The 72,089-nt window shown below is 35.7% G+C and overlaps 1 protein-coding gene across 1 annotated transcript; it reads right to left on the bottom strand.

Moving 5' to 3' along the window:
• Positions 1–20,949: 20,949 nt before the first annotated feature.
• Positions 20,950–61,081, bottom strand: LOC149554263 (casein kinase II subunit alpha-2-like). The gene is made up of 10 exons (XM_089789486.1): positions 60,586–61,081; positions 60,326–60,455; positions 44,576–44,770; positions 43,148–43,305; positions 25,106–25,196; positions 24,958–25,023; positions 24,179–24,261; positions 23,995–24,058; positions 23,775–23,843; positions 20,950–21,305 (listed from the first exon to the last, which is right to left on the bottom strand). The coding sequence occupies exons 1-10, from the start codon at positions 60,903–60,905 to the stop codon at positions 21,249–21,251; spliced, it is 1,233 nt and encodes a 410-aa protein (XP_089645612.1). The 5' UTR covers positions 60,906–61,081; the 3' UTR covers positions 20,950–21,248.
• Positions 61,082–72,089: the final 11,008 nt, after the last annotated feature.

The following is a 72,089-nucleotide window of genomic DNA, read 5'->3' as shown; positions in this document are numbered from 1 at the left end:
TCATCAAACTATAAGGCTACACTCCTACTTCAGGCTCTACAAAACCTATGTGGGTAGACCTCAAATTCATTCATATGGTACTAGTTTCAAAGCATACAACTAAATTTGGATAAAGAATATTGAAACCCCAATTCTTCTATACTCATGCAAACAAAATAGACATGAAATAGCTAATAATATGACCTATAAACTTCACAAGCTAAGTGAGGGCAACTCTTTTAGGCTCTTCAACATAAAAGGGTTAGACTTTGATTAATGTGTTGAATATCAACATAACCCACATATGCAACAACAGTAAACATGCAATCTGCAAGCTGATTAGTCTCTTATCCATTCGGCATTAAATAAGTCCAAACATACACAAGGATACCCAAGATATACTCATATACCCAGATATCAAATCTATCCATTCACCTTGCAAACAGACATCTATCTTCAAAATGAAACTCATACTTATCAAATCCTCCCATGATCCCTACAATTTTGTCAATGCATATCAAGCAATTTACTCAAGTCCTTAACCCAACAGAAAAATATACAATGGCATACAACTTCAAAGCCAAGTTGCATTTGGTCAATATGCACCTTGTACATATATCATAGAGAATTGCAAACTCATAAAGAGGAGACAAAGTTTAGATTGAAACTTTCAAATATTTGTATTCATTTCCTTGAAACCAATACATCAAATGTATGCAAAAACTCAGAAAATACACAATAGACGACTGCATTATCTAAATGCTCAAAAGAAATTGCAATGTTGTTCATAAAGAGAAAAAAATTGAAGAATGGTGGAACCACAACTCTGGAAAACCTTCCAATAAAATTGGAACCAACCCTCTAGTATCACAATAATAAAACTGGAACCATCCCTCTAGTATCATAATAATAAAACTGGAACCCTTACTCCACATCTTGGAAATCTTTTTATAGAGAAGGATTGCAAAAAGCTTCATATGGGAGGACACATGTCAAAATTCTACTAGAAAAAAAATATAGGGATATTTCTATAATTCAAAACATTTAAAACATTCTCTATATTCGAACAAAATTCAGAGAAGTAGCTACAAGATTTTGCAGGTGGCACTTACTACAGGAGTCTTTAATTCAATTTTGTTTGTCTTCTACTACCTTTAATCATCTATATCTCTAACTACTTTCTACCGGTAAAGCTTTAACATCTCCAACTGCTTCCAAAAGATTTACTTCATCCTTGGTGAGTCATTCAGTGAATTTGAGTTCATCTAAATCTGATTTTGTTCCACCTGAAAATCAAATCCTCATTATTATTATGTAGTTCGAGCATCAATGTTCATCCCTCTTGGTTGTGTTTCCCTGCTCGAGCTCTATAATTTGAGCCTTAAACCTAGTGTTTTTTGCCTCCTCAAGTTCTTCTATCCTCTGTACTTTCTTGAAATTTCATTAGTTGAGACCCATGTCGCTTTTCCAGCTCAAAAAATGGGCAAGAAATCCTTTCATGTCAAACCTAGGGTTTACAATCTTATGATCCACCTTGAAAATTCAAACCCTTCATATCATCTTATGTGAGGAACCCTAGCTTTTATGATCTTATGATGACTTCCTTATCACATGATCAAGGGTTTTGTATCTTCGAAGAGGCCTCTTAAGTTTCTTACGATCTTACGAGCCACAACTCATCATAAGATCAAAACACTAAAAGCTATGTCTTCTTTTGGAGCTGCAAACTTACACTTAGCATTTTATAAACCTTTTCGTAACATCGTCAACATGTATCTTAGCCCATCTGATCTTATGATCATAGCATGTTAAATCCTACTAACTTCATCATATTAATATTCTGATTTTTCATATTAGAAAAATTTAAAATGTGTGTAATTTCCTTAATATATGGCCTCATGATAAATACATCTCCCTAGAACAGATTGGAAATTTTCTAAGCATATTTATATGCCTTGTATTTGACTATTGTAGTTAATTAATAATTAACTATTAGTTAAGGGACAAGGACGCCGATTTGTAGAGGAGTAAAAGCGATTGTGCCTTATGAAAAGACAAGACCCTTGGTTAATATATAAGTAGGAGCAAGATTGTGGATAGAGGACACACAATACAATCTTAAGTCTACTCTTCTAGCAATTGGCTCCTTGGCAATTTAGTACAGAAATAAAATAAAATTTTCAAAATTTATTGCAGACTTGTAGAACAATAACATTCACTCCAGAATCATAGTAGATCAATTTCAGCAAGGTATTAATTCTCCATCAGTATTATATCTTTAGAATTTACAGAAAACTTACATGGTATTAGAGCCAAGTTGTCGAAACTAGGCTCAACAAATTGACAATCAGATTTGAAAATGTCTAAGCAACATCCTTCTACCTTCAATGGCCAATGCAATCAGACCCAAAGATAGGTTTGATGGAAAAGAACACTTCGTTGCATGAAAAACCAGAATTATGATGACTCTTAAAGACAATGATGTAATGCAATTTGTTGATAAGGAATCCAAGCAATCTGATGTTCATCCTCATAAAACTAATTAGATTAAAGGAAACAGGAAAGCCATGAAAACCATATTAGATGGAATTAAAAATGAAATAGTACCTATGCTAATGAAACATCAGACAACATTTAATATGATGAGTACATTAATAAATGAATATGAGGTTAACAATGCAACTAGAACCCTTGCACTAAAAAGGCAACTAAATCATATAAAAATAGGGAAGGGAGAATCTACGAATTCATATTCCCTAAGGGTGGCTAGTCTAAGAGATGAACTTGCAAGTATAGGATCCATAGTTGAAGACAAAGAGTTGTCACTTATGGCTATAGATGGGTTATCGGATTCATTGGAACATTCTTACAAGGAGTAAGTGCTAGAGACAAACTGCCAAACTTCAACAAACTTAAAGGAAAGAAGAAAACTGGAGATGAAGAACTTCATGTTCTCAACACAAATTTCTATAAAGGAAAGAAGAAACACTTTAAGAAGAAGGACCCCCAAGGATATAAAAAATTCAAGAGGGACATATCTAAAGTCAAATGCTTCAAATGTGAGAAACTTGGACCTTATAATTCAGAGTGCCCTAAGAATATAAAACATCAAGTAAATCTTATAGAGGTAACTAAGACAAAAGAAGACTATCATTCTGAAAATTATGTATTGTATTCAATATTATCAAATTATGTATCTAGTAAATTTAACTCTTGGATAATTGATAGTGGATCATCCAGACACATTACGGGGTATAAAGAAGCATTGGATTCAATGATGGAGGAAACCAATGAAGAAGTTACCATAGGTGACAGTTATGCACATCCAGTCGAAGGAGTTGGAAGTTGAATCTTAAAACTAAAATTAGGAATCTCCTTACACCTCAAAAGAGTACTACATATACCTAAAATAAAGAGGAACCTAATTTATGTCATAGCACTTGAGGATGATGGATATAAGGTAGCATTTATGGATGGAAAGGTAATTACCTAACCTAAAAATTCTTCTGTTAAGAAATCAAAATTGATTGGTCAAAGGAAGGGATGCCTATATGAACTATGTTCAGAACCTATTCAAGCCTTAGTTCATGAAGTTGTAGATATAAACGAAGTATGGCATAGAAGGTTAGGGCACCTAAACTTCAAAGCCTTATCAACTATGGAGAAGATGGTTACTTGTTTACCTAAGTTGAACAAAGATCATTCGAGCATATGCAAAGGATTTGCACTAGGTAAGAACACCAAAAAGTCCATTTCAAAATAGCACTAGAAAAACTAACAATATTTTAGAATTAGTCGACTCAGATTTATGTGGAACTATGCCTATTTTTTCTCTCGGATGATTTTTATAATATGTACTCTTTATGGATGACTTCTCTAGGAAGACATGGATTTACTTCTTGAAATGTAAAGAATCGAAAGAAATCCTTAAAGGATTTAAAGATTTCAAATCCTTAACTGAAAATATATCATGACACAAAATTAAAACTCTTAGGACTGATAATGGAGGGGAATATACTTTAAATTTATTTAAGGATTTTTGTAAAGAATTAGGGATTAAGAGGGAGTGTACTATTCCTTATAATCCTTGGCAAAATGGGGAAGCAGAAAGAAAGAATAGGATAACTGTGGAAGCTACAAGAGCTATGCTACTTGACCAAAATTTAGGATCCTATCTTTAGGTAGAAACCACATGTATTGTTGTCTATATTCAAAATAGATGCCCTTACTCCCACCTCAAAGATAAAACTCTTGAGGAAGTCTTCTCTAATTCTTAACCAAATATTGGTCATCTTAGAATATTTGGGTGTCCTGTTTACATTCTTATTCCTAAAGAGAAAAGAAATAAACTTGAACCTTTAGGAAGAAGAGGTATTTTTGTTGGATATAGTGAAACATCCAAAGCATATAGAGTTTACATACCTGGTCAGATAAACATTGAACTTAGTAGAGATGTGATATTTGAACAAGATTTAGCATTCAAAAGAGCCCTAAGTTCTGAAGATCCTTCACATATACCTAGTTCTGATAAGATAAGACAATGATATTAATGTCCAACAAGAGACCAACTAGCATCTATGGGACTAAAAGATACAACAATGCAGAAAAGAATAATGTGGCGGGAGCACCAAAAGGGTGTCCAGGGAAAAGAACAAAAACAAAAAGAGGTAGTGAATGAGAACCACCCCGAAAAGGAGTAGGGATCCAAGCTCAAAGAGAGAAGGTAAAAATTTTTGTCACCAGAGAGATGCATGTAGCATTTAGGGCCTACTAAAAACTCGACTCCCAACCAATAGGGAAAGTGTCTCGAATCACAACCTTGAGGTTTCTGATCACTGCCCATTTACCCTCTCGTCTGGAAGCCACAACAAGAGCCCAAGCCTCATTAAGTTCTGCCACCTATGATCTAGTGAGATCCTCATTAAGATAAATCTTGATGGGGAGAGAGAAGAGTTTCCTCTTTTCCCTAAGAGTTCAAAGATGATTAGCAAGTGAACGAAACCTGATAAAGAGGGTATTGTCATGCCCAACCAAGGCACAATCAAGTGAGATGTTAGTGATATCCAGTTGGTCTTTAAGGAAGGAGTAGCCTTCTGCAAGAGGCTCTGGGTAAGGAAGAGGGAGACCACGAACCCTCAAGTTTAGCTCACGAGCATGCCTGACCCTTTCATCTACTAACTTAGTTTAGACTAACTTCTCTACGTCGAAGAGAGTAACAAAAAAATGAGAGGAAGAAATGGGGTTGCTACAAACAGATGCCCATGATTTCAATTTTTGTTTTGTATCAGTTTGTAAGGAGCATTATTTTTTATCAAGTTCCTCTTGCTTCAACTTCAAATCCTAGATGTCTATCATTTGTGTTGTGGTGCACTAGATTGTGTCTTGAATTCTATTGAGGTTGGTGATTGAGATCTGTTGAAGGCAACAGTCAAGTTGTTCCTTCAAATTAGTTTGTATACCAGTGATAGAGTTATCTACGTGCTGCTTCAAATCATGAACATGATTTATGACATTGGTGATATCCAAAATAATAGTATCCAACTTGTTTGGTAGATCTTGTTTCTGTTGTATATGGAAGTCAAGTTGTATCTTCAAACCATTGAGTGTTTTTTAGAGTCTCTTGCTCAGGGACTGCACAAAATTTGAAGAAAATCATGAACCTGAGTTTTAGAGAGAACATTGAAGAAATTGAAGGTGAAATTCAAAATCTTAATCTTGAGGAAACTCAAAATCCTAAGAAAATACCACTTTGGGCCTCTAAGTCTATATAAGAAGCACAAGACTTCTTTGCACCAGAAGGAACCTTCAGAGAAAGAAAAAGACCCAAAAGATTCTCTAGCTATGCTACATACATGAGTGGTTTATCTAAATCAGAACCAACCAATTTTTTAGATGCTATTAAGTATATAACTTGGAAGGATACTATGGCAGAAGAATACCAATCCATTATTAAGAATGATGTTTGAGAAATTGTTCCAAGGCCTAAGGGAAAATCTATTGTTTCTTCTAAGTTGATATTTAAAATAAGCATGTTGTTAGCATTGAAAAATGTAAGGCCAAATTCATAGCCAAAGGATTCTTGCAAGAGGGAATTGATTATGAAGAAAGATTTGCTCCAGTTGCCAGATACACCTTTGTAAGAGCAGTCCTAGCTATTGCAGCATTGAAGGGATGAAAAGTACATTAGATGTACGTGGAAACAAAATTTCTAAATGGAAAGATTACTGAAGAGCTATATCTGAAACAATCTAAAAGATTTGAAACTCATAACCCTAAAGTCTTTGTTTGCAGGCTCAAGAAAGCTCTATATGGGCATAAACAGGCTCCAAGGGCATGGCATGAAAGAATCAATAAGTATCTCACCAGTTTAGGTTCTCTAAGAATGAAATTGATCCAAATCTATATTATAAAAAGGCTAAAGATGATATGATAATTTTGATACTATATATTAATGATATACTAATAATAGGTGATGATCGTCTTATAGATCAATGCAAGAAAAATCTAATTAGAGAATTTGATATGAAAGATTTAGGGCTCCTTCATTACTTCCTAGGATTGGAAGTATGGAAAAACTCTAACAACATCATACTTAATTAAGTATACTTTAGACATCTTGAAGAGATTTGGAATGTGGAACTGCAAACTCCATTGGAGACTAACCTACACAAACTTAAGGAAGCAGCAATAGAATCACCATCCATAGATTTCTACTCTTTATAGACAGATGATTGGGTCTCTTGTGTACTTTGTAAATACAAGACCTAATATTTGTTATGCAGTTAATGCCTTGAGTTAGTTTGTGTGAACCAAAAGAGATTCACCTAGTTGTAGTCAAACACATTATGAGATACTTACAAGGCACTCTTAACCTTGGGCTCAAGTATGAGAAAGTTGACTTGGACTTACATGGATTCACAGACTCAGATTGGGCTAGAAGTGTTACTGATAGGAAAAGAACTTCAAGATATTGTTTCAATTTAGGCTCAGCGATTATATCATGGATATGCAAAAAGTAGGCATCAGTAGCATAGAGTTCTACAGGAGTTGAATACATTGCAGCTGCAATGGCTTTTTGGAAGCAATTTGGCTTAGAAAGCTACTTGTGGGATTATTTGGTCAACCCATGAATCCCATTATCATTCATTGTGATAATTAGGGTTGCATCAAGCTTTCTGTGAATCTAGTTTTTCATGACAGATCCAAGCATATTGAAATTCCTTAACATTATGTAAGAGATATGGTAGACAAGAATAGTGTCAAGTTAAGATACATTTGTACAACAAATATTCTTACCAAACCTCTCTCTTGAGTGAAGATAGATCACTTCAAAAAAGGATTTGGTATGGTTGAATTAGAACTCATTTGTATTCTTTGATTATTAATAAAATACTTTGTGTTAAATTATTATTATCAGGCTATTGATTGTTATGGGCTTCACCATTTGTGTTTATTATCTAAAGAGGTGACGATCTCTGTGTTAATGAATAATCATTATATGAGATGACAATTTCTGACATAATGTTTTAAAATAGTAGGGAACTATTGGCAAATTTGCATGAATTAAAGATCATATTGTGTTATAGACATTTCTATGCCTACAAGTCACAATTTGGATAAAGGAAGAATTTAATCATTCTTCAAATTTTATCTTGTGTACTAGCATATCTTAATTCAGGATCATATTGTGATATAGGCTTGTTAGTGCCTGTGAGTCACAATTTGGATAAAAGAAGAATTTAATCATTCTCCAGATTTTATCTTATGTATTGCATCAAATGTAATATAGTTATCACAGGTATTAGTGATAATTCATATTACAGGTTAGTAATATGACAAAGGATCATGTGTACCATGATACTACATGCTTGGAAGAATTAGATAGATATAGATTACAAATATATGCTTAACAATGTTGCCAGACATGTTTCATTTATATTATCAAGTTAAGAGGGAGTGTTAAATCCTAATAACTCGATCATATTAATGTTCTAATTTTTTAGATTAGACAGATCTAAAATTCATGTAATTTCCTTTATATATGGCCTCATGATAAATACATCTCCCTAGAACAGATAGGCAATTTGCTAAGCATATTTATATGCCTTGTATTTGACTATTGTAGTTAATTAATAATTAACTATTAATAAATGGACAAGGATGTTGATTTGTAGAGGAGTAGGTTGTTTCATGGAGGGCCGACCTAGAAGGGGTTGTATCTTTTGAAAAGACAAGACCCTTGGTTAACATATAAGTAGGAGCATGATTGTGGATAGAGAACACACAATACAATCTTAAGTCTGCTCTTCTAGCAATCTGCTCCTAAGCGATTTGGTATAGAAATAAAATATAATTTCTAGAATTTATTACAAACTTCCAAAACAATAACATTCAGTTCAAATTGTATTAGATCAATTCACAACAAGGTATTAATTCTCCGTCAATATTATATCTTCAGAATTCGCAAAAAATTTACATAGCCTCGTGTAACATCATATCACTTTATTGACATGTGCTTTTACGCTTGGTCCCACTCAGCTTTAACATTTCCTTTTTTACGATCTTACAATCATACGATCTAGCGTAGCACCTTAACTCTAAAATTGAAGGCTCCCGACCCTACGAATTCTTGTATGTATTTAGCTCTTCATCTTTCCTCCTCTCAATCTTACGATGAGCATAAGATGGTAACTCTCCAATTTTTTGCATTCTGACCATGCAAAATCATGTGTCATCGTAACTCCTCTATCTTAAACTTTACGATCTCATGATTAGGTATAAGATCGTAAATCCATTTCCTCTTGCATCTAATTGTACGAAAGCCTTAGATTGCTCGCCACATGTCATCTCCTTCCTGGTTTAATTCGCTACCTCTCTCACTGCATCATTAGGTCCTCACCACATGTCAACTTCTCATCCCTTCAAGTCTTTAACCCTTAACTGCACCTTAATTCGAGTGATCATGTAAATAGGGCTATCTTAGTTGTTTCACGGCTTCGCTACCTTTTTTCATAACTATCAGCCCATGCTTGCAATGTTGTGATTTCCTCATTCTAAGCTTTATTGTTGCTTCGCAGTTATTTATCACTTCTATTCACTAATTGTTGTGATCTGGAAATGACCATCAAGCTAACCATACCACACCTTGGATGCCCTTGCTCATCTACTCCCTTCTCGGCAAGAGTTGAACGAGCATGTCAGACTTGACATTTACAGGAAGTATATCACACGGACCTGGGTGGATCCTCCAAGGGGACTACGTCCAAGGATGGCTTTCTACGCTGAGCACTTCTTAGTTATCTGAGATGAAATTATTGTACGCCCTGAGTACTTACATAGATATTGGTATCACGCCCTGTGTATCTCCCTTGGCTCCTTTATGGTGGGCTCGCACAAACTTTGGATTCAGGTCGATCACCATATTGCTAGAGAGGATCGGGTGTGTACACTTTGTACCTTAGCAGAGGCATAATCTGAGATTCATTTTCTGTTCAGATGCCCCATATACTACGAGATTAGAGGGATATTTTATTGTTTTTTTAGAGATTGCAGATCCCCCTCAGATTTTTTCAGGTGCACCGATTAGCGTTGCATTGCACTCTATATCTGTGAGTCCTTACTGCTTCATGACCATACTTTACAACTTTCATTTCCCAGGAGTCAGACCCAGGCACAACTTATTATGACCTTCTTCTCGCCCTTAACTCTAGCTCAAGGTGTGAAGTGACCGTACAGTTTCCCTAACACAGGTTGTTCCAGATCGGTGAGACCCTGTAGGGGACCTTTTTCCCAGCGACACTCCTCTCGTAGCACTCAGCTTCATCACAGGGCTTTTGGTAGCCGCACAGATCAGTCATTGTTGGACTTTTTCCCTATGAAGATGGATACCTAATCTTTTTCGTGATGTTTCCTGCTTTCTTCTTCTTTTGTTGTGCTTGTTCTTTTTTTGGACACCATTTGGTGCTCCGTTTGTCTGCTTTTTCCTTGTTGTAAGCTTCCAGCCCCATAGACCCACGTTATGGTCTTTTGTTGGACATTAATAAATTTATCTTTATCTTTATCTTATTTAGTTTCCAAACATCGATGGCTTGAACAATTACCTTGTCACTTCATCGCGACTGCCATATAAAAGATTTGCTTTAACTGTGCAATGTTACGATCACTACTTATCGCCTCTTCACAATTAATCTTGCCATTAATCATTAATAGTTGCAAAGCTGCGCTAACCATTCTGATGATTGTTACTTCACTTCGCAACCTCGCAACTCAAGATCTTAACTGTCTTTGAAACCTTGCGATGTTGCGCTGAACTTTTTAGCCTTAACACTTTCTTTGTTCGTAGTCTTGCAACCACAAACCTTAATCACAACTCTAGCCCTGCGAAGATACAATGAAAGCATTTCACTACTTTGCTACTCTAACCAAATGTTAGCATTAATTCTATGCGATGTTGTGATGGTTCAAAGTTTGACTGCATGGTTTTTCATCGCCTCTTGGCAACTCAAAACTTTTAAATTGTGTTCTCTCCTACGATGTTGCAATTGCTTAGATCTTAACATGAAAATAGTTGACCCCACCATATCCACATGTCGTTACGTTGCTTTCTCGCTTTGGCTAATCTTCATGCATCTTCATAAAGCGAGAAAGTGACAACCGTTGATCAAACAAGATTAGACAACGTCGAGCAGGTGATGGTCCTTTGTTAGAAACAGCATCCACGACCAATAAGAACATGCCATTTGGACCCTATTCTGACACATTTCTCCTTTGCAGCCCACGACAAGATATGGGTCTGCCATCTCCACGTCACAGCTTGTTGCTTTCTTGCTTTAGTTAAACATCACACACTTGCAAAATGCAGGAATGCGACAAGCATTGATCTTCATCTGATCAACGGTTCGAAAAATGCATTGTATTATACTGCTTGAAAATTGAAAAAGAGGGGCCCACATGGACAGGTGTCGACTTGTCCCTTTCTCATTTTAGTGAAACTCCATGCATCTTTAAAAAGTGAGAAAGCGATGATCGTCGATCTGTCTTTGATCAATGATCATGAAAAATAACTCTCCTTGGGTTAAGAAACTTAAAAGAAAATGAAGGGCAAGCTAACACAAGACAAACCTAGGGTTAAAAAGAATCAAGTGCCATGGTAAAATAGATTTTCGAGGAAATATTTAAAAAGATTGCGTGAAACTTTATAACAAATGGGTTTTCAAAAGTTTTAGGGCTTTATTTAAGAACCTTCCTGTGCATTTTTGAAAACATGAACAATGTGAACCCAACTTTAAGAATCTGGGGCATAAAAGACATTAGGAAAACAACCTCGATGGCTAAGATTATGTGTACCTCCACCCTCTCATAATCAACATCCTCTCACAAGCTTTTTTACCTTTTGTATGTAGAATTTAGTACCTTATAATCTTTAATTTGTTTTGTATTTTTATATTTTATTGACTTTCTCTACAAATTACAAGTTCTTCTACTGTTGAATAGAACTTACTTTGTTATCCACTCGATCAAGCATAATTAGTTGGCAACAAAAAGGATTGAAGACTTGGTGTTTATTCATTTATTTGTGTTGTTTGGCACATAAGATCTCTACTACAAGGAGGATGCAAAGAAGCTCTAAGATGTAATAGCCTAGCATACCAACTAGATGTAACCATTGAGGATCTTGCTAGATTCACTATGGGTGAGGAGAATGATGAGAAAGATAACATACCTACACATGGTGGAACCACTTTGATTTCATATAGGAAACATGAAATTGCAACAACTAGAAATACAATGGACAGTGATTTTTTAGATAATTATTTTGATGATTGATGAATAATGTACTATATTTTGTAATTGCAATGATTTTCATAGGAAACATTAATGCAAACAGATATGGTATGGCTTATCTGAATATTTTTGAAAGATCAATTAGCATTTAATATTTAGTTTTGGCATTTGGCCTTGATCAATGAAGAAGTATCATACTATGAAATGATTTAATTTTACAATTTTGTATATTTCTTTGACTTTTATTATACATACTCAAACACATCCAAACCCTAAACCACACATCAATGTACCAAGTTCTCGTACACACACCATTTAAAGATTTTGAAGCTGTTAATGAGTACAAGAAGGGATTTAGTAGACCTTTTAAAGATTCAAAAAGTGGAGACAAATGTTAGGAAAGAGTTTCACTTGTTTGTCTCGAGAAGAAATCATGCTCGCATGTTGTTTACTGACCAATTCAAAATAGATGCTACTACATGGTGATACCACTATGGCTAAGATTATATGAACCTCTAACCTCTTGCAACCAAGATCCTCCCACACACGTTTTTTACAGCATATTATACAATTTAGTACTTATCAATCTTTATTTTATTTTGTTGGTTTTCTCTACAAGTTACAAGTCCTATCGTTGAACAATACTCCTTTATCAACTCGGTGAAACATAACTAGTCGAATACAAAAAGAACTAAAGACTTGATATATATTCCTTCATTGTATCTTTTGCTACTTGAGCATATCAACTCGGTGTAACTAGTTGTTGTTTGATAAAGGAGGAAGAAGCTGACATACCTACACATGGTGCATCTAGTGTGCATGGAACCACTTCAATTTCAAATAATCTTTGATTTGCAACATTAGAAAATTCAAAATTTGTGATATTTTTTCATGGTTGATTACCCATGAACTACTTTGTTCAATTTCAAATAATCTTTAACTTGCAACATTTGAAAATCCAAAATTTGTGATATTTTTTCATGGTTGATGACCTATGAACTACCTTTCATAATTGTAATGATTTGCATTGGATATTCGAATATTTTTTAACCACCAATTGGCATTTAATATTCCTCTGACACTTAGCATTGATCAATAATGAAGTATCATACTATCAAATGATTTAGTTTGCAATTTTACATATTCCTTTGACTTTTCGTGTATATGTCCAAGCCCAAAAATAAAATTTCCACCCATCTATGTACTAGGTTCTTGTACCCATACCCAAACTGACAACAATCATTGACACATTTCAAAGAGTTATGTGATGGTTTAAAGTTTCCTTAGCAATTGTACTATTGCCAGACTATAACAGCAAACTTCAAAACTCAACTATGACCTTGCACTCATTCTCTTAGGGCTCATTTGGTTGCTTGAATTGAAGTGTAATAGGAATCACTAAATTCGTTAAAAAATTAATTCTCAGTTTGGTTGTGTTAAATTGGAATTGGGAATTCAAATTCGTATTCCCATTTTGACTGAAAACATGCATTTGCTTATTCCACCAAAATACCTATTATTGGAATAGCAAATTCCTATTCCCGTTTTTCTTTTTAAAGTTTAATTAAAAATTGAAGTTTGCAGTCATTGCTTTAGTCTTTTGTTCAGCTGGGCTTATTAGCAACATTGCCAAAGGGGATGGAAATTGGTTTAGAACGAGGGTTTCCTAGTGATGCAGGGGACTCCCCTTAATACCATAAACTCATAACAAAAATAAGGAAACAACAGCAAATGCGAGAAACAAAATATTGACTTCTTATTATTGCCGCAAATGCGAAATTATAGAATTCTCAATTACAATATGCTAACCCAAATGGGCGCCTTCATTATAGAAATCTGCAAGACAATACTGCGAACTATCAACTGGAGCTCCCCTAGACAATCTTCGAGCCTTTATTAAATAGGTAGTTTTATGCCACCCGGGAAGGTTCTAGATGCTTAAACTTAATACCTAAGGTCAACAGACCCTAACAATACACATAGAGTCAGCCAAATACATCTTTGACAAATTATTTTAGAAATTTTGGTAGCCCAATTTTCGAAGGCCATAACTCACGAACCGTTGCTCCGATTAGCTATTATAACCACTTTTCAGAAACGTCAGCTCCTAATCTATAGGCTTGAAATGGCGCTAGCACCCTTCCATCGAGTTTTCGGACCTCATCCGGACACTCTAAGGCCTCCAACGATGAGCTTAAAGATTTTTCTACAAATTTCTCCTCTGAAAATCTGCAATAACTTTTCTAATACTAATACTTGAGCAATGAGATTTTTATGGTAGGCTTACAACTCTAAAATGAATCTTCCTATAGAAAATGACAACATTTCGAGCTCGTATGACAAACTTACTAAAAATAGTAAGTTTCGATAAATAGTAACCACCCTGTCTACTAGTCCTTATTAAAATAGAAAAGGCTAAAAATAAAATATTTTTGGGTGATGCAAGATTGCCCTTACACCTAGGATGCTCCTGCATCAAACACCTGGGGTAACTTAAGAAATGACCCCGTCACATCTCAAGTGTTTAGAGGAAAACCAATACAGTTGACCTCCTCCTTTGCTAGCCATGATGAATCCTCAATTGGTCTCCCTTTCCATTTGACTAGATATTCCTCATAAGTTTTGTTTTTGGTACTTTTTCCAATACGACTGTCTAGTATCTCCTCAATCTCCTTGGTAGTTGAACTAGCTGCTGGAAGGCTCCACTGCGCTCCTGCAACTTCATCTCCATCACCTCCTTCATAATACTCTGTCAAATTTGAAATATTAAATACTGGTGAAATATTCAATTCAGCAGGCAACTCCACTTCATACGTATTTACAAAATCATGCCTCTTCACTATCTTGCACGGTCCAAACTTCTTCATCTTCAACTTATTATATGTACCAATTGGAAAATGCTCATTTCTCATATGAACCATGACTTCATCTTCAATCTAAAATTCCTTGTATCTCCTTTTCATAGCTGCCTTAGTCTTATATTGTGTATTCATCTTTATGATGTGCTTCCTCACCTCTTCATGGATGTTCTTCAAATGTTCAACAAAATCCTCTGCTTTAGCACTCTTATCTCTCCCTTATCCAACTTCCTCAGTTCAGAAACATTTCTAGGGCTACTCCCATATACAATCTGAAATGGTGATTTACCGGTACTCCTATTGACAGAATTATTATATGCAAATTTTGCCTGTGGTAAAAATCATATCCCATCCTTTTGGTTTATATCCAACCAAGCATCTCAACAAGTCTCCCAAAGTGTGATTCACAACTTCTGTCTGTCCATCAGTCTGTGGATGATGTGATGAACTAAACTTCAAATTTGTTCTTTGGCAGACCATGTAATCTCACCACTTGTTTGAAAAACAACTCTACTACATGAACGGCATCACTAGTCTTCTTGCAAGGAATAAAATGTGTCATCTTTGAAAGCCTGTCAACCACCACAAAAATTGAATCATGCCTGCATTGTGTCCTCAGTAATCCAAAAATAAAATCCATGCTGACATCCTCCCACGGCTTCTCTAGTACAGGTAATGGTTGATACAACCCTGTATTCTGCTTCACTCCTTTCGTCATCTGACATACTCGACAACTTTGTACAAACTTCATCACATCTTGTTGTAACTGTGGCCAATAATAATTTTCAGCAACCAAAGCTATAGTTTTATCTTTGCCAAAATGTCTAGCCAATCCTCCACTATGCTTCTCCTTGATGAGGTTCTCTCTCATTGAACTTCTTGGAATGCACAGTTGGCTTCCTTTGAACAACATATTATCTTGGATCATAAAATCCAACCACTTTGTCCTGTTAAGTGTAATAGGTTTTGTACAAGCCTTCCACGCTTCACCAAAATCAAGATCATCTAGATACAATGTACTAAGTTCTTTGAATCCAACCACCTCTATCTGCATTTCTGTTAGCAAAAGTTGTTTTCTACTAAGAGCATCTGCAACTTTGTTAGACTTTCCACTTCTATATTTCAAAACAAATGTATAACTCTGCAAAAACTCAACCCACTTTAAATGTCTTTGGTTTAATTTTTCTTGACTATTCAAATATTACAAAGCTTGATGATCAATATACAAAACAAACTCCTTCGGAAGAAGATAGTGTCTCCACTTCTTCAATGCTTGAACTATAGCATAAAATTCCTGATCATAAACAGAATATTTTCTTTTTGCATCATTCAACTTCTCACTGAAATAAGCAATTGGTCTACCTTCCTGGCTCAAAACGGCTCCTATTGTAGTACCACTAGCATCACAGTCTACTTGAAACACTTTGTTAAAATCAGGAAGTGCTAAAACAGGCTGCTCAGTAACTTTCTGTTTCAACAAATTAAAACTCTTATCTGCTCCCGCAGTCCACTTAAACTCTTTCCTATCCCCTCTCATTGTTTCAGTTAAGGGTCCACAAATACTACTAAAACTTATGATTTTTTTGTAAAATGTAGTCAATCAATGAAAAGATCTTACCTCTGTCACACTCCTTGGAGTAGGTCATTCAAGGATAGTCTTCACTTTCTCTGGTTCCATTTTTAGACCTTCTCCTGAGACTACAAATCCCAAGTACACCAACTCTTTTACAAAACTACACTTCTTCAAGTTTATCAACAACTTTTCTTCCCTCAACTTTTCAAACACCTTGCGAATATGGATCAAATGCTCCTCCAATGTCTTACAAAAGATCAATATATCATCTAAGTAAACAATGACAAACTTACCTAGAAACTCCTTCAGTACCTCATTCATGAGCCTCATGAAAGTGCTCGGTGCATTGGTTAGCACAAAAGGCATGACTAACCACTCATACAGTCCTTCCCTTGTCTTAAAAGTAGTCTTCCACTCATCACCTTCTCTGATACAAATCTGATGGTACCCACTCTTCAGATCTATTTTTGTGAAATACTAAGCTCCACTCAAACAGTCCATAATATCATCCATCATTGGCAAAGGAAATCTATACTTGATGGTGATCTTGTTGATAGCATGAGAATCTGTGCACATCCTCCATTCTCTATTCTTCTTTGGTGCTAACACTGTCGGTACAGTACATGGACTCGGACTCTCTCGAATCAACCCTTTTTGCAATAACTCATGAACTTGCTTGTTCAACTCTTCACTTTTTGCTGGTGTCATTTTGTGCGTTGCCTTGTTTGGCAAACTAGCTCCTAGAACCAAATCCATCTGGTGACTGTATCTTCCTCATTGGGGGCAATCCATCAGGTACATTATCTGATACAATATCAGAAAACTCTTCTAACATATCTGCAACTTCTGCAGGCACCTCCTCTACTTCTTCTTTACTATCTTTAAGAATTGTAACAAAACACATATGCTCATGTTTCATACCTTTAAACAACTATTTTCCATCAACAAAACATATTCTGGCAGCACTAGATACTTTTTCTTCTTTATCCTTCAATGGCTTCAACTTATGTTTCACTCTATCCTTAGAGTGTAGGTATTTGCTCGCCCATCATGTACATCATGCCTATCAAACTGCCACGGTCTACCCAACAACATATGACATATGTCCATAGGTATGATATCACAAAGTACCTCATCCTAGTAGCTCCCAATCTTGAACTTCACTGAGCACTGCTCATTGACCATAACCTTTTGGTCATCTTGCACCCAAGCAATACGGTATGGACGCGAGTGTTTCTGTCTCTTCAGCTTCAACTTGATAACCATCGTTTTTGACACCAGATTGTCAGTACTTCCACCATTAATGATCACATCGCAACACTTATCTTCACATCTGCACCTTGTTTGAAACAAACTCCTTTGATCAAGTTCATTCTCACCACTCAACAAGACCCTTCTATTAACTAGGACTTCTCCTCTTTCACCATCTTCAAAATGTGAGGATCTAGCATCTTCATCAACATGGGCAACTCTCACCTGACCTTCTGTTCTTCACTCTGTCCTTCCTTGGCAATTGGGTACATTCAAATGCTCTATGCCCTTGTTCTCCGCAGTGAAAACATTTTCCACGAAAGCCTCCTCTTCTAGACCCTTGTCCTCTACCTCTTCCTCTCTGATCTCTATTGTTCTGTTCATTGAAATAAATGAAATTATTTCCCCTTTGGTTCTAGTTGCTACTTCCAGCCTCATCCTTGTTCTTCTGATCATCATTATGGCCTCCATAAGATCGCTCGCCAGATCTTCCACCACAACCTCTTCCACTATTCTTATTATCAAACTTTTTGCTCATTTTCTCCTCAACTCAAGGCAAACTGGTATGCCTCCTCAATACTATTCATTCGAACCAAACTCAACTCGTCCTGAATGTTGGGCCTTAATCCATTAAGATAATGGGCGACTTTCTCCTTATCAACTTCTGCATGACCGGTTCTAATGAGAACTCGGTAGAACTCCCCGATATACTCTTGAACAGATTTTTTCGTTTGCTTCATTCCTTGCATCTTCTTCAATAGATCAAGCTCATATCCATAGCAATGAGTTATCGCTTCATTTTAGCTATCATTCGATCCCATACAGTGATTTTGTCCTTTCCCTTTCTATTTCATTCCAACTGAATCTCTTTGCCACCAAATCTTTACATGTCCCTTTGATTTTGCCTTCGCAAACTTGACCCTATCCGAATCCTCAATATCTTCATACTCAAATTACTCCTCTAGTTCATTGATCCAATCGATCAACTATTCTACGTTAAGATTTCCTGAAAATGTGGGAACCTCAAACTTGGTCTATTTCCAATCTTAAAGATGGCCCTAAAAAGCCTCTCTTCCTCTACGTTTAGAACTACCTGTGCTTCGACATTTTCTTCTACTTCATTCTCATCCTCGCTTTCATCTCTTATGGGAAGATTCATTCCTCTCTGCATTTGTTCTTCCAATGCTTGCATTTGCCTTTGGAGGGCTCAAAAATCCTCAGGTGTAACACCTGCAACTCTTTCGCCATGCTCTCTTTGTGGAGGCATTTTCATGCTTCTACTTAAACCCTAATGCAAACTACCTCACAATTGGTGATCTGTCTACACACTCAGCCCAAACCATAGTCTTGGTGCATACTACCTCACAGTCGACGATCTATCCACACGCTCAAAAACTCTAGCTCTAATACCACTTGATACAAGGGACTCCCCTTAATAACATAAACTCGTAACAGAAACAAGGAAACAACAACAAATGCGAGAAACAAAATATGGACTTCTTATTATCGCCACAAATGCGAAATTACAGAATTCTCAATTACAATATGCTAACCCAAATGGGCACCTTCATTACATAAATCTACAAGACAGTGCTGAGAACTATCACCCAAAGCTCCCCTAGACAATCTTCAGGACTTTCTTAAATAGGCAATTTTATTAGAAGGTTCTAGGTACTTAATGCTTAGGGCCGACAAAAACTAACGATACACATAGAGTCAACCAAATACATCTTTGACAAATTATTTTAAAAATTTTGGTAGCCCAACTTTTGAAGGCCATAACTCACAAACAATTGCTCTGATTGGCTATTATAACCACTTTTCAAAAACGTCGGCTTATGATCTACAAGCTCAAAAAGTGCTAGCACCCTTTCATCGAGTTTTCGAACCTCATCCGAGGACTCTAAGGCCTCCAACGATGAGCTTAAAAAAAATTCTGCAAATTTTTCCACTAAAAATCTGCAATAACTTCTCTGCTACTAATGTTTGAGCAATGAGATTTTTATGGTAAACTTATGACTCTAAAATGAACCTTCCTTTAGAAAATAAGAACATTTTGAGCTCGTATGACAAATTTACTAAAAATAGTAAGCTCCTATAAATAGTAACCACCATGTCTACTAGTTTTTATTAAAATAGAAAAAGTTGAAAATAAAATATTTTTAAGTGATGCAAAATTGCCCTTACACCCAGGATGCCCCTGCATCACCTACTACATTATGAGATTTTCATTTTATTGTTAGGGTTCCATTTTCTTTTCTTTTTCCCTTGGTACTAAGGCACATTACTATGGACACAAGTTTTCAGATGACTATTGATTCTACTCACAATCACTTTGTTAAAGGAATTGACCTGATGATGGTTTTGATTATAGATAATGTTTATGGCCACTCATGTCACTGTCTTGTATCTCTTAACTACATTTTCCATATGGTTTATGATTGTGGCATGGCTTTTACAGCAGTCCTGTTAAATCTTTTAAGATTTCAGTGCTGAAAGATTGTGGAAGACTACAAATGTCAAAACATGCGTGAGAATCCCACATCACTAATGATTTCATTAGAGCAATTTACAAACAGATCAAACACACACCAAATAATTGAATGGAAATGGGATTATGGAGCTTGAAATAAAGTAATAATCCATAACAATAAAGAAGACAGGCATCCACCTTGCAAGGTTTGACATATTTGAAATCAAGTCAGTGGAGAGCCTTCATAACAAATTCTTCATTACATCTGACAAAAGGAAATCCATTCTGATAAGCAATATAGTAAATCAAAAACATAGAGTTGCATCTTGCTTTGCAGATTGCATGATTGTATATCAACAAAATATTTCATACAACCCATCATGTACTCTGAAGGGTCAAGTTTTGGAGAAATTTGCACTATAATATTTTTAGAACACAACAGAATTACAGATTTAGATAAAATCAGTTAAAAACAGAATAGTTGTTTTATATTTTATGAAAAAGGCAAACAAGTAATCATAGCATAATAAGGAACCAAAGTTCCCTCTGGTATTTTATGAAAAAGGCAATCAACTAATCATAGCATAATAAGGATCAAAAGTTTCCTTTAAATTCCAGTTCGGTATTAAAAGATAATAATAATGAAACTTATACCTAAATATTGCATGAACCTATATTATTTCATTCCTTGAGGTATGATCAAAATATCCTAGCATTGGATTTATAATTTAATAGTAGCAAAAACTCATTCAAAAGATAAAAAGGAATATGTTGCGGATTTTAAGCTTACCAAGTTTCAGGATAAACACATGTATTTTGTCACAAAAAATATTAAATCTCATTTCTCATTTATAGTTTAATATCTTGATAGAACATAAGCATTCATCCATTATCCAAAATCCATCATTAAATAAAAATGTGATAATGGCAGAACTTAGTGATCACAAAAAGCAATGAAGTGCACAATGAATGAACGCATGGGGGAAGGAGGAGAAACCTTCGCAATGTTTACAAAAGGCTCACAAGAATCATTACAAGTAAAAAGAATCTAATATAGAATGTCCATAATTCGTCAAAACTTTGTGAAAAACAAGTGCATGCAGTCCCACATAGGACACAAAAGAGACACCACACCTAATAGATAACTGACAAGAGCATACAAAGCAGCACAAACGAACAATGTCATTTCTCATATCACAAAAGTACACAAGGAAACAATGGCCGTTAAGGTAGGCCGTACAAACTATCATACAAAGCAAGCAGTGGATCATTCACTTCTCGGAAAACTCAACTAGGGAACCTAAAGTTCAGCTATCATGAACTAATCTTACTAAGTCCGAAGTCTGCTTGCCTCTGCAGCTCTGACTTGATTGAAGTATGGATGGGCCTGCAAATCAGAAGAAAATTAGTAGGGAAAAAAATATAGCCAGTACTAATGCAGTTTCTCTTGTCACATTCTAAAATACTAGCGATCTTAAATAAATGAAACTGTCAACTATTTCAAGTGGCAGTTGACTCAGACTCCTATGATCTTAAACATATTGGATGCAAAAAAATATCTTCACAATAAATTTTGCAGAAAACACTTTTTTTAGAAACTAAATAACTTCATCTTGAACTCTGCTGGATCAAACAACATTGATGATTCACGTTTCCTGGAAACCTCAAAAACTCAAAAATAAGTAACCTAAAGGCCCAACACAGAATTCACTAATTATGTAAATCCATAATATATACACCTGATAGTTCAAAGGCAGACCAGCAAATCCTACTTATTAATATCTGGCAGTCTCTTAAGAAAAGATGACAAGCAACAAACCAAGTATATACTATAAAGGTAAAATATTGCATCAAACGAAACACAATAATATAAATAACCATGTGCATATTATTTAAAACAAAGGAACTGGTAAAACCGAAAATGATATAAAACCAACTAAAAAACAGAATTGAATTTTTAATAACAAATAGTTAACAAAAGTCGAGAAAATCATTTGGAAGTCGTGCATAATTTATTTGTAGCTAGCTTTGCAATAAGATTATGGAGATCACTATCCATAACCAGTATCAGGATCTCCATGACTGCAAATGTGTTTGCACAATCCATAGTATTAATATTTTGCTTCTGGATTCAGATTGCATGTATCTTTTGAGCCAATTTTTCCGGTCACACTCTGTGAACCATCATCAGGACAAGAGAGCAGCAAGGACATTCTCCATGTTTAATTTGTCAATAACTTCCCTCTACCCCTAGAATCAACCAGTAGGTACTAACAGGAGCTCTACAAATTCAGACATGAATTGTGCAGCTTCAGGAGCCAAAGTTAACAAACACAACAATGTTTAATTACAGACTGAAACCATCCTGTCTGGAAATGGGTTCCTATTTCTTCAGACTCTGCTATTATTCCATCTGTAACAGACAAACACGGGTACTTCTGCTAACTCTAAAAATTGACTATGCAAAGGCTTACCAATTGCCTATTTTGGAGGAGGTGATCAGAACTATGGGAATAATTAATGTAAAATTGTGAGAGATAGTTTTTGATGTGTCGGCCCACTAACAGGTATACTAATTGCAGACAAGTATTACGGACAGTACTATTACAACAATAGATCCATTGCAGTATCAAGCACTTATTTGCCACAGTGGATGCACTATATGCAATATTCCAGATCTGAAGGGAATCTGAAGCACACGATTATTAGATTATTCTCCTTGAGATGGAATTTACAGGGAGTCCAGAAATCTGGAGTATTGCATACAGTGCATCCACTGTGGAAAATAAGTGCTTGATACTGCAACAGATCTATTGTTGTAATAGTACTGTCCGTAATACTTGTCTGCAATTAGTATCTCTATTAATTGGCCTGAAACATCAAAAACTATCTCTCACGATTTTACATTAATTATTCCCATAGTTCAGATACCACCTCCACAATACAAATATCACAAGTACCCAGAAGTCAGATACTGTTGTAATCCTATCTGTATCAGAAGTTGCCACTGTCAGTGTGCTCCAAATTCCTTTTGGTTCCATTTTAGGCTACACTCTTTCTTTTCCATGATGGTGTGACTTGGGACATAAACTGTGCATATTACTTCTCCTGTAGAAATATTTCCAATTACTTACCTCAGTACAGATGCAGCTGTCTCAAGATAGCAAATCACAGACAAGTGATAGAGACTAGACTACTGAACAAAGATCTGTTGCAGTATCCAGCACCCATTTTCCACAAATGATGTGCCATTTGCAATACTACATATCTATTTATCCGGGGATCTGAAGGGAATCTAGAGCATTAATAATTATATTATTGTCAAGATGGAATTTACAGAAAGTCGAACACAGTTGGAACCCTGCATAAGGGTTTGCTAGTGTCTGCATGCTTGAAATTCCCTATGTTTTCATTTTAGGCTACGAAGTCTTTTCTTTCCATGAACATGACTTGGGACACAAACTGTGCATATTGCCTCTCCTGTAGAAATATTCCCAGTTTCTTGTCCCTGTAGTATAAATCCAGCTGTCTCAAGATTTAAATAATACTGACCCAGGTAATACATTCAAAGTGGCCTCTGAATTAGTGAACCAAGTTGGCATCATGGACAAATGTAGACTCAAAGTGGCCTCTAAAGTTAGTGCTACATACTATAAGTTATAACAGAACACAAAGTCCCTGCATAAATAATAAAACAATGCAAATCAACGCAGTAATGAATCAACTATAATAACAAAACAATGGAGTGCAAGAACAAGCATTTTCATTTTTTCAATTTTAACAGGAATTCCTGATCAGATAACACTCTTGCATAATGCATTCAAATGTATTGCTGGAAAAGATGAAAGAATATTACCATAGCTTCTCTTGCAGTAAACCTTTCTTGATGATCATAACGAAGAAGCTTATCTAGAAAATCAAGAGCCTGCAAAACATAAAAGACTCTTAAAAATCATCAAAAGTAAATAACAACTCTATATACCTGGAGAATGTAACTATTTTCAGTAAATTGGTTTATAAAGAGAAAAGTACAAAATGCATATCAAAATGCTTCTTAAAGCAAGAAACTCCCAAACCTCAGGAGAAACCAGATGCTGATTGTCAGAATTGATGAATTTTGACCAAGGTTTCCTACTATGCCTGTAGGAAAATTGGCTAAAATTAAAAACAATTATAGAGAAAGCATAGAACAGTTACGAAAACAATATAATCATGGAATAATACAATACGAATGTGAAATTGACAAAATGCATGTAATACCTTCCAACAAGGGCCTCAAGATGTGGGTCTAGCTCCAAGCGGTACTTGTTCAGGTAGGCATTTAACTCATCTGTACCAAGAACCTGGAAGAAACAGAATAACTACAAATTACAGTCTGTTTGCAATTTCTACTCGGACCAGTCCTATGCTGTAAGTTATACATACAAAATTTAGACTCTTCTTGTTCCTCTACAGCATTTTTAAACCTGACCATCTTTGGCCAATAATTGACTTTTTATCGTAATTACTATCCTTTTCGAATTTGCATGTGTGGGGGCCCCAACTGAAGCTTCACTAATATAGTAATATATCAAAAAGAATAATATACCATGCATTTAAGTCAAAGACGAACCATAGCATATCTGAAAGATAGATTTTGACAGATTCTGTAGACTAATTTTGTCTAATGAATGTTAAAAGTCATCAATATCATCAATCTGCCCTTAACCACACACTGAATGCAGATGTTTCGAAATATATGTTAGAAAATATGAACATGGAAGTATTCTCAAAACCTTCCAGCTATTTCAACTGAAGGTTGTAATCAACAAATACAAAGACATGCATACTGACTACCCTAGTTTAAACAACAAAGTTTTTGAACAAACATAGTACACCAAGAACAAGTTAAAGCTCTTAATGACAATTAAAATATTGTGTGTTCATTTATGATTATTTATATAAGACCACATTCAAGTAACCATATTACCCCAGATTCTCTACATTTTATTACCCTAAGTTGCCAAATTTCTCTAAATTTATATATATTTGACGCCAACCTTCGCAATTTTCACTAGTTGATCATAGTTATCATGTCCATAGAAGAATGGCTCCTTGCGAAATATCTGCACAAAATTATATAAGATTGTTAAAAAACTAGACATACTATTCCATATAATATGATTTTTGCAATAGTTAAATACTCACCATCCCTGCAAACATGCAACCAAGGCTCCACATGTCCAGAGAATAATCATAATCTTGTAAATCCACAAGAAGCTCAGGACCTTTGAAGTATCTGTTGAGCAGAAAAAATGAAAATCCAAAATTACAAGTGTCAAGCTTACATCAATTCCAATCATTGAAATGATAATGGATATGACTGTGGGTTATGAGATGTATTCTCTTATGGATGGCTTCTCAAGTTACAATCAAATCAACATTTATCTTCCTTTGACTAAAAATACAAGAATAAGAACAGTAGCAACAAGCTCTCAAAAAAATATAGAACCCATACCAATAAAGAAAATCTATTCTGTTAATAGAAAATGCAGCCCCCACCACTGCAATAACTATATCATTCCAGCTAACTAAACCAATAAAAAGGGATGGCAGACCCCCACATGCTATGGCCCCATGCTCACAATCAAATTGCTCCTAAAAGATAATTAAATGATTCCCTCAGGCCTCAACCATAATGGGAAACATCCACAGTAAATACACAATCCAATAACATTGTAGTCACAAAAATGCAAATTAATGTACCATTGCTTTTAATGCATGGGTTAGAGGCTAAAAGGCCTTTAGCTTTTCTTACAACACTGTCTTCAACAAGACCTTTTTGCAACTAATCAATGTATCAGTAAGTGTCCCAAGACTTGGGATGGATTGCTTAGTTCATTCAGCATTCCTTACAATACAGCACTACATTCTTCTCTTAATAAGTCAACAGTTGAAGTATGTTTTGTATATTTGCCTTCAAGTCCACTTGAGGTAGCTTTAGATAGTGAGGTTAGTAAGGCATAAAAAAATTGTTGAAGGATTGTATATATCCAATTCAAGGTAAAATTACAATTGGAAAGGCACAACAATTATATAAACAAAGGCCAGATCGGCGTAGGAAGTTGTACAAACTCAAGATAGGATACAAAGTTTGTATTTCCTTGGGTAAGAAAGACGAAAACAAGAAGTAAAGAAAATTAAAAATAGACATATGGACCCGTCACAATATTAGAGGCCATAGGTGAAAATGCATTCAAACAAGACCATCCTCCCTCCATTTTGTGACAATTACTCAATTATGTTTTCTAAATATATCTTGCTAATTAAAACGAAATGGGAATAACATAATAAAACATTATTCTAATTAAAGTCACTAAGCGTGCATAAATGAATAGATTAAATTTAAATAATAAAAGATTATTTTACTAAGAGCCTTTTGCATGTTAGTGAAACCGAAACCCTAGGTAAGTAGAGTTTTTATTAAGAGATTCGAGCTCATTTCTCCACACATAGGTTTTGGGAGAGCAAATCTGGAATTGGAGAAAAAACATTGTTGAAAGTTTTGGATGGTTTGGGTTTGCATGCATTCACCAGATTGTCCAAAATTTTAGCTATCAAATTGAGGTAGTGTTTGAGAACCCATTTGTAGAAATTATTTTGAAAAATCTGTATACCTTGTGTCTACTACATTGCTGAAATTTATTTTTTGAAATTTATGAAATGAGATCTTGGCAACAATTCTAATTTGCAATCTAGAAATAGAATTTGAAACATATATTGTTTGAGAAACTTCACAAAGTAAATAGTAGAATCATGCTACTGAAATTTGTATTGAAAAATCTAGAGCTGAGCAACCAATAGGAAGTTCGCATTGAAATTTAGAAAAATTGGAAAACTATGAGTTTTATATTTATCTCAAAACCCTTTTTAATATGAGAATTTCAACAATAAAAAATTGGAGAAAAACAAATACATTCAAGATAGAGAACGAAGTACATTATGCTTGCATGTTTTCAAATGATCAAAGACATGTGGAAATAATAATTGCATGCTTATTTTTATTTTATAAAATTTTAATTTAATTTTTGGACTTATGAAAAAATAAATTAATTATTATTAATTACTAATTTCTAAAATTTAAAAAAACATTAATAAATATATTTTAAAATTTATTATTTATTTATATCAAAAAATAAATACTACATTTTTTTTTTATAAGTGGATTTCTAATATTAATGTTTTTTAAAACTTTTAGTTGGATATTATTACAAAGTAATTAGTAAATATTTTCTTAATATTAAAAGAAACTGAGAGGTCGATATATACAAAAGTATAAAATGATGTTTCCTTAGAAAATGATCGTAAAGAAAATAAATATTCTATTCTACCTAAAAGAAAGCTAAAGAAAGCTAACAAATAACTACAAACTAACTAATATTAAAATTATTCTAATATTTACAATAGATTACAACTACATAACCATTAACTAATAATAGAAGCTTATCTATTATCGAAATACCCTCCCTTAATGGTTAATTTATCCACAACATGTGATACAGGCAAGGGATGAATAATTAGGGCCAAAGGCACACCCAGCTATCCAAACCACCCTGCAAAAGTTAACACAACGGAAGCAAACACGAGGAACAGAACCAAGGAGAGAGAGAACAAGGATATATTTATCGATTCATCAAATATTCAGCATACATGCCTCGCTGTAAGGCCTTCTCGGTTACGGCCAATTACAAATGTACAACTTCCAGATCTCCAAATCAGCTTTTTAAATCCACATATCTCTTTTCTTTTGAACTCTCCCCAAAAATCTGCCCTAACCCTAAACATAAACACCCTACTTATACTTGCCAAAATGGCTTACGGATAATTCTAGAACATAAAGAAACCACAAGTCGGCCTTCATCAAATATAATTAACTATACCAAAATTAAATGTGAGCAACGTCGGCCCAATTGGAACTAGGCAGAATGAACTAATGTGCAGGATTACAAAGAAACCCAGGATGCTCCTGCATCAGACAACCAAGGTTGGGAAAAAAAATGATTCTCCTGAATCATGCAAGTGTCACACCTTGAGCTGAATCCAACTCAGACTGAGAAATCCATGTAGCATCTTCAACTGGTCTATTCTTCCACTTTACCAAATATTCATAGTAATCTTTTCCTCCTGTGCTCTTACCAACTCTTTGATCCAATATTTGTTCAACCTCTTCAATTTGCTTCTTAGGATAATCATCAGGTACAGCAATTTCATCCTCTGACTCATGATACTTATACAACTCAGCAATATTGAATATAGGAGATATATCCATGTCATCAGGTAACTCAACTTCATAAGCATTACCACTATCAAACTTCTTCAAGATCTTACAAGGTCCAAATTTCTTCATCTTCAGCTTACTGTGAGTTCTAGCTAGGAATCTTCCTTTCTTCAGATGAACCATCACCTCATCACCAACCTGAAAATCATGGTGTCGTCTAGACTGATCAGCATTCTCTTTATACTTCTGATTAATTTGTTCCAATCTCAACTTCACTTCCTTATGCAAAGACTCCATAAAATCAGCAAGTTCTTCTCCTGCAGCGCTTCTCTTTTCTTCACCAACAACATCTCTCAAATCTGATATGCCTCTAAGATGCATTCCAGTAACAATCTCAAAAGGTGTCTTCCCTGTACTCTTATTCACAGAATTGTTATATGCAAATTCAGCTTAAGCCAATACCATCTCCCAATTAATTGGCTTATTTCCAACCAAACATCTTAGCAAATTACCCAAACTTCTATTCACAACCTCTGTCTATCCATCTGTTTGTGGATGGAATGTAGAACTAAACTTCAACTCAGTACCCATCTTCTTCCACAAAGTCTTCCAAAAATATCCAACAAACTTACTGTCTCTGTCAGAAATAATACTTCTTGATAATCCATGCAATCTCACAATCCTTTAAAAAAAAATTCAGCAACATGCTCAGCATCTGATGTCTTCTTACATGGTATAAAATGAGCCATCTTAGAAAATCTGTCCACTACCACAAATATGGAATCATACCCTTTCATTGCCTTAGGCAATCCAAGAACAAAATTCATACTAATGTCAGTCCAAGGTTTCTCAGGAATAGTAATAGGTGTATACAAACCAGTATCTTGACTCACTCCTTTTGCAACTTGACAAACTCCACAACTCTTTATAAATTTTTGAACATCCTTATACATTTGTGGCCAATAATATTTTTCTTTCAGCAAACCCAATGTCTTATCAATTCCAAAATGTCCAGCTAATCCACCACTATGCTTTTCCTTAATTAGATTCAACCTCATAGAACTTCTAGGAATACACAACTGAATGCCTTTGAATAACATACCTTCTTGAATGAAATAGTCATCATACTTACTTATGTGATCTGTCAGATTTGGTGCTCTGCACTCTCTCCATGCCTCAAAAAAATCAGGATCAGCATCATATAACTCTTTCATCTCATCAAAACCAAGAACTTCAACCTTCATTTCAGTCAACAAAGAACGTTTTTTACTCAATGCATCAGCAACTTTGTTAGTAACTCCACTCTTATGCTTAATCACAAATGTAATACTCTGCAAATATTCAACCCACTTCATATGTCTTTGATTCAATTTATGTTGACTTCCCAAGTATTTTAAAGCTTTATAATCAGTATACAACACAAACTCCTTAGGCATCAAGTAATGTCTCCACTTCTCCAATGCTTGAACAATAGCATAAAACTCTTGATCATACACAGAATATTTCCTTCTAGCATCATTCAACTTTTCACTAAAGAAAGCAACAGGCTTACCTTCTTGACTTAATACAGCTCCTATTGCATTACCACTTGCATCACATTCAACTTGAAATACTTTGTTGAAATCAGGCAAAACCAATACTGGTAATTCTGCAACCTTTTGTTTCACAGTCTCAAAACTCTTATCAGCTCCATGTATCCACTTGAATTCCTTTTTATCTCCCCTCATTGTCTCAGTCATAGTATTGCAAACAACACTGAAATTCTTTATAAACTTTCTATAAAAACTAGCTAAACCATGAAATGATCTTACCTCACTCACATTCTCAGGTGTAGGCCATTCCAAAATTGCTTTAACCTTCTCAGGATCCATCTTCAAACTATCAGCTGAAATCACAAATTCCAGATATACAATCTCCTCTTGCATAAAAGAACACTTTTTCAAATTAATCAGCAACTTTTCCTCTTTCAACCTTTGCAATACTTGTCTAATATGCTCAAGATGTTCTTCCTTAGTCTTATTGAATATCAGAATATCATCCAAATAAACAATCACAAACTTACCCAAAAATCTTTTCAGAACTTCATTCATTAACCTCATGAAAGTACTAGGTGCATTAGTCAAACCAAAAGGCATAACCAACCATTCATACAAACCATCTTTAGTCTTGAAAGCAGTCTTCCATTCATCACCTTCTCTAATTCTGATATGATGATAGCCACTCTTCAAATCAATCTTGGTAAAATACTTTGCTCCACTTAAACAATCCATTATGTCATCCATCCTTGGCATAGGAAACCTATATTTCACTGTTATCTTGTTAATGGCTCTGGAATCAGTACACATTCTCCATTCTTCATTCTTTTTAGGTGCTAATACAGCAGGTATAGCACATGGACTCAAGCTTTCTCTGATCAAACCTTTCTGCAACAACTCATGCACTTGTCTATTAAGTTCTTCATTCTCTGTAGGTGTCAACCTATATGGTGCTTTGTTTGGCAAACTTGCTCCAAGAATCAAATCCATACAATGACTTATACTTCTTACTGGAGGTAATCCATCAGGAAGATCATCAGCAATAATGTCTTTATATTCATTGAGCAATTCTGCAATTTCTTCTAGCACTTGGTCAATACTACCATCTGTCACTCGGTCACCACTATCTGGCACTCGGTTAGCATTATTCTCTTGCACTTGGCCTTCATTGACAAAACTTGATTTTCTTGAAATTATGGCAAAACAAATCTAATTCTTCTTCACTTCCTTTTCAAATTGTTTCCCATTAACCATACAAATCTTTACAGTAGTACAATTAACCTCATCTGAAACTTCAATCAAAGGCAACAATGTTTGTTTCTTCCCATTCACCCAAAGAGTATATTGATTCAATCTTCCATCATGTACAGCATGTCTATCATATTGCCAAGGTCTACCCAACAAAATATGACAACAATCTATGGGCATAATATCACACAAAACTTCATCAACATAATGTCCAATTTTAAATTTCACAAGGCATTGCTCACTTACCAATATCTTATGCTCATCTTTGATCCATGAAACATGATAAGGTTTGGGATGTTTCAGCCTCTCTAATTGCAACTTGGTAACCAACTCTTCTGATGCCAGATTTGTAGGACTCCCACTGTCAATGATCACTTTGCAGCATTTTCCAGCCATCTTACATCTTGTCTTGAAAAGACTTCTCCTTAAAACAGGTTCCTCATCACTTCTTTTATTACATAAGGTTCTTCTCACCATCAAATTTTCTCCAGCCTCGGGTCCACTTGGTGAACTTTCAATGTCTTTTTGAATCACAGCATTTCTATTATTCTGTCCACTTTCAGAGGATCTACATTCAAAAGATCTATGCCCTTCTTTGCCACATCTAAAACAATTACCATGAAATCCACTTCTAGAATAGGAATTACCTCTTTCCCGGTAAGAATTAGTGCCTCCTTGGTAAGAATTACCACCTTTCCATTCGGTCTTGCCTTTATCATCACTCTTCCAGTCAGATTTGCCTTTATCTTGCATAGAATTGTCAGATCTACTACTTTCTCCATAAGATCTACCTCTACCTCTTTGGAATCTACCACCTCTATCTCTTTGTCTTTGTTCATGCTTCTTTGTCAAAATCTCCTCAACCTTCAAGGCATACCGATATGCTTCTTCCACACTTTCCAACTTCACAAAACTTATCTCATCTTGAATTCCAGATCTCAATCCATTAATGTACCTTGCAATCTTCTCAACATCATCATCCACATGTCCAGATCTGATGTCCAATCTATAGAATTCCTCGGTATATTCTTTCACAGTCATGTCCCTTTGTTTCAAATTTTGCATCTTTCTCAATAAGCTAACTTGGTAATCAGCAGGAAGGAATTTGTCCTTTACCTTGTTCACCATCTTTGGCCAAGTTCTTATCTTCTCCTTTCCTCTCCTTTGTCTATCAGTTTGCAAGTGCTCCCACCATAATGATGCATGACCTTTCAGCCTAGTGACTGCAATCTTCACCTTTCTGTTACCAGGAGTGTTTTCATACTCAAAGAACAACTCCATATCAGAGATCCAATCCAGCACAGTATTTGTATCCAATTTCCCATCATAAGGGACAACTTCTACAACAGGCTCTGAATTTGCCCTAAACAATAATTGCAACAATCTTTCCTCATCTCGATCTTCTTCAGGTTCTGGATTATGGTTTGGTGTTGTTGCGTCATCATCACTTACATCTTCAAGATGCGCTCCTCTCCTCTAGGCTGTCTCCACAGCATCTAATCTGGCAGCAATTTGTCTTAACTGATCCAATATAGTGTTATCAACATTATTTCCTCTACCATGAACCATCTTTACAAATCAGGTTCCTGCAAGATCGTAACCCTTTGCAAGTTATAGGTCAAATCCACAGATCTACCACCCTACAACCAGATCCAAATCAGGGTCCTACACGATCCAATCTCCACAAGGATGAACTTCGGGCTCTGATACCAACTGATGCAGGCAAAGGATGAATAACTAAGGCCAAAGGCACACCCAGCTATCCAAACCACCCTGCAAGAATTAACACAACGAAAGCAAACACGAGGAACAGCACCAAGGAGAGAGAGAACAAGGATATATTTATTGATTCATCAAATATTCAGCATACATGCTCAACTGTAAGGCCTTCTGGGTTATGGCCAATTACAAATGTACAACTTCCAGATCTCCAAATCAGCTTTTTAAATCCACATATCTCTTTTCTTTTGAACACTCCCCAAAAATCTGCCCTAACCCTAAACCTAAACACCCTACTTATACTTGCCAAAATGGCTTACGGATAATTCTAGAACATAGAGAAACCACAAGTCGGCCCTCATCAAATATAATTAACTATACGAAAATTAAATGTGAGCAAAGTTGGCCCAATTGGAACTAGGCAGAATGAACTAATGTGCAGGACTACAAAGAAACCCAGGATGCTCCTGCATCAACATGTCCTCTAAATTTGACAAACTTATCAGGACCAAGATGCTTGAAAAAAAGGTCTACACTCTGATCTGCAGTAGGAACATACTGCAAGTATATTGTCTCGTCTACAACCATTTGTCGTATGCAGTCACAATGAACATCCACATGCTTGGTCCGTTCATGTAAGATTGGATTCCGTGCTAATTTGATAACACCTCTGTTATCAACAGGCAAAGTGGTTAGTCTAGCTGGGGACATCTGCATATCCCCAAGCATCCAACAAAGTTCAACAGCTTCACAACCTGCCTTAACGGTCCCTCTCTATTCAACCTCTATGGAGGAGAGAGAATTTTCCTGCTACTTCTTACTGGTCCATGGGACAGCACGAGATCCGAAATTGAACATATATCCAGAAGTTGACTTTTTATCATCAACAGAGCCTACCCAATCTGAATCTGTGAACCCACTAAGTCTAGGATTAGAACTCTGAGAGTAAAGTCCATAATTTGAAGTGCACTTCACATAACAGAGCATACACTTTGTTGTCATCCAATGATCAGCCTTAGGAGTTGTTATAAAATGTGAGATGTAGCTGACTAGGAAGTTGATATCAAGCCTAGTAGCAAAGAGGTAGATGAGGTTGCCTACTAGTTGTCTATATGTAGTATCATCAATGGGAGGAGCATCAGCCATGGCTAATAACTTGAGACCTTTCTCCATGGGTGTAGATGCAGTCTTGCAATCCTGCATACGAAATTTGTCTAGCAGAGCCTTTGAATATTTGGACTGAGAGATGAATATACCAGAAGATTGTTGCCAAACCTCAACACTTAGGCAATAATGCATGAGCCCAAGGTCATCATATCAAAATATTGGCATAAATTCTGTTTGATTGCCTAAATCAAAAATGTTGAACTATCAGTGATGATCAAATCATCCACATAAATAACAAGAACGATGATATCACAATTAGTAGTCTTGATATACAAATTTGAGTTTGAAAAACTCCTCTTGAAGCCTTGATCACTGAGGTGCTTATCAATTTTTCATGTACCATTCCCAAGGGGCGTGCTTCAAGCCATAGAGAGCTTTCAATAATCTGAGAACTTGATGTTCTTTACCGGCAACCTTGAAACCAGAAGGTTGCATCATGTACACCTCTTCGTGTAGATCATCATTTAGGAAAGCACTCTTGACGCCCATCTGATGGATCTTCCAACCAAACTATGCTGCCATGGCTAGGACTAATTTGATTGTGCTCATCTTTGCAGTAGGGACAAAGGTCTCCTCATAATCAATACCCTAACAATAAGAAAAGCCATTTGCAACTAAACGAGCTTTGTACTTGTCTAAAGTACCATCAAACTTGTATTTGATTTTGTAAATCCATTTACAGCAAATGGGCTTCTTCCCTGGTGGAAGATCAGAAAGGACCCAGGTGTTATTTTTCAACGGGCTCTGGTGTTCTGCTGTCATGGCATGTTCCCACACTGGAATTCCTTTTGGCTCAAAATATGTTTGAGGTTCAAACGCACTATTAATGTTGGCCATGAGAGCAAAGTTAACAGACTCAGTAGATTTTCTCTTTTTCGAGGCAATTCTCCCATAATGTGCTCATCATTGCAAAGATCAGCAAGTGTTTTAGCCCACCACTTAGGTCAGAGAGGAGAATGACTAATATTAGTATCAGGAGATGCTCTATGATTAGGTTCCTCATCTAAAGAACGTTGATCAAACTCAGGTGAAACATCTATAGATTTGGGTGATCCTGCAGGAGAAGCTAGAGGTGTCTGTACAGGGATCACTAGAATACCTGGAGCCCTCCCCTCTGGTGGACCTAATGAAAGTCTAATTCCCAAATCATGAGCCTTCATAGGCTGATCTGCTAAATCTAGAACAGGAGAAACAGGCGTGAACGGTCCCCGATGCTCAACAAAGACTACATCAGGATTGTATAGGAAACGAGATGTCTCAAAGTCAATCGAGTTGTAGGCTTTGTGAAGACTATTGTATCCAACAAACATGGGTTTCTGAGTCTTGGCATCCAACTTGGTGCGTAACGCATCAAGGATCCAAACAAAAGCAAGCGAGCCAAAAACTTTCAAACAAAGAACCAAAAATCGAAATCGGCAAGGCCTACTCAAATCATGAATCACCTATGAATTGACTATGAATCGACAAGGTGAAAAAATCCTTGAAATTCAAAGATTTTTAAATTGGTGATTTTTGGCAATTTTTTACCAACTTGCTAATATTTGGGGCTAATTTTGCAGATTTCTAGTGATTTTTGACAACAATCGCCGATTCAAGCTTTTTTGGTAGAAAAATTGGCGAGGCGAGCCGATTCATCGACTCACCATTAATCACATGCCTTAGGTTAGATCGCAAAATCGCCTTAATCGCCTTAATCATGGCAATTTATGTTACTCTGCTTTCAAGTAACAGATTATGGGCTTGCAACCTGACCATGCCTCTTTCGAAGTCTTACCTTTAACCGCCACTATAGGTGACCAGTTCAAAATATAAGTTGCAATGTTAACTGCTTTTGGGCTTGCGACCTGACCATGCCTCTCTCGAAGTCTAACCACTACTGTAGGTGAACGGTTCAAAAGATAAACTGCAGTGTTAACTGCTTTTGCGCTTGCACCTTGACCAGGACTCTTTCAAGGTCTTACCCTTGACTGCCACAGTGGGTGACCGTTTCAAAAGATAAACTGCAGTGTTAACTACTTCTGTCCAAAACTTCTTCGGAACATGTCTGTGTTCAAGCATGAAGCAAGCCATCTCGGTGATTGTTTTGTTCTGACGTTCAACTACATTGTTTTGCTATGGTGTGTGGAGTATGGTTAACTGGAGAAATACCTAGACCCAAGAATAGGAGTGGCCATAGGGCCGCAAATGTCAAAATGAACAAGCTGAAGTACCTAAGAAGCTCACCATAAATCGCCACTGGTGAAAAGTGGGTGATGTTGCTTCCCCACCTAGCATGCATCAAAAACTCCAAGCTGCTGAGTCTAAACCTATGGCAAACCGAGGACAAGCTTTTCCCAAGCAAGCTGAGAGAGGTAATGCACATTTAAGTTCCCATACAGCTGATTCCAAAGTGGGCTAACAGAAGACTGCCCAACAGCCATACTAAGTCCCGAGAATCACAAAATTAGTAAGTCGGAAAAGACCCTAATCCTCAAGGCCCACTACAACAATAGATTGAGTTGCCTTATCAGTTATGGTGCACTAATGTGAACTGAAGGTGACATCCAACTGTGGAGAGTGTCGCAGCAACTAACTGACTAAGAGTAGATTTAGTTCCATCCCTGGAACGTAGCACACATCTGCTAAGAAGACTGTTGAGACTTGTTTTTATCCTTCTGAAAGGATTTAGCAGCAAAGGCTTGCTCTGAGGAGGTGGAGCTAGAATTGCTACCTAACTACTGTTTCCACTTATCTTGTTGAAGCGAGAGTATGCATAGATCCATGAATTTCAATTCAACACCAAAAGAACCGATGTTGAGAGTCTCGATAAAATGCTCATAGAACTTGGGTAAACTCTTGAGAGTGATGACCACAATGTCCTCTTGCAACCAATGGCAAGCAACTGATCACGAAATTCCTAAATCCTATTCAGGTGAGCCTGGAGCAATGTTCGCATCCATGATAGTAGAAAACAGAGTGTTCTTCAAGAATAAAGCTTTGAATTTGTCACAAGTCTCATGAAGATTTTGAGATGTGTCCATTTTTCGGCAACTATCTTGCCAAATGGAATTTGAGAGAGCTCATCATCAACTACGGATAATTTGAGAAGCATCACTGCCTCTCAGTTATTTAGATCCCATGTATCCTAATCAATATGAGAGGCATTCGAATGTTGTGTAAAACCCAATACAATCTGATTAGTATTCCGATAGTAAAAAATTGATATTCTCTGTTGCTTCCAAGTACCATAATTCTAATCATTGAATTTTGAATTGCTCTCGAGCATAATATTAGTCAAAGATGCCATAGCACATTTTTCAATGAAAAAGCATGAAAATCTGTGAAGGCATGTACTTCAAGGCAAAAAAACCAAAGACCCAAAATTTTGAAGGGGTACCCAAAAGAGAGCTTGAAAAATCTAGAAAGAATATATTGTTGATTTCAAGATCCACCGGCTCGAAAAGTGAGGCACCTTGAAAAAACAGACGACAACCCAATTGAGATCTCGAAAAACCCACCAAGAATCTGTTTAAAAAAATTGATCTAGTATAGAAAATCAAGGTTTTTAACAAAAATGCCCCTGGTGCAAAAAAAAACCACAAAAAATGGCAGAAATGTGCAAAAAAAAATAAGACAAATGCAAAAAAATGATCGTAAGAAGATATCACAGAAAATAATTTTGAAAAATATTGCTCTCATAATTTTGAACAAGAAATTATAATATTTTCCGAAAAATTCAAAGAATCGGCTTTGATAACATATTACGAAGTAATTAGTAAATATTTGCTTAATATTAACAAAGACCGAGAGGTCAATACATACAAAAGAATAAAATGGTGTTTCCTTAGGAAACGACTGTAAAGAATAGAAACATCCTATTCTAGCTAAAAGAAAGCTAAAGAAAGCTAATAGATAACTACAAACTAACTAATATTAGAAACACTCTAATATTTACAATAGATTATAAATAGATAACGATTAACTAATAATAGCAACTTATCTATTATTGTAATAGATATAACTTATTATATATGTATTAATGCAAATGGAGTTATAAATTAATAAATATATATTTGTGATTTAGTCATATTTTAAGAGAAGATATAATGGAGTTTGCTATATAATTATCTAGTTATGAATATTTAACATTATGGGAGTAATTATAAATAATTTAATTATAATTATAATTTCAAGCTTGAGTTATATCTGGTTGCATTATGAAGTCAAATTAATATATTTGAAATGAAATTGATATTACTATTTAATATAATAATATACATTTGTATTATTAATTATGTCATTTGTGATTTAGAATTATTTAAATTAATAACATAATAATATTGCAAGATATTTTATACTAATGATATTGCATGAAATTGATATTACTACTTAATATAATAATATACATTTATGTTGTTAATTATATCATTTGTGATTTAGAATTATTTAAATTAATAACATGATAATATTGCGTGATAATTTATATGCATAAAGAGACTTGACATTTAAATACTTACTCGTTTAAATAAGTATATTAGCTATATCATGTATGTTCTTAATTTATTGCGAAACACATCCTTATAACTCAATCTAAACATAGAAAATGATGGAATTAAACTATATGGTTGAAAACTATGTGTTTCTTTATGATTTGATTTGAGTCTTGTGATATTTATTTGGTGATGCTTTTATGCAACTTGTGAAGTTGGCCAAAATAGGATGTGGATGTCAACCAGAGGCTTTTGAGATTTATTTTATAATGTTTATTTGATTGGATGTCATGATGTATTTTATGATTCAGATTAAGATTTGTTTGGATGAGATTTTATGGCGACTTGAGTCTTGAAAACCAATATACATTTTGGGTTGCCTGTCATGGAAACAAATTCGATTATCAGCATTTTTGTGGCATGGGACACAATTGTGATTGTAAGTATTGGGAAGGTAGTCTAGGTGCATCCTATAGGAGTGGCTTACAATGGGGGTCTGGGAGACGAAGTGGTCAATACTAGGGTAACCTTTTGTAAGTTGTGTAATAAGTGATAATTTAGTAATCAATATTTGGAAAACAGGTTAAAAAGATAAATAGAGATATTGCCAAGCTCATGCTTTGAGTGCTTGTACAAACTAAGGATGGGAGTGGGACGATACCTAGTAAGAGGTATGACTAGTTTCCCCGATTTTCATGAGAGGGAATTTTGGTTCTACATGTGTCGTATTGAGGCTCCAGGGTCTAGAGTGACCAGTCCAGAATAACTCAATGCTTGAGGGTCCAAGGTCTACTGAGAGAACAATCCAGGATAACTCAAGTAGTTTGACAATGTGATATCACTCCTTAGTATGTAGTTTGAGCCTCCTTCGTCGTTTTTATTTTTGCCTCTGGTGGTGTACTTGTTGGATGTTATTTTTGGTGGTGTTTGTATTACCGGATGTTATTTATTATTAGTGATTTACTTTTATTGATGACAATTGGTTTTTTGTCGATTATTGTGCTTTTGACAGTTGGCACTTGGTTTGGAAATGGATAGACTTTCAGTGTTATATCTCTTTATTTTGATACTTGACTAATACTTGGTGTTTGATGTTGACTTTGGTATGTGGTGTGTGATTGGTTGAGCATCTTGTTTGACTTTGGTTATCTTTCTTTATCAGTAGTTTGTTTACCCTTGAGATAGATTTGGCTTCCAAGATCCCTTGCCTAGGATTGACTTATGATTTTATTATCTATGGGTGGATCGTTTATTATCTTCCCTGCACAGTGAGAGTGGGACCCTGATCAGGTGACCACACGATCGGGAGGTAGCGACTTCTTACCATTGGGTTCCCCACGGATTAGCAATTATTGGATATTCGTGGATGCAATTGTAGTGTGTCATTCTTGTTCTTGTCTTGGAGACTTCTATTCATTTAATGTATCTATGTGTCATGTATTTTGAGATATGATGGGATGTTGTAATGTATAGAGATGTACTTATATTTATTATTGCATACCCTATGACATGTACAATGGATGATGTTATCCGGTTGTACTTTATCATTTCAGTTGGTTCTTATGTATATTCTTATGAGATTATGTATCTACCAAATCACTTTTATAATTATGGACTTAAACTGTTAATAAATCTTCTTAAATGTGACTCAACGCGAAGGAACCCTTAAGGAATGAAATTTGTATTTGTATTGCTTATGTGTAAATGATATATTGCTTCGGCATTGTTACTTTGATGTTGTACAAACTTTAACAAAAAAAAAAGGGTTATTTTGGGTTCCCGAGCGAGGCATCACATGTAGTGCAAGATAGCAATGCAAGGTAGGGGAAGAAGTGGCACTCATGCTACATGATTAGGAGGTAGATTAGTCTAGGAAGCAACTAGGATAATTTTGATTTGTTTACAGTTCCATAATTTTGAAGAATGATCTACCTTGTTAGCAATTGCATATTGACAATGGCGATGTAAGATCTGCATTTGTACACCAACTTGATGATAATCCAGTGCTATTGTTTCATAATGTGTCCATTGCTTGATAAGTTTGTTTGTACATTTCCATTGTTGCTTACTCTAGCTACAAGGTTGGGTATTTCCCTCGGGAATCCTCTATCCTTGATTGCATCATACAATTCGGTAGAGCTCTCCAGCTTCTATTGGTTTTTACCGTTTCTCCTTAAAAATGATGTTTTGTATGCTAATCCGTGTCTCGGATTTTTGTACCATCTAATTGATTTTGATCAATTTTTCACCTCAAAAATCATTTCTAGTTTCTTTAACATGCGAAGTTTGCACGGGGTTTTGTGTCAACGATTTCTGATTTAAAGTTTTTGCCTTTTTTCACAATATAAACATCAAATCATGGTATTTGCAGTCAGTTTTGGGGCATTCTCCTTAATTGCTAGTTTTGAGAGCTTAGCAATTGTTCTGAGTGTCTCTGTCTATAGGGAAGGGCAGCTCAGTTATCCAGCATCTGGCTGGATATTTTTGTGATGATTTTTGGTCAGCAATTTTGCAGATTCTGGGAGGGGCAATGGCAGAATGCCAGAATCAATGGTAGACTCTACTCTATTATTGCAGAACATTCTAGAGGATGGGTTCTGTATTTTTCTTTCGCTACTCTTGATCGTTGACATTTTGCAGATCCAAGGAGGGTCTCAATAGCAACAGAATGTTCTAAAGGATTTATGATCACAAGACACGTACAATCTTCTGCAAGGTCATTGATAGAATAACTATTAAGGGAGGGAATTAGAGTATTTTTAGTATCCTAGGGTCTTGCTATATTTAGCTCGTTATTCTAGAATATCAGTTAATGTTCATTTAGGCTATTTCTCAGCTTTCTTAGTTTACTCTTTTTTTAGACATTGGCTTTATTTAGACAACTTGTTTTATCAGTTAACGCTATTTTTGAAATTTGTAAAACTATTTATTTTGGTATTGTTGATACAACTTTTTTCCGTGTTTAACAATTTCAAAGGTTTCCAGCATAATGACCACCAGATCCCCTTCTTCCATCTTGTGAAGAATGGCCTAGATTCGATCGCAAATATCCTTGGTCTTCATATGATACTCTTGTAGAGACATCTTATTGCCCATCATATTCAAAAACAGCATATTCTTCAGAAAGAATGCTCTTCCATTGTCTAACATTTCATGGAGACTCTTCAGATGTGTCCAAATCTCTATAGTAGTAGCACTTCTGGAAGCACATCATCAGTGACTGCTAACTTGAACAACAGAACTACCTCTTGATTATGCTCGTCAAAATTTTCCTAGCCTTTTCCTGCAGTTGTAGGGCAATTCGTGTTACCCAGCAGAATCTGGTCTAGACACTAGTACTCAAAAATAGAGTGCATGCACTGTTTCGACATGTTGAATTCTTTCCATTGAAGCATTGAATGCTTTCCAGCATGATGTTGGTTGACAACACCACCCCTCTCATTGTCCAGTGACACCAAAAAAAAGAGGTGGACATCTCAAAGAAGCTTTGATCCTGCTTTTTTCCTATCAAGACTCAAAAGAACTTTCAATGAGAAGATGGTATAAATTTTGAAAATCTGATATTTTAAAAAAGTCAGTCAAAAAACCAAACCCCTCAATTTGATCAAAAGATCGGAAAAAAAATCTGCAAAATAATACCCATCTGAAACCCTAGGCAGCAAAAATAAGCTCGTGATTTTGTAAAAAAAATCATACAAATCCTTGCCAAAAAATCTGCAGAAGCCTTTGGCCGAAATTGTAGGCGTGGTTGTCATAAATATCCCAACCACGGGTATTCAAAAAAAACCTACCCACAGAGCTCTGCAAAAAACTGTTCTATCCAAAGAAACCCTTCACAGGATTAAAAAGGCATGGGAAAAAAATGTGATTCTCTGAAAATCGTGAAACCAACTGTTGCAGAAAAGGGTAGATCACGTCACCAAAACATGAAATGTGCAGGCACAAAAATGTTGTGCTGGCCTGTTCGAAGATGCCAACAGGAAAAGAAATCATCACGAATCCGACAAAAAAAATGATGCAAAAGAACTTAGTCCACGGAAAACACAGTTGCAGGAGCAAAAAACCATGCGAAAAATAAACATCAGTCTTCTGCAATAAGAACCACAGGTAGAGAAAAACCAGAAAATCCTCAAAACCAAGATTGTGTGGATTGTAAAGGACAACACAATTTGCTGAAAAATCTCTACAAAAAAGGTCCAAAAACTTTGCAGGTCAGAAGACAATTCTGACAGGAAAAATCCCTCGGAATAAAAACTTGGTTCCTTCAAAAAAAAACCTCCCTAAGACGTATGACATTTCCAAAATTATGGAAGTAAATTCTAGGTAATTAATTCCCAAATTTTATTTTAATTCACAAAAAAATAATGCTCCAATAACATTTAATGATAACTAAATGTATTTATGAAGGAAACAAAGGCTCCTAAATATGTGATTACAGAGGATCTTTCCATAATGAAACCAATCGAGAACAACACAGTCATAGTAGTAAGTTACTAAACTATCTATCTAACAGAGAAAACAGAAAGTTGCTAACTAAGCTAACTAGACAAAAGACTTACACGACCATTATAAGCTAAATAATACAAAGGTGGTACGTGGAATTTTAAAAGAAAAACCTATAGTGTTTGTAATTTGAAAGGTCTACTTTGAAATGAAGAGACCATTTGAGCATTCTCTTTTTGTTTAGTTTCATTTAGTAAAATATTGTGGATGAGAGAATTACACTAAAATTTAAACAATAAGCTGTGCTGATTTTAAATTTATAGTCATCTGATTCTCTCCCAAGAATACTATAAGATTTCACAAACACAAAGCAAAGTGAAAAATTACTTACCTTGACGCTACACGAACATTGTATTCTTTTCCTGGATGATAGAATTCTGCAAGCCCCCAATCAATGAGACGAAGCTTTCGCTGTTCATGATCAATCATCACATTGTGTGGCTTGACATCACGGTGCATAATGCCTTGTGAATGGCAATAATCTAAAGCCTACACATTAAAAATTAATTGTCAGTGCATATAAAACAACAACAGCCATTATTACATACAATTTTATGACAGCTAATGTATCTGAAAATTAAGATAAAAAATTAGAAATTTCAGTCTAGACATGCAAATTATATTTCAACTTTGTATGAATGCATACATTTTCACTTTCTGCAAAAGAAAAAGAAAAAGCAAAGTGGAGCTGAATATAAAGCTCTTGCTCAACACCAGTTTAACTGTAGATAAGTTAGATTAAGATATATCAAGGCCCAAAGTGATTTTTTACCTTAATAGGTAGAATTCAACATTGATAACCAAATAGGATTATTCAAAATGTGTTATCATGGTTCTCAAACTTGAAAAACTCAAAATGCTTGCCAAAAACTGGAAGAGAGGGTGAACAGAACCTCTCATTCACAGGAAACAGATCTTATAGGAGAAGAGGATTTCCATTGAATTAAAACTTAGGCACAGCACTACAAACATCACATGCTTGAGTACAAACAATATGTTATCATAAAATCCACACACATAGTTCACTAATCAATGTTGATATGGTATGTAATGGCAAGATAAAGCACTGTAATATTGTTTCATATTTTAATTTTCAGGGATGTTCAGAACTTGGGAGAGTTTTAAACAATTATCACCACTGTTAAATTGACAGTAAAACTGACCAATAAGGGCTGTTTGGAAAATGTAAATGCAACAAAAATAGTGTGCAGTATAGTTACAAGTTGATGATGGTTGTAGCTATCATTAAATAGCACGTCCTCTCTTATCAACAAGCTTTCTTTTATCCTGAGGAGTCTGTAATTTAAGTAGTCTCTAGTATTTTGGCTGCATCATGCATTCGCACTCTGCACATATTATCTTTGTTATTAGCTATTAAAAAATCAGCAGATACATACCGAAAAAATGTCTTTTGCACTTAATAGCAATCCAACAAACATTTCAAAATACTCCTACTAGCAAATCACCTTAATTTAAAAGAACCAGAACCCTCAAACCAAACTTTTCCCTTTGTTGTCTTAGACTGTACATAAACAAATTCATAGAAAATACTAAAAAGGAAAATAACATGAGTAGAGTTCATGTTTCTAAACCACAAGTACAAGTAACCTGACAGCCATAACATAGAACTTGTCTAAAAAATGAACAATCAAAGGAGGATAATTTACTGCATTTTTTTAGATTAATTATGAAAATCATTTCAAGGTCACAACGTGGGTATGAAGAAATGCATGCATGTATCATCAATCAAGAAGCTCACCTTAAGAATTTCAAAAATGTAATACCGGATGTCATAATCCGTAAGAGTTGGATATAGGACTTTAAAATCTGTGTTGTTCACATATTCAAAAATAAGACTCGGAGTTTTTGACTGTTGATCACGAACTATGTCAAGAAGTTGCACAATATTTGGGCCCCCACAAAGGTTCTGCAGTATCTTGATTTCTCTCTTAATCTGCACAAATAACAAATTACTTGTTAATAAACACAAACAACAAATAACTTGTTAATAAACTAGAAGCTCAATCTTTCAATCCATGTAGAGAATAAAGTTGACTCAATAAACCATATAAACAGTTATTAGAATAAAGCCAAACAAAAAATGTATTATGATTTGGTTCCAAACCATCACAATTGATTGCAAGTAAGCTTTGTGACCCAAAGAGTAGTTTTAATTAACATAGCAGTACACGCTATCTCAGCTCTTTGTACCTGCTTTGGACAACAGAAGGAGAGAAAGCTAAGCATTTGCTACTTCCGGCCAATTTTCCCACACCGAAATGCATATACAATTATAGTACTTATTTTTCTCCTACAACTTTAAGAAGTTTAGTCTAGCACAACCTGCGTTCTAAATTTGTTGATTTGAAATACAATTCAGGTGATACAGAATAAATCTATTACTTCTAGAATGCAGAAGAAAAATGAGAGATTGCAAATAATATAGACAGCAAAGCAGTTCAATCTTTTGGTATTGTTAATAGTTATTAATGTTGGTACTTGGGACCAGGTTTTTTCTTCTTTTTGTTGGCATCTCTATCAAAAGGTTTAATGTTCATCTTCTCATAAGCTGGAAAAGAAGTATTAAAATATTGTATGGAATATAGCCAAAAAAATTAAAATTAGAATAAAAGAACAGAAAAAAGAAAAGAAAACGAATCGCCACCTGATGTATCTGATGTCAAATTCAATGAATTCTTAAAAAGTTGAAATCAATGGCTTTCTGGATTAAATTTTTGAAAATTAAAAGGATGTCCAACATATACAGAGAGATAGCCCCTGCCAAAATGCCTCAAACTCTAAGCCTATCACTTCAACTCCTAATTTTATTATTTCTAATATCTATAATATAAAATGGAAGACTGTGTATGGAGAAAATAAACTGCTTCAATTTGCAATAGAATGGTGGAAAGTGTTTGCAAAATTAAATTTTAGAATTCGTTTTAATTCTACACTTGTCTACCAAATGGAAACTAGGGTCCACATAAAATTAAGATTATTTATTTATTCGGTATTTTCCCACTTTGAACATAAAGTCAATATCTCAATATCCACCAGGGAAACTTTCTTTTTGTTTCTAGTTCCATAGTTTTGCAACTATTTTTCTGGGAACTAGGAATAGCAAATCATTGTGAGACCAAAATGCCCACACATTCAACATTCTGATGGAGAACCCATTACATTATAATATATAAAAATTGAAAAAGAAATATCAATATATCTTCAAAGTTAAATAGTGCCAACTATGTACAGAGGAAACCTATAAATAAATTTAAATAAAGCTGTAGCAGATATAATAAAAAACAAATGATTGGTTCGTATGTCGGCTCCTACAACCTCATGGCATATTATCTTTCCCGTGTGATGTTTTCCTTCACCTAGCGGCTGTTAGTATAGCAATTATTGAGTTTATTGTTGAATTTGCTTTACAGCTTCTGTAACTGCAATGTTACTGGCTTTATAACTGCTGTGTAACTGCCCTGCCATACACTGCTCTAAATACTTCTTCCACGATCAATAATATTGAGTCCAGTTTTCACCAATCTCATTTTCATATGGTATCAGAGCAGGTCTACAATGTGAGTAGATGGAAGGCAGTTAGACTGTTGTGAATTGTGCAAGAGTGCAGATGTCATTCAAAAATCTGAAGCTTTATACTGTTAAAAACATCAGAATAGTCATAGGTCCTTTCTTGCTTGCCAAGGTCTTTCCACGAACGAGGTATAAGTTCACAGCTCGTTGCAAGTGGCAGATTTGTTGTTGGAGAGTGGTTCGGAGATGGAAAGGTTACCCTAAAGATCCTGGCATCTTCGTAGGTAGGACTTCAAAAACACATATCATGCATCCATAAAGATCATGGCATCCCTCACAGACCCTTAAATCAGTGCTCAATATATCTGTAAGGGTTAGAATTAGATTTTGAAATCCTTTCTTATTATGTCTCGAATGTGGTTTAGCATTTGTGCTCAAGGATTTCATTCCACCCCCTGTGCCCAGGGTGCAGGGTTCAGAGAGATTCTTGTGTATCTGACAATAGTCTTTCAATGATGAACTCCCTTGGTGCTGTGAACGACACAGTTAGCATTTGATTGTGACAGGAGGGGAGAGTGTTGGAGTTTTTCCTGCTACAAGTTACAGAATGTGAGTTTCATGTTAAATTGGTTGTAGTATTCAATATACCTATTGTGATGTGAATATATAGGACTGGTATGAATCTTGTCTTGGTTAAGGGGAGAAGTAAGTGCGTAGATGGAGTAGTTTAATCTTTTGGTGCAAAATCATGGCGACAACTTTTGTCACTGCTTGGATGAGCAAGTGAGAGGAAAGTAATGAAATATTTTAAGATAAAAGAATCAGAAACAGAAATAAGAAATGTATAAAGATAATTGAATCAGCAACAGAAATGTGCTATGAGATTGACAAGTTATGTTGGTGTAAAGGCCTGTGATGAGGACTATTACGTCTCAACGTGTATGGTGTTCAAAATTCTATAAACCATCTTAGCAGACTGTTTTCTGGTAAGTTTTGTGTGTAGTAGTTATACAAGTTCTCAAACATGTGAAGAGGCATTCAAAAGAATGGTGATGACAGAATGTTGATAAGCATTTTGCAGAAAGTTTCATTGCAATACAAGCATGTTATGAGATGTTGATACTAAAGTTGAAATTCTAGTTCATTTTGACATCTATTGAAACTTTCATTTTGCCAAAGAAGAGGGGTCAAATCTTATCAAGTACATTCTATAAAATAACCATAGTTCCGGGACTCTGCGAGTCAAAGGACTCCTCAAGTCCAAGTCAGAGGAGGACTCGCTGAGTCCAAGCCGAAGCCCATCAAAACAAGGCAGATTGCCTCTGACCTCGGACTCGGCAAAGTCCTGGCAGAGTCACCATGGACTCGTCAAGTCCAAGGACTTCCTTACTCTCTCTATCATAAGCATTAGCGAAGGATGGAATGGCCTTTTTAGGTCAAATAGATGTTATACAAAGCACAAACAATTCACTTAACCCTTTTATTTTATTATTTTTTGCACTTTATGAGTCCTACTGTTGGCGAGAGTCCTGACATTAGAAGGATGGAATGAGCATTTTAGGTCAAATAGATGTTATTCAAAGCACAGACAATTCACTTGACCCTTTTGTTTTATTATTTTTTGCACTTTATGAGTCCTGTTTTCGGCAACAGGACTCATAAAGTGCAAAAAATAATAAAACAAAAGGGTCAAGTGAATTGTCTGTGCTTTGAATAACATCTATTTGACCTAAAACGCTCATTCCATCCTTTTCTAATGCTTGTGATAGAGAGAACGGAGTTAGAGGAGAGAATTGGGGTTTTGAGAGAGAAATTAGCAAACCAGTTGGCTCTCCCGTATCAATTGTTGATTGTTTGTGCAAGTTTGTAGCTTGCACTTAAGCATTGAAAGGAGCTAAAGGAAGCATTTGGAGGAGGCTTCTACAAACTTACTTGCATTTCCATTGTTTGTGCAAAAATTAAATGATCTCGTCTTTGTTGATTACAACCTCTGCCTTCGCCATACACAGATCCAGAGCACCGATTGTATTAGAGATTGTTGATCCACATGCAGAATGGAACACAAAGATTTCTGATCCTATCTCCAACAATGAAGACATGGAGTGGATTGATCAGGTGAATTGGGAGGCAGAGGCAGTAGAGATGGCAATCGAGGAGGCTACAGCGCAAGGAGACCAAGCACAAGACCATGAGTCTAGGAGTGTGGATCCGAGTCTAATGATGAAGAATTTGTATGAGGTTGAGGATGAGGATGAGGATGCCCCTGAGGTTCAGCCTCAAACAAAGGGAGAGAGGATGGCTCTAGAGTCTTCCATTACTTATCTTAGGCATTTTCATAGGAGGACATAGGCTACTATAAGCCTTAGTCTTCTACACTCTAGGTGTTATTTTGATATATGTTTTGAACTTTCAATTCCATGGATTTCATAATCCATGAATATTGTAGACATTTGACAGTGACACTATGTTTAACTTTATATTATATTATTCAGTTTTGTTCCTTCAGAAATTCACTTGTATACTATGTGATCTATGCAAAATTGTGTATGTGTTAAGTAGCTTCTATTTATCTCTATTATTGTGTATTTGATGTTAACTGACTAAAAGATGCATGAAAAAAAAAATTAAATCCTTAAAAATCTTTGAATTTCATGGGTTTTTTGATTTTTCAAGTCCTTACCGAGTCCGGTCGTCAAGTCTAAGTCCAAGCCCAATTTTGACTTTCTGAGTAAAAGGCGAGTCTGAATCCCATACCACTAAAAATAACATGTTTCCCAATTTTGTTTCCTCTTGGGATAGCTGTTGAAATAAATCGACTAATGGACGGATTGGACAGAGGAGATTCTAATATGAACATAAATAGATCAGAGTGATAGTGTTAGGAAGTTTGATAGTTGAGTAGTATGGAATCTGGGTTGCATTGTTAAAATCCACATGTTAGGCTACCTATGCCTCTTCCCATTCAAGTATAAAGACTTCCACACAACTTGATACCCATGATCTGCATCAGCTACATTTGAGACAGATCTTTGATGATGTAAAGTTGTAAACAAAGCAAAAATGAGCATGTTACATCAAGTTGACCCATAAGTAACTTTTGGATCATTCAGCCATAATGGGGCAACATTTGGAATGTCTTTTGGAGCTTGCAAGACTTCCTTTGGTTCTCTCTTGGAGTATAAAGACTAGCAAGGTCAAATAGGAAGGTTAAAGGCACCGGAGGATGAATCATTTTCATCATCTTAAGTTAGCTTCTCACTTTGAGATGGCACATGGTTTGTGAAGGTAATGATTTGGCATCAAGTTTGGGGTTTGGTGAGAAGCTCGTGTATGGATAGCTACCAAAAGAGTTCATGAGACAATAATCAAGAATTATCACCCTTACGAGGGTCAGGAAACAATTTTGGCGGATTTTTTCCAAAACAATCGATGCCATTGATTTTAGAATTTGCTACTGGAAGCTCAAGAATTCAACTTGGAGCTACATCTTTTACAAGGGTCATGAGGCAACTTAGGGGAATTCCACTTGATTCAGAATTTGATTCATTGGGAAAATTCAGCTTGGAGCTATACCTTTACAAGGGTCATGAGGCAACTTAGGGGAGTTCCACTTGATTCAAAATTTGGTTCTTTGGGAGAATATCTTTTCAAATATATGTAATTATTTTATGTAATCAACAATTTTTTGTTGTATAAACCTTAAGGGGGGTTCCCTTATGCAAGGTAAGTTCAATGTTTTTGGGAACAATGTATTAAGGGGTGGAATGTTAGCATATTTGTTATTGGCTTTATTGCTGCAACTGCAACTTTACTGCCTTTATAGCTGCTTTGTACCTGCTCCGGCATACATTGTTCTAAATAATCCTTCCACGATCAACGATATTCAGTTCAATTTACACCAATCTTGTTTTCAGCAGCCTTGTGGTGATTGTTTTCCTAGTGTTAAGTTTGGATTTACTTACATATGCATGAGAGATGGCAGCGAGATGTCTCCTGCAAGCAAGGAAGTTTCTGACCACTCCCTGGCGCCAAAGACACATCTTCCAGTAACACTAGTATTTAGTCTATTTTCTAACAAGATTGTCTCTATGTATTAGGCAATCAATCCCAACATAGTAGTTACAAATTCTAAGTGAGTTGTGTAAATTTAAAACATAGGCAATTTCAAATTACGCCACTGCCTGATTAATCCACAACAAGCATAAAAACACCAAAAAGTAAATTAATAGAAATTTTTTTATATGGAGGTTTTAGACCTGTGAGGCAACCTAGCAAAGGCACGGGGCTTGTGAGCTACCAACTAGGGAAGGCTACCACATAAACGATTTAGAAAACCAATACGGGCCAACTCGTGCCTAAAATCTCTTTGTCTTAGAGGCAAGGACTGAGGGGCATCCACGCAATCAAAATCACCCAGGGCACAATCCCGGCCTCATCCCTTATGATGTTGGAGCCTTGCACTCAGCAAGACTTGATCCCTAGTGGGCTTATTGTGAGTCACTCAACTTCACTAGTAGACGAAAGGGCCCATTGTTATTAATTGAAATTTTATTGGCTGCATACAAATTAAACCAAAGGTGGGCATGTTAGGATTGTTTACACCAGATGTCCAAGGTTAGCTCAAATATAACATGTGGATGATTCTAGCTGCCTATCTCCAATTGCCACCACAACATTAATTCATAAGAGACAGTGTCTTCTGCTTAGGATAAACTTTGGAGAAGTGGCAAACAATTATGAAAGTTATGAATGTTGGAGCTGTTAGTGTTCATCTCTGTACCAACCCTTGAACTGAGGCTCTTACCAGAACATTGAGGACGTGACCAATTTTGTCAAACAAGAAGATTCCTATCCTCAAAATCAAGGTTGACACCAGACAGATTGTATTGCCAAATTAGAAGATTAAAACAAATCTACACACAGATGACCATATTTAGTTTTGATAGATTTTTTTGCGAAGATTTTGCTTGCACATAAAAATAGCAAATCTCTGAATTCACTCAACAAGTTCCAATCGTGCAAATTTAGATAAAACTTGGTCACAGAGCCCTATCTTAAACTTGGTCATAAATCCAATATCATACATCATATAATAATCCTCAAATGGTTTAATTAGTAATGGGCTCACAATGTATTTAATAGAGTGTTGCCCTACTTTTCATCCTGCCCCCGAGTAGTCAAAGTGATTTCTTGTGTCTTAGTAATTTCCTAAGTGCATTCAAGTCTAGGTCTAAGCCCCCTTTGGTGGAAAGAGTCTTCATCAGATTTTTCATTTTCCCCTTCTCCGCACTTCATAGCCGGGTGGTTTTTCCCTTATGTGGAGAGATTGTGCCGGTAGCTTAGTGCCTGATCTGATGGAGATTCACATTGCTTGTGCAAAGATCATCTATAAAAATTCATCTACTTGTGGTCTGTCATTTTCTCATAAAAACAGAAGCCTGCAGAAATTCGGACTTCATCTTCTCCTTCACGAGTTTTCAACCCATAAAGGCAATTTCTCGCAAGAGCACCAAATGATGCAGTTGGATCAAAACAAGAAAATAATAGGGTGTCCTATGGCAAATTAATGTTCCTCTTACGAGTATCTGCCTCAAGGAATGTTCAGAATTCGTCACAACTCTTATAATCATCCAAGGCGGAAAACTCGAAACTGACTTCTCCTCGGCAAGTTTTCAATCCATGAAGTCGAATTTCCGCAAAAGGCAATTCTGAAGGAAAGGAAACAAAAAGTAGGTCCCTAATGAATTTTCGCACTCCTTTTGGACATCTCTAAACCCAAAGGAAACAATAGTCAAAAGATAAAGTAAAAGGGAAGCTTGGGCAAAGAAATGGAAATTGTCTTCTCCTTGGCGGGTCTTCAACCCATGAAGACAATTTTCTGGATTTTAAAGAAAATCAAGTTTGCGAACAGATTGGACCCACAATTTGTGCTCAAAATTTCTCGAGATGAGGATAGGAAATATTCTAACTATTGTGGGAAAGAGTTATTAGGCAGAATTCAACTCAACATATATTTTCTCACAGAGTACTCTATTTGCAACTACTCGAAACTTAAAGGTAAATGGGAAAGTATGGGAAGATAGAAAGTTACCATTAGGCCAACGGAACAGTGAAAAGACACCAAGATATCCATTAAAACCATGCATTTACTGTCTCAACAGATCTCTCTTTCAATTCATTCGTGTGGCACGAATTCTGAAGATCAATGGATGAATTGAGGTTTCTATATAGATGGAAACATGAACAGTTACAAAAACCACCGCTCTTTCTTGAACTGTTATTTTGTTAAAATTGCACAACTTTTTTTAAAAAGCTAGTATCTGTGCATTTGCTATTCTTTTCATTTCTTTGGATTCAAAATTCATTCTCAAATAGAAATGGCAACTAGATTCGCGAGCTTCAACGAGTTGAACGAAATTAAGTCTTCACTAAAAAATTTCACGGATACTTCTCTCCGTTTCTATGATATGCAAGATTTTCAGAAGAGATTGAGATCGAAGCCAATACATCCCATTACTGAGAAGCTCTGAGGATGCGGGCTTGTTGAGGCAACTGGTTTTCCTGTTGTAGTCCAGGCTCCGAAATTAATCTATGAATGCATAAACCATTACAACCCGAACACCAAACAGATTGTATTGCTAGATGACACAGTGTTGATCTCCATTGATAGGTAGACTATGGTGAATTGCCTCCGAGTTCCAGAGCAGGAAGAATTTTCAGATTTGACAGTTGGAGAAGTCGTTTCCAAGTTCTCTGTGAAGAAGATGATTTGGAGAAAAGAGATCATGCAATCATGGTTCCAAAAACTATGAGGCGCCAAGAGTAAGGTTACTAAACCTCTATTTGAGACTAATCTCAAACCTGAGATTGTCGACATCATGGTCCTCTAAAACAGATTGAAAGGTGAGGTTGAAGCTTTAAACTTTGTTGAGCAATATTTCTTTTTGGTGCAAGTCATCTGCTTTGATACCCAATATATTGATTGGGCTCACGAGGTAAGCAAGATTCTATCCAATGCTCTTAGTGCTCCAAATTCTACAACGCATTCTACTTGTCCTCCTTCCTCATTTACATGTTACCTTCTTTACAATTATGGCCAAGCCTCCCAAGAGTGAAAAATTTTCCTAATGATGTGAAGTCTTATGAATTGTACCCATGTTTACAATTGGAAAATAGTTATGCAAGAGTATATAAGAGTTAATGATACATTCACCATGAGAATTTGCAGGGAGCTCCACGAATGTCCAGAGAGGAGATTCAGTCCCGAAGCTATGGCAGCCATTAGCCAATTTGGGAGTTATTTAATCCAATTATCATCCTTTTCATATTTGCATCTTGCAGCTTTTGATAGCTTTCCCTTGAAGCTATCGAGATATCCTAGTGATATGATCTTGTTGATTGAGATCATGCGGCAGGCAATCCAGGTGAACGTGCTGAGCGGAAGTTTGAAGAAGAAAGGGTACGAGTTTCCTATGAAGGTGGGAGCTTTTAGTTGTGAGTCTCGTTCAGATGCAAACAACATGCTAAAGGTGTTTGAATCGAAATATAAATTGGAGATGTATGAGGTCTTAAGACCTATGTTTGATCTGAATGGATATGCACGGGAGGTGTTGTAGATTGGAAGTGTGGTCAAACACATCACCACCATTGAAGACCACTGGGCCGATTACAAGGATGAGTTCGAGAGACGTGATCATGCTTTCGCCAGACTTACAGTAGATCAAGTGAGGATGTATAAAGTTGATATCAATGTTGAGGGAGTAGAAGATGATGGACAAAATATGTACAAAAACACCTATCTAACAAAGCTAAGAAATACTCCTATCAGCTCAGAACCTTATGAAGATACTGGAGAAGCGCTAGAGATCAAGATGGCCTGGATTAAAAGGATTGGGAAGTGGGTCGAATGGACCACAGCCAGAAGGAGTCGAAGTAAAAGTACATTTGCTCAAGCTTCTCCAACAATTGCCACGGCCTCTTCTTCTCAAGGAGGCACATCAAGTGCGACCTTGGCTATCACTCAAGGGCCGGCTCAAGCATCAAGCAAAGGTGATCAACCTCCTGACAAGAATATTCCTTTGGCTAAAACTTTTCATAATGGCTCCCTCCTAGTGATTGGAACTCCAACAGACGCCGAGACGAAGAAAGCAGAAGAACCTAAAGGTACTGCGGCTACTCCAGTCCCCTCACCTCATAGTAGCCCAATTCCATTTGCAAGTGTTGCACTTCTCCAACCAAGTAGTCCTCAAGTGCAAGTAGTAGATTTAGGAGATGGAGGAAGCAGTGACAGCGAATCCACTGAATCTGACAAGGCAACCAAGAAGACTTAGGAGGCGGAAAAAGGCCAAGATTCTTCGAAGCTCATTTCACAGGCTCAAAAGAATCCCTTCTCTTCGACCACAAAAGAAATCACTCTAGTCAAAAGGAAAACGTTTAGCATAGATTCAATTGGGATAGCCTCCAAAGTGATAAGCACAGATCCATGGTTAGAGGATACTCTAGACAGGAAGAGAAAGAGGAAAGATGAAGGCACACCCAACAAGGATACCTTATCTATTGCGGTTCACTCTGGGTCAGCATTGAGTAAGGTCAAGAAGCAGAAGACCTTGTCCATCCTCAGACAAGACCCTGAAACAGGGCATCTAACAATGGAGATAGCAAAGCCTACCAAGGAGGGAAGGATTGAGGATATGTCTACTAATGATTTCACTCTACATTCATTGGATCTTAGGGAGGCCAAACACAATACCAAAGTTGGCTTATGGAAGTCAACAAATGAGGTGATTTAAGGACAGCTGGAGAGCCTTAAGTTGTCAAAGGTCCAGATGAAAGTGAAAATACAAGAACTGAAGGGCTTCATCAGGCAATTGGTCACCCCGTTGGCGAGCATATTCGAGATGCCTATTACCAATGATCCCATTGATGCGAACGTTCAAGCACTCATCTCCCAAATCCAAGAAGACAAACATTTTGGGCAGATCGATAGAGAGTGGAGCGAGAAACTCAAGTTGGAGGGACTCTCCATCATAGAGAAAATTGGCAATGCTATATTGAGGCTAGAAACAGAGAAAGACAGTATTTCATCAAATAGAGCCATTTTGGTCGTGGAGAGAACAAAGAGTGAAGATTATGTCTCTTTGCTGAAGATTACCATTCATATGAAGACGAAGGAGGCCGTAGAAGCAAAGATCCTGCGTAAAGGAGATAAGCCTTTATTTGAATGGCTTCAGAGCATGCAATTCAAGTCTGAAATGATCTTAACAGCAGACAAAGGGCTCAAAGAAACCGAAGCTAAAGTGAAGAAAGATCAAGACAGAGATTGTGAACTCCTGAGAGGCTTACATACAGACTCGCAAACTAGCGGTCAAGGCAAAGGAATGATTGGAATATCCGTCATGCAATCAAACTTCTCCAACTTCATAGATAGCCTAACAAATATATCTTCCGGTCATCAGAACAGAGTTTCCCAACTCCAGAAACTTGGTGGCTGTGTACAAGTGGCCATGGAGGAAATACAAGATCGTGTGAGTGTTGTCAAGGATTTGGCCAGAGAGCATTTTGAATGGCTCTTGAGATATACAAATGTACAAGTTCATAGGCATGAAGAACTAATTCCAATCATTGTAGCTACTAAGGCGTATAGGACAAAAGCAAAAAAAGGAAAGAAGGCAAAATGATTCATATTCCGCCTCTTTCATATTTTGTTGTAATCATTGTAATAGACAAACTGGCTCCTTGCCATTTGTCATTTTTGAGGAGATGACCCGATTGAACTTCCTTTGTAACAGTCATCCCAAAACCCTATATGTATTGTAATGAAAGATAAATAAAAGGTCAACGAATTTTGGTGTGAAATACTTGATGTTGCAGAGTCAATTGAATGGTATTTTGTAGCAATTATTTTCTGTTCGATTCTGTTAGTTGTTAATTGTTTGTTTCCTTTTTCTCTTTTATCTGAATTAAAACAAGGAACGAACATAGCTTCATCCCCTGCTTTGAGGCAGCGAACTGAATATGATAAGTATTGTCATCATAGGTTCGAGAGAGATCCTTTCAATGTTCCCTTCTAGTTAATCTTTCTTCCTCTGTATTTAGTTTCTTGACTGAATTAGTTAGCATTAGTTGTTATGCAATATTGAATTTTTACGTCTTATGAGTTCATCAGATGTGTGAGTTCATAAACTTAATTTATCTTCTGAAATCTTTTCTTGCCTGAGTTAGACTCTTTATAGGTCCAGCTCGGTTTACCTCTCCTGTTCTCGGGTTAAGAACATACCCCCTTTTTTAGATTTAGGAACAAACATAATTCATTGCAAATCTGCAATAGGGAGCTGTACCTAATAATTCAGAGGATAGTTAATCTTCTTAGAAGCAACTTTCCAACTATTGTAACCAGATATTGTTCATAAAATTTGGGCACCCAAGGGTTAAATAAAAAAGAACAATCTGTTTACCAACATAGAGATTTACAACAATGGATTGCACACAATGAAAAAAGAAATAATCTGCACACAATTTATTTAAAAGGTTTCAAAATGACTTATCTTGATTTAAATGTAGTAAGTGGTCAGCTTACAATCATCAAAACAGTGCCTAACTGCAAGACAGAGTCAAGTTCAAACAAAATCTTAAAAACAAAAAAAACTCTAGTTCCCAAACGAGTTCAATGTGTTTGGCTCTATCTTATACAACGCTTAACCTCTCGAATTCCCTTCTACCCCAAATATGAAACTCTGCCTAATAATCCATAACGAGTTCAAGTGCCCACTGTATTAACCTTCAAGGATTTTTGCCTTGACAACATTTGCATAAAAGCAAAATATGTTTAATAGCACCTCTTAGATAAAAACTAACCAGAGACCAGAAAATGTGAACTTAGGGATTCCTTGAACCCCCTAAAACTCTTTGTGAGGAATAGAGACAAGTTGCAACAATGGAAAAAAAAAACACAAATTGATCGTATGAGAAATCAACAAACCCATGAAAGAATTCAAACAAGCCCTAAACTGATCACATTCACATACACAACTACAACGACGATTAATAGCTCAAACAGAATGAACTTGCTCAAAATATGATCAAAGACCAACCAATTACAAGAGAAATACAAACCCATAAATAATTTACAACTAGACCATGTGATCATGAAAAAAAGCAGTCATTCTACGTTCACAAGGAGAACCATACTTTTGACATCATGAATCCAAAACCCATATGTCAACATCACCCTCTAAAGACTTGAAAATACCCCTGTGGCCAATAAAATTCGATCCTTTTGTGATTCATCATCATGCTGATAGCTAGCAGCCTCAAGATCTATAAGTACATGTGAAAAAGTGCCCATGAAATCTGTTGGGAACTATCCTCTGAAAAGGCATGGATGGTTATGCTTTTCACTTTCAATTGCAATGATAAATGAATATATTAGCATGATGACGTTTTCTCTTTCAAAACTATGCAAACATATATAAAGAATTATTTCTAGACGCCATTGGTTTCAGGGCCATATCAGCTCCTTATACCCATCTTGTGTTTCTTCTCCTCCATCATTGGAAAACCACATGCAAATCTGCCACCCAAATGATGATTGTTTTGTAATCAGCAAAATTGTAAGGCCTTAAGGACAAGTATGTGGTAGAGAAGAAAAGACATGGGAGTTTTAGAGCACCAAGGGTCATGGTCAAGAATACCTCATCACTCATGTCAATAAGAAGTCAAAATACTATAGTAATTGGAGGTGATTAGGAAGTTAAAAGAGTATTAGAATTTGTCAAGGCTTGGAGATGTCTCGTACCCAATACCATTTTGAAAGAAATTAGCTCCGAAAAAACTGACAAACAAATATAGTAGAAGTCATCAAGTGATGAAATTTTAAAACAAGTACTAGGAGTACTGTGGTAGAAAGATGGAAAAAAATTGAAACTCCATATAAAAGTGGATGAAGGAATCAACAAGGTTCAAGAGTCAAGCATGAAAGGAAACAAGTACCTAGTTAGTGGGAAAGCTGCAACTATAACTTTGATAGCCTAGTTAGTGAAAACATCATGTCAAGAGTCACAGATAACATGTAACAAGTACTTAGAGAAAGAGAACTCTAACAAGTCAACATGAATGAGCAAAAGACAAGGCAACATAAGTAAATCTAAAAGTTTTGACCCAAAAAATAGACATAGTGTTAAGAAAGGAATTTGGGGCACAAATCTAAAAGTCCAACGACACAAAAGGATTTACAAAAAATGACCAATGCATGGAAGCTCAAAGGAGTAAGGGAGATGATACACAATAAGGAATTCTTGAAACTGCTGCACCAAAAAGGACTTAAAACAAAGTATTAGGATTTTGAGGCTTGAATAGATGTTATGCAAGTAAGGGGAAATTTGACAGTGCAACAAACATATTCAGACAAATTTAAAATAGCCTGGATCAAATTGTTAGGATCTGGTTGAAAACTATGCTAGGAGGATGAAGCTCGACAACCCGAGAAGGACAAAGTGGAAAATGGAAAAGGATGAGTTTATAATGGCATGAAAAGCCCCAAAAGTTCTAAACTAAGACAACTTACAATAGTTAAGGAAATGACCCAAATACATCCTACAATTAGAAAATTTTAGGTTATATGCAGATCATGACAAGTGATAAGCACACAAGAAAGGACAACAGACACAATTAAGCAAAATTTGAACATGTGGAAAACCCACTTAGACTATCTCGTTATGAAAGGTAGGCTTGCACAAAGTTTCAGTAATACATAGGAAAACACATCCAAACTTGCAAATTTATGACCTACACAACTGAGTTCTAACAGAAGGAATACTCTATTAAGAGAAACCAAGCACGGACAATGAGGCTGTTTGAGAAAACATCTTACTATCTGATTTGTACTCCTTGTTGAAACATAATATGTCAGTTCAATTGACCTGAGGAAGAAATCCCTCCAGATCTGTAATTGACTGACAAAACCTGAAATTCCTTAAGAATGATTTTACATAGTAATTGCCATTGTGAAAATCAAATTTCCAATAAAATCTGTCTGATAAGTAAGGGTTTACTACTGCTCATTGGGTTAGAAAGTTTGATCAAATGATACAAATATTAATCATTTGCTGTTGATCAGTCGACATGTATATCACTGTTTTAATTTTGTACTTTGACAAAACATCAGAAATACAGAAAAATTAGTGTATTGCCAAAAATAGCTTCTGGATTTTTCAGGTATTCTTGAATCTGAAAGGTAAATTTAAGCTAGGTCTATCAAATGGAGTGAGCTTAAAAAAGTTTATTATCATTAGGTTTCATATTCGAGACCTGTGTTTAAATCCATAAGATACATGTTGCACATTTTCATACACCAATGTTTAATATCTAATCAAACAAGCCTACATCCAATACTGGGCATGACGTCAAAAACAAGACAGATGCAAGTTTACGGTGGATATGAAAGAGAAAGCATCCTATGTCGAGGCACCTAAGCAGGACACCAATGAAAGAAATTCTACAGAGGAAAAGCTTAGTCTAGTGTAACCGAAGGGTTAACTTGGCCTCTCACCACCACAAAAGAATCAATTACACAACATTATGACAGGCGTGGTCCAATGATTTATACCGGATACACCATACAGAGGACTCACTACCACCCTGACAAGTGTAGAGAGAACCTTCCTTGAGTATCATTGCTCTCCCGACGTGATCTCGAACCAACACAAAAGCTAGATTCGCGTGGGGAATAAAGTCCTACAAATTGTGGTCTACTGGTTCAGAGGAATCGTCCATGTTCAAAAGACCAAGGAAAGCTCTAGTGCCCTAAATTTAAAAAATTAAATTTGAAGTTGGGACTAGGGAATATTTAGAAGCAGACGCTAAACAAAAGATTAAGCTTAAGACCTTCTATTCTTCATCGAGACAGCATTGTTCTCTTCAGGTGAGCTAAAATTAAAAGACAAAACAAAACCAAATTGAAACAACAATCAAATTCAAGAACCTTCTTTTTCTTGACAGGTTTGAGGATCTTGATAACGCACGGCTCGTTGCTAGTTGTATTAATGCCCTCAAAAACCTCGCTGTATTTTCCCCTTCCAACCTTTCTCACCACTTCATAATCGTCCTGCTCACTGTGAAATCCACCCGAACAAAGAATAAACAAGTCTCAACAAATGAAACGATCAAATCCCACGTAACAGGCAAAGGCAAATAAAGCAAAAGACACATAAAACGGTAGGGTTTTCAGAAAACGAAGCATACCCCCATTGCACGGTAAGAGACTCGTAGTCCCAGTAATCTTTGGGGCGAATAACGTTTACATCTGCGTACACAAGGGCCTTAGACATGACCCCAGGCCGTCGAATCGATTTGCCTATTTTGTGCGCCAGATTGACGGCCTGCAAGGCGAAAGTAGAACCCGAGAAGGCGTCAAATGTTAACGGCTGCCAGGAAGTGTTGATGGAGGAGGTGATTGAGATTGACGGGGCAGCGAATAAACTGGTGCAGAGAAGACGAAAACTATGAGACCGCAGAGGCAGAGTAATACAGAGTAGGATCACAACTAAAAAGCTTTTGCCCATTCACTTTTCGAATTCTTTGGATTTTTAAATGTTTGGATTTACTCCTCTATCTTTGGGCCAAAAAGGAAAAAAAATTACGTGCCAGGAAATTGTTTTTGAAATACTGGACTTTTTGGGTTTGATCGACCGGGGATCAGGAAATGCAGAAAACTAATTCTGTTCATGTTTAGAGTGGTGCTAAGAATTGCAGGTAAATTTCTATAAGTTAGAAAAAATGTTTGGTCTACATTTTTAAAAAATTGGAGAATTTGTAGGTTTTTTTTTTTTTTTTTTTTTTCCTTCTTCTCTCTAAATTTAAAGTTTCAGTATTATAAATGTTTAAATTTTTATTTTCAAAATGAAAAGTATATGTAAAAAAAAGCATATATTAAAAAATAAATAAATAAATAAGTCAAGAGATATCTAATTAAAGAAATATAAAATTTATAATCAAGATATCTAATTTAATTATTTTTTATACTAATTAAGTGATATTAATATTAGTATTAGGGTTGACTTATAGATTAAGATATATATGATCTATAAAAAAATAAAATTATAAAACATATAAAAAAAATTGTATATATGTATCCTATTAAACATATAAAAGAGTTGTTGGCCAATTTCTTCTTTATTAGATTTTAAATTATTGTAATTTGTTCTTTTATTTAGTTTCTTCATATACTTTCTAATTTTGAAACAATTTTCTTATTATAATTAAAAATTATTAAATCTTCTTTCTAAATTGAATGTTTTATTAGATTGTTGAGATATGTTTTTTTTTTTTTTTTAATTTAAAAAATCAATTAAAAATGAAAATAATACATTATATTTAGTATTGAAAATTAAATTTTATGATTCTTGTAAGTAAGAAATAGTAAAGATTTTCTATAATTAGATAATGAGCAGCCTGCTGGATGAAATAAAAAATCATACAATGAGTGCCCAAATATGATATAATGTAGAGGTAAGATGTTTAAAAAATAGCAAACATAAAACTAACCCAAACTCAAACATACCTTAAGAGATCGACAAGAGTAGTATCAAAATTTTCACATCCTCCTCTGGTTCGCTAGATTTATCAACTTCCAAATGATATTTGATGTATTTGATAACCTTTTCCAAAAATATTTTTGAAACATTTTGCAAAGAGATAATGTTGTATTGTTTGCAAGATCAATAACAAATTTAACAATTCACATTTGTCGTTACATGCTTTTATTATCGATTTGTATTCCTAATGTTGTTTGATATATACATGTGCATTATGGAGAAACCACTGCTATTAAATTCTTCGTATGCATTGGAGTTACTTAGTAACCCTTGGCGTTGTAAGGAAACTCAGGTGCGGAAACAGCTTCCTACACTAATCTCTTAAGAGAAGTATGGTGCAAATCCTAATAAAATCTTTTACACTTACAGATTCAATATCATGTAAACAACAATATTTCAGGCAACCAAGCATAAAGAAAATTGATAGAGGAAGAAACACATAACACAAAGATTTGCCGGTGGGGAAAAACCTTTCGGTAAAACAACCCCACCCCTCCAGAACCTGCACAATGTATTATCTTCAACACAAGGTTACAATACACTTGCAATGCAAGTTCAATAGCGACAACAGAAGACTCTAGTAGTAACTCACATTACCAACAATACACTTTCTCTCATCACATTTCTTCGCAACCCTAAAAAAGCTTATAACATGTGCTTCACTTTAGGGTTACTCCCAAAGGTAACTGTATTAGGGTTTTACCATTCCCTGAACCCCACTATTGGGCTAGAGTGTACAGTACTCAAATTTATCAGTTGCCACATATCTTCACCTGTCATTGAATCTTCCTGACATAGCTCTTACGTGTCATAGGAATCTGTCATAACCGTTTTAGCAATGATCTCCTTATATACAATTCAAGATGTCGGCACATCAACATTATTTGCAAGAAATACATTTTACAAAACAAATAATAAGAATAGGAATTATCCAAGGTTGAGACACCTTATTCCTAACATTCTCCCACTTGTCGAACACCTTGTAAGAGCAACAGGAAGATAACAGGAACTAACCGCTATAGGCCAAAAGGCCCATAGACTCCGAACACCATCTGAACTTCTCAGTGCCCACTAGTTTCGTTAATCCATCTGCAACATTCTTCACAGTATCTACCTTCTCCAAATATACCTTTCCATCTTCCACCATATCTCTCACAAAGTGATACTGCACATCAATGTGCTTCGTTCTAGCATGGAAAGTTGGATTCTTTGCAAGGCAAATAGCGCTCTGACTATCACACCAAATAGTAATATGTTTTGCATCAACACCAACATCAAAACATAATCTCTTAAGCCAAATGGCTTCCTTACAAGCATGAGTAGTAGCCATGTACTCAACTTCTGCAGTGGACAAAGCAACCATAGGTTGTCGCTTGCTCATCCAACTGATGGCACCACCAAACATAGTGAACACATAAGCACTGGTGGATCTCCTGCGGTCAATATCACCTACCCAATCTGAATCCACAAACCCATGAATACAAAATGAATATGAAAATTCAGAAGAGTTACCATGATAACATATGGAGTAATCTGATGTACCCCTCAAATATCTAAATACTCACTTAACTGCATCCCAATGTACCCGTCGAGGATTAGCCATAAACTGACTCAGGATTCCCACTGGTTGGGCAATGTCTGGTCTAGTACAGACCATAGCATACATAAGACTACCAACTGCACTAGCATAAGGTAGTCTACTCATGTCCTCCATCTCACTAGGAGATTTTGGACAATCATCTACAGATAACTTTGTTCCCACAGAAATAGGAGCACATAGTGGTCTACAATCTGCCATGTTGAACCTGTTTTCTATTAGGCCTATCTCTACTAATTTCCATACCCAAGATGTACCTAGCTGCCCCAAGATCTTTCATCTCAAACTGTGCTGAAAACTAAGATTTAAAATCAGAAATCATACCCTTACCCTTCCCAAACAGCAACATATCATCAACATATAATGCAACAATAAGAAGATGATCATTTTCAACTCTGAAATAAACACAATGATCTAATTTCAATCTTACAAATCCAATTGACAACACAAAGGCATCAAACTTAAGGTACCACATCCTAGGAGATTGCTTCAAACCATATAGAGATTTCTTTAATCTGCAAACAAAGGATTCTTTACCTTTAACAATATAGTGCTCAGGCTGTGACATATAAATCTCTTCCTCCAAATCACCATGAAGGAAAGTTGTCTTCACATCCATCTATTCTATCTCTAAATCATATGATGCAGCAAGAGATAACAGAAATCTAATGGATGTCAACTTTGCAATAGGAGAGAATATTTCACCATAATTTATTCCCTCTATGTATGAATACCCCTTTGCAACCAATCTAGCTTTGTACCTTTCAACACTGCCATCTGCACAAAATTTCTTCTTGAACACCCATTTACAGCGAACAGATTTTCTCCCTTTAGGCAAAGGTACAAGGTCCCATGTTTTGTTTTTCTCTAATGAAGCCATCTCATCATCCATAGCCTCAATCTAGGAACTCGCATCTTCCATGCCCAAAGCCTCTTTCACAGATCTAGGCTCATTAGTGTTAGTAATCAAAGCAAAAGCACAACTGGAATCTAGAATAACCAAACCTTTCTAGTTGCTTTCTTTTTCTCATGGATCTCCTCAAGGGTTGCGGTTGAGGTTGTTCTTCCTCTTCTTCATAACTATCAGAGCTGCTAGAGCTCTCCTCATCATTAGACCCAACATGGTCTCTCTATTCAGTCTTCTCAGGGGTAGGAGGCAATTGAACAACATCTTTTTCCTTTTCTTTTTCATCTGGTTGTAGCACAATAGGAGAAGATGTTAGCTCTCTAAAAATAACATTTCTACCATACAACACCTTACTAGTCACACGATCCCAAAGCTTGTATCCTTTCACACCAGCACTGTATCCGATGAAAATACATTTAACAGCTTTGTTTTCCAACTCAGATCTTTTCTCCTTTGGAACATGTGCATAAGCTTCACAACCAAAAACACGAAGATGTCTAATTGAAGGCTTCTTACCAGACCACACCTCCATGGGTGTCTTACCAACAAGGGTTGATGTAGGAGATCTGTTAACCAGATAGCAAGAAGTGGCCATAGCTTCGGCCCAGAACCTTTGTTCTAAACCAACTCCGCTAAGCATACTCCTAGCCTTCTCCATCAGTGTCCTGTTCATTCTCTCTGCAACTCCATTTTGCTCTGGGGTATAAGGAATTGTCTTATGCCTCTCGATACCTTGTTCTTTACAGAATTGTTCAAACTCTGTTGAGCAAAACTCACCACTATTGTCAGTTCTCACACACTTAATCGTCTTACTAGTCTGATTCTCTACAAGGGCTTTAAATTCCTTGAATCAACTAAAGACTTGTGTCTTACTTTTAAAGAAATAAATCCATGTCCTTCTACTGTAATCATCTATGAAAGATACAAAAAATACAGACTTGGAGATTGAAGGAACTTTTACAGGACCAAATACATCAAAATGAATAAGATCCAAAACATCAGAAGATTTGTGAGAACTAGAGTAAAATTGAACATGATTTTGTTTACCATAAACACAATGTTCACAGAAGTCGAACTCGAGGTTGCAATCATTTAACCCTTCAACAAGATTTTTATTTTTCAGGGTTCTAAGACCCTTTTCACCAATGTGACCAAATCTCAAATGCCACAATATTGTCTTTTCTGCAGGAAGCTTACCTTCTAAAGTGTTTGCATTGCCATCAAAACCAATAACCACAGTATTCTTCACTACTCGTTTAGATGGTGAGGAAGAAGAACTATTACATAGAGGAATACATGCATCTAGCTGAAATAAGGTACCTCTCCTAGTACCCCTTGCAAGCACTATCGATCCTCTCATCATCTTGCATCCTTCTTTCGAAAAAACAACTTGCACACCTACATCATTTAGCATACTTACAGATAATAGGTTTCATGCCAAACCTGGAATGTGCATAACTCTATTGATTCCCTTTACTCATCCATCAGGAAATTTGATAGTGACCCTTTCGCGTTCAACTATCTTTAGGTGAGAATCATCACCCAAGTACACCTTTCCACCATCGAACTCTTCATATTTTGAGAACCAATTTCTATGAGAGGTCATGTGAAAAGATGCACCCGAGTCAACCAACCACACATCATCAAATGCATGGGTTGCCAGAGCTATGATGAATGCATCGCCATCTTCTTGAGATCTTTTTGAAGCTGAATCTAAACCTTTCTTCTTCTTCTTCGGCTCTTTGCAATCTTTACGGAAGTGCCCAGGTTTATCACAGTTCCAACATTTTGCCTTGGACTTATTGGAAGTCTTTAACTTCCCACAAGATTTGGATCTACCCTTATTGTCAGACTTATTGTCATTTTTCTTCCCTCTTTCTGTGGATCTCCCACGAACAACAAGGGCTTCTTTTTCTGAAACGGGAGCCTTTCTCCACATCTCCTCTGATAGCAGTGAAGACACCAAATCATCCATTTTGAAGGTGACTAACGTGCTTCCAAGAGCCATCACAAGATGGTCCCATGAATCTAGTAAAGAACACAAAAGTGTGGAGCAACGATCTTCCTCCTCTAACTTGACACCAGCTGATGTCATTTGTGCAGGCAGTAGATTAAATGCATTTAAATGATCCATTAAGGATCCACCTTCCTCCATTCGCAAAGAGTACAACTTCTTCCTCAGGAACAACTTGTTCACCAAAGATTTGGCTTGATACACGGCCCCAAGTCTTTCCCACAAACTATATGCGATTTTCTCATCTAGAACATTCAGAAGAACTGCATTAATTAAATAGAGTCTTATGAGATCCTTAGCTTTACAGTCTTTGATATCCCAATTTGCTTAAGCTATAGTTTCTGGTCTCGTAGCATTTGAAGTCACTTCCCATAGGTCACAATCTTCCAACATGTCTTCCATCTTGAGTTTCCACAACTCAAAATTAGTGCCATTAAATTTCTCCACCTCCATTCTTCCATATGATGAACTCGCCACCTCAATCTGCAAATAAGATTCAGGATGCCTACACAAGACTCCCACTCAACTTGAGATTAGCTCAAAAAACCCTACCCAACAACTAGGATCAAAAGTTGATCGGGCTCTGATACCACTTGTAAGGAAACTCAGGTGCGAAAACAACTTCCTACACTAATCTCTTAAGAGAAGTATGGTGCAAATACTAATAAAATATTTTACACTTACATATTCAATATCATGCAAACAACAATATTTCAGGCAACCAAGCATAAAGAAAATTGATAGAGAAAGAAACACATAACACAAAGATTTGTCAGTGGGGAAAAACCTTTCGATAAAAGAACCCCACCCCTCCAGAACCTGCACAATGTATTATCTTCAACACAAGGTTACAATACACTTGCAATACAAGTTCAACAATGACAACAGAAGACTCTAGTCGCAACTCACAGTACCAACAATACACTTTCTCGCATCAGTTGCCACATGTCTTCACCTGTTATTGACTCTTCCTAACATAGCTCTTACGTGTCATAGGAATCTGTCATAACCGTTTTAGCGATGATCTCCTTATACACAATTCAAGATGCCAACACATCAACATTATTTGCAAGAAATACATTTTAAAAAATAAATAATAAGAATAGGAATTATCCAAGGTTGAGACACCTTATTCCTAACAGGCCTTTCATTTTTTACATGTCAAAATGACTATTCGCATTAATTTAGATTTTTTTAATGATTGTCAATTTTGATTCAGTATGGAAAGAGGAGCAATAGTCTCAAAACATTGAAACGACCATCAATTTTTTTTAAATGTCTAAAAGTTTACATTGATGAATGCTTCCACTGTAGAAAGCCTCTGGACTTAATAATGAGCATTTTCTAGTGGCAATTAAATATAACTTTTAGTTTGTCATTAGGATATTAGCATGCTTATATTTTCAAAGGTTAATGTAAAATACATTGAGAAATGTAGTTAAAATGCAATTCTAAGTTCATGTCAGTTGTAGCTTGCATGTGGTGGTGACGTGTCTTTTCCAAAGTACTTCAAGTGAAATGAATTGGCGATGGGACATTTCGTATCCATTAGCTTTGAATGTGCATTCAATAAACTGTATCAATTGTTGCTGGTTATGGTGATGGTTTGGTGGCTTTGTAGTAATCATTTTGAACGTTTGGTGCAATGGCAATGTTGCAGAGATTTGTTTCAATTCTTTGATAGCCTCCATTACACTTTCAAAATGTTGTGTTCAAGGTTTTTGGGTGGGTTGTCATGGAGATTTTTAATGTTTGGCATACTGGCGGTGTTGCAAAGGTTTGTTTTAGTTTTTTGGCAATCTTCGTTACTTACTCTTTCAAAATATTGTGTTCAAGATTTTTCATTATAGAATTTTTTATGTGGTTATAAATGTTGCATAGATTTCTTTCAATTCTTTAACAATGTCCATTGCTTGGTGTTTTAAAATATTATGTTTAGGTTTTTACATAGTGGTGTTGGTGGTTATTTAGCAATGTGTTGGCATGTGGAGGTGTCATGTTCTTTGTTGGTGGTTATGGTGATGGTTTGTGGGATAATGTAAGTCATTCTTCATTATCAGAGTAGTCATGTTTATGGTTACAATTTTTCATAGTGTCATTTTCATGTAGTTAAAAATGTTACAAAGATTTGTTTACATTCTTCTGGTTTGTCCATTACTTACTCTTTTAAAACATTGTGTTTAGGGTTTTTCGTAGTGTTATTTTAATGCAGTTAAGAATGTTGCATGGGTTTCTTTCAGTTCTTTAAGAGCATTCATGTTTAGGGTTTTTTATAGTACTAAGTTTATGCAATCAAGAATATCACAAAGGGTTGTTTTGGTTCTTCGAGAGTGTCTATTACTTATATTTGTCATATTTGAGCAAGCAAACATAGGTTTATCTCATTTCTTTGTAGTTTTCCACTAGTTGGTGTTTTAAAATATCATGGTTACGATTTTTATTGATAGTGGCATTTTACGTGTCATATGCATCAAGAGGTTCCTTTTGGTTTATTGATGTTGTCAATATTCGCTACGAAGTTTGCACATGGTGGTGACATGTCTTTTGGTGGGTGCTTTGTATGAGATGAACAACTATCGAGATGATTTGTATATATTGGCATTCAATATCCATTCAACTATTCCTTCAAAATATTGTGTTTAGGGTTTATGATGATGGAGTTAAGAATTTTGTAGAGTTTTGCTTCACCTTTTGAAGATTGTCCATTACTTGCACTTTCAAAACATTATGTTTAGGATTTCATAATGTCATTTTTTTACAATTAAGAATGATGTTGAGGTTTGTTTTGGCTCTTTAAGAATGTTCATTGTGTTTAGGGTTTTCAGTAACCATGTTTATACAGTTGAGAAAGTTGTAGAGGTTTGTAGGTGACACTGGTAATGAATGAAACAAAGCTTTACAACATTCTTGGTTGTGTAAAAATGATGTTATGAAGAACATTTTCATACCTCTTAGTAAACACTAGTGGGTTTATATCGTGTACATTTCTTTACCAAGAGTATTCAAATTGATCATTAGGAGAGTCTAAAAATACAAAATAATATTATGATGTGTTTTACAATGTTTGAATAATGTAAACATTTTGATTTCATGCAATATCCATGCTTGACTTCATTCTTTAGTAATATTTAGGTTGTAACATCCTTTTCTATTTATTTATTTTTGGTTTTTGTGTTATATGTTTCTTTGACAAGGGTTTCAAATTGACCACCAAGTAAGCTTAAAAACATAAAAGGATGATTTTTGTCTACAAAATTCTAATCCTTAAATGTTGAAGAATGTCATTATGGAAAACCATAAATACAGAGCAAACATAAGTGAAATTAAAATCAAACAAGGGAGTTGAAATAAATGTGAAATACAATACACAAACAATACAACTTATATATAGTATATATATGAAATAAACACTATTAATATAGAAGTCAGGACTTGATAGGACTATCAAAAGAAAAGAATACTTCAGCCTTTAGCAATATATAAGTCAAAACATCATTTTCTTCTTTTTTATGTGGGTTTATTTGTTGTCATTTTTGTACATAATTAAAAACCATATGAATAAAGTAAATATATATCAAATTAAAATCACCATAGTAGCTTTACCTATTTTGAGGACATGGAATATTATCGATACACTTAGAAAAGTGTGAAATAAAATACCCACGTGATATCTATTATACAATAGACATTACTAAAAATTCATAAACATAATATGTTGTAAGAATGAATAACAAACACATTAAAGAGTTGAAACAAAGCTCTACAATAGAACTGGTCCACCAATCATAAAAAAAATAGTGTTTAATAAATAGAATAATCATGTAAAACTCATCATATGATTATGGGGTATCAACACAAATTGCCAAAAAAAAGCCCAAAAATTGTCATCCTATTTGTTGTTGACAATCATTTACAGCTGTAAAACATTTTCTTATTGTGTGCCCTTCATATGCTTATAAAATATGAGGTCATGAGATCCTAAAAAGCTCTGTATTCAAAGCATTAATCATACTTAACATAATTGCTTGTGAAATTTCAATGGAGTAAAGAACAAATTCCTATTTTTTACTTGGTGGTTGCAATTTTGATTTTTGCACCAAACATTGAAGCCCGAAGACTTTAGATTCCAACATCCAGCTAAAAAATGTTAGAGTTGCTCTCCCTTCATTTCATATTTTAAAATTTTTTGAGCCTTATATATATATATATATATATATATATATTCATGCACTAACAATATGCACATATTCCTCTTCAAATGCAGATAGATATATACATAGAAAATAGAACTACATATTCCAAAATAAGTACAAATTATAGGTTTCTTGATCCCATGGATATGGGTATCTAAGCAGACTAGAAGGTAAAGGAATCCTTCTTGGTATAGGTACTTGAGATATAATTTAGTTGTTTGTTGTTGTGGTTGAAAGTTTCTCGCCTTGGCAATTTAGAAATTCTATCAAATGCTAATAGTGTATTATTGCATGCTTCTTGCATGCAAAATTAATCACATGGACTAAATATTTGTTATGTGTTGCTAGTGCTACATTTTATATTATGTTCTCTCCAAAAATATGTATCTTCAAATGTAGTTAGATATAGACATACAAATAATAGAACTAGATAGTATAATACATTGATTTGTTTCTAGATTCAATTGTGTAAAGACTATTACCATCAGCATTTTGAATTGCACTACGTGATCCATCATCAAGATGAAAGAGGGCAAAAGTGTTACTTTGCATCTCGTGCTCTCTTTTATCCTGATGATGGATCACATAGTGTGATTCGAAATGTTGATGGTAAATATCTTTACACAATCTAATCTAGAAACAAATCAATGTAATACAATGGATTGTGGAAATTTGATCTCTTTACATACTATAAGCTAAGAATGTATTTTAGATGCCTTGATTACATGGATATGTGTATGCTAGCAACATGTAAGGTCAAAGGAGCCTCCTTCAAGCACTAACACATTTTATGATGAGCTTCATTGGACTTGTGATTCTCAATCATCATTTATGTGATGAAAATTCAAGAACCTTTTCATTGCTCAAATTTTGTCAGATGCTTCAAAAAATACCTTGTCATCGCATCATCAATGGACCGTGCATCTGAATTTTGACTCCATCTTTGTCAAAACTTTCCCACCATAGTAGGGGAGCATGGAAGAATATTCATCAAACGCTTCTAGTTATTCATCAACACTACAACACATGAAATGTTGGAATAAAAGTGACACTTTGTGGTAATCTTCGATAACAATTCTTTAACTATAACAAAATATTTTCTGGTAGACACACTATTTTCATCAAGGTTTAATAGAAGACCTAGTTAGAATTTTGATGAACATGGAGAATAATCTTCTACAAAAATATTGTGGTTGTGATAAAAATATCAGGTATAACATCCTTGTTGGAGTCTCCATGGGTATGCATCAGAATTCCAACACCCTAACATATGGAGACTTCAGGGCCCCACTGGCCAAAAATAATTTCTCCTAGTCTCACCAATACCTTTTATAACTAACACTTGCACCCAAAAGAGGTGCAAGGAATACGTCGATAGGTATTTGATTGGAAATCATAAATAGAGTTTTATATTATTAAAAGTGAAGATTTACAAACATGT

Source organism: Cupressus sempervirens, chromosome 6 (assembly GCF_028749045.1).
Source record: "Cupressus sempervirens isolate cs-2001-9-10 chromosome 6, ASM2874904v1, whole genome shotgun sequence".
Classification (NCBI taxonomy): domain Eukaryota; kingdom Viridiplantae; phylum Streptophyta; class Pinopsida; order Cupressales; family Cupressaceae; genus Cupressus; species Cupressus sempervirens.
This window is presented reverse-complemented; position numbering and strand designations above follow the sequence as displayed.

Excerpts from the sequence above, each read along its gene's own strand:
- LOC149554263 (XM_089789486.1), bottom strand. The coding sequence starts at position 60,905 with ATGGGCAAAAGCTTTTTAGTTGTGATCCTACTCTGTATTACTCTGCCT. Across the intron at positions 25,024-25,105 it reads GTTGCATGTTTGCAGGGATG|ATATTTCGCAAGGAGCCATT; the intron begins GTGAGTATTTAA and ends AATTTTGTGCAG. Across the intron at positions 24,262-24,957 it reads AACTAGTGAAAATTGCGAAG|GTTCTTGGTACAGATGAGTT; the intron begins GTTGGCGTCAAA and ends TGTTTCTTCCAG.